The sequence below is a fragment of the Phoenix dactylifera genome, chromosome 10 (assembly GCF_051530095.1).
Source record: "Phoenix dactylifera cultivar Ajwa chromosome 10, Ajwa_hap1_PhDact_Kaust_v1.1, whole genome shotgun sequence".
Classification (NCBI taxonomy): Eukaryota; Viridiplantae; Streptophyta; class Magnoliopsida; order Arecales; family Arecaceae; genus Phoenix; species Phoenix dactylifera.
The window spans coordinates 21,693,064-21,765,152 of NC_143199.1; the positions used below are offsets into that span (position 1 = coordinate 21,693,064).

Below are 72,089 nucleotides of genomic sequence, written 5' to 3' on the forward strand. Positions count from 1 at the left end.
CCGACTTCAGCCCAGTATCTCACAGCAACAAGGTGGGGCAAATGATGTGAAATTGTCCTAACAAGAAGGATTACTCGAAGTCCGCCAAACCAGCTAATCGGAGATAAGAAGATAATGCACGGGTATTCGCTTTAACTCAGTAGGATGCTAGTGCAAGCAACAAAGTGGTGACAAGTACAATTCCAATAAACTCAATCTCTGCTTGTGTTATTTGATTCTGGCTCTTCTAATTCCTTTGTGTCTTCCAAGTTTGTTGCATCTTTGAACTGTATATCTGAAAAAATGAGCCACTATGTTGCCACTTCTCTTAAGAAGTTTGTTCTTATTGATGTTGTATTTAAGAATTGCATTATTCAGATAAGGAAACTGGGGTTAATTTAAATTGATCTAGAATTTTGAGTCCTAAAATGGTGAATTTAGATCATTGTTGGGCAATTAAAGTATGGTAGAGTATTAGATGAAGACTTCATATCCCAAATGTTTGAAAGCCTAGATATGTAAATTTTGAGGATGAATTTTTTTAAAAGAAGGGAGAATGTGACACCCTATTTTTGACTCGGCTCCGACTTGATTGACATGGTCGAGTCAACCCCCCCCCCCCTTCTATCGTTGGTCCTCCAGTCAAAGTCTCTGCCAGACCCCCTAAGGCCTCCTCTTCCTCTGATAAGGGGGCACAAGCTCATGCTTCCTCCTTATTTTGCAAAAAGAAAGAAAAAGAAAAAAAATGTAATAAAATAAAAAAAATAATAGTTCTCATTCTCTGTTTTCTTCTTTATGTAACCCCTAGGTGGACCCCTAAAGAGGGTCTAAGATCGACATCGTTGTTACACCTGGCCAGTCCTTCCTTTTTCCACCTTCGGTCTAGGTGTGAAGCCCAATCTAGTCCGTTTCCTTCTCCTAGTATTTCTTATTGCATGTTTAGATTATAAAATAGTTAAATATGAATTAATTATTCTTAAATGGCTTTGAATAAATGTAGCTGATTAGCCCAACTGAACTTTGTGGTTTAGAGTGAATAGAGGTAAGTGACCTTGATGCTCCTTACGAAGTTTTGAATTACTGATCAAATTCAAATCATATGAATTATAAAATTGTAAATTATGTTTGATGATTGACCCTTTATTTTTTTGAATTTTTAGGGTCAAGCATATGAATTATGAATAATTCATGTTTTATGTCAAATAGCATGGTTTCATGAATATTTTATTTTTAATGATTTATTTATAAATTATGACCTCTAAATTATAAAATTTATATTTTACTATAAAAATGATATATATGGCCTATGTATGAGTCATGATCTTTTATGATATCATTTAGCACTTTTCAATATATATATATATATATATATATATATATATATATATAATGAAATTGTGAAATGTTTTAAAGGCTCTCAGATAGCCACATACGGCCTGTTAGCAGGTATAATTGCTGGCATACGACCTCTCTAGTTGGCATAATCGTTGGCATACAACCTTGCTGGCGGGTATAATCATTAGCATACGGCTCCAACATGTATGATAGTTGGCAGACTGTGATATATAGTTAATTATGGTTATGTCACAAGTATAAGGTGACCTTAGCATTTAGACAGAGTGTTGTTTTATATTAATAAATGGCTAAATGAATTTTGACTTAGTTTATGTTATATACGTGGAACAATATTTATGAATTTGCATGATTGATGCATACATAATTGGATTTTTATGTCATGGTTTGTTATATTATCATTTATATAAAATACTTTAGTTTGCAATAAAAGATATTCTTTGCATTAAAATTATATAAAATTTATGCTTAATCCGGTAAGATAATGCAAAGTTACATATTGAGCTGCGATGCTCACCCTTTCTTTTTTTTTTTTTCTTTTCAGACAAATAGGACTGCTCGGAGCTGGGAAGGATAATAAGCTTGGAAGTATGGTCAAGAACAGCTCTGGTTAATGGTTTAGGTGAATTATGGGTTATGTCGTTTTTGAATTTTTAAACTTTGAATCTAGAAACAGTGTGTTGCACTTTCTTAATAAATGGAGAAATTTTTGGATCTCTATTATTATGTACCTTATGATTATAAAGTTTGTACAGATCTTCTATTGTAGGCTTTGTGTTATTATGGGCGATACCCTATGATAGCACGGCCATGTCATGTTCCAGATTTGGGGTGTAGCTCATTTGATTAATTCTAATGTGTGATTCTTGTATTTAGCACAAGAATAGACTGAAATTACTAAGAAGAAACTGAACATATACTATTGTTAGTTAAACTATTAGAAGCATTTCGACCTCATGATTACCCTTTGCACCACGAGAGAAAGGGAGGCGACTTATTAGATAGATCATGGGTTTTTTGTGTCATGCGCTTGGAATTTCTGCAAACACCTGTGCAACACTTAGAAGCTTTGCTTGCTCATAACTACCTCTAGGTCAGCCAATTACTCTAGCCTCTAAAACTAGAACTCTCAAGAGATGGAGCAGAGAAGTATACATGAAAGAATGAGAGAGTTTGGAAGAATGGAGAGTAATATTCTACTAAAGAACTCTTACAACTCTCTGTTTGGGTATTGGCATAGTCCTACATTGACCAGCCTAGGTCGATTCTACTCCCAATAGCTTAAGTTTTTAAATTGTCAGTCTGCCCATTGTGCACCAACCTTTATGAGTCATGTGGGCTCCTCACTAGAAGGTACTAGGATCGAGGGGAACACAAGCCATGGGTGGGCCCCCTTCTCTCTGGTAGGAGCCAACCATGACGAGGTCATCTCAAGATTGGGTGGAAGAGATTATCATAGTCACATATTGACTAATAAAAGAGATGCCACATGGGTTTATTAGCCTAAGCTAGTCCTCCTCTCAATACTTTAAGCTTTTGAGTTGTGAATTCGTGACAAATGATATCGAAATAGATCTATTGTACATCATAACCTTTATTAATTGTGTGTGGGCCCTCACTAAAGGATACTAGAGTCTAGTAGGACTCAAGCCATGGGTGGGCCACTCTCTCTCAAGTAGGAGCCAAGAGGTTGGGTGGGAGAGCTTATCATAGTCCCACATTGATTAATAAAAAAAGGTGCCATATAGGTTTATCAGCCTAAGGTCAATCCTCCTTCCAACAGCTTAAGTTTTTGGGTTGTGAGTCCATGACACCTAGCATAGGAATCTAAGGTATGGTAGCTTGTTGCTTAGGTTTATGTCAGTAAAGTTGACACCACTTGCATCAAAATCAAAATCATTGGTGGACTTATTACTGGGCACATACCACCAATACATGCCTGGACCTAAAATGGATATATAGGATAGCAAAGGAATCCTATGGAAGTTGTCTAAAGTAACAAACATTTCAAGACTAGCTTTTCAGAGTAAAAAGATTGTAAAAATTGGCTAACCACAGCTGCAACCTGAGATTGTTCATGGCAAGTGTATATAAAGTTGAGGTTTTGAGAATGCTTACAGCAAAAATAAGGATTACGAGATTATGAGGAATTCCATCTATCATAGAAAGATTAAACAAAAGAACTTGAGTACGAAGTCCCATTGTACATGAAAGGGCATCTTTTCCTTTTCAGTTCGAGCATTTGCATGATTTTATAGCATTTTGTCTCAAACGAAACATTGCAGGAGTGCAGAGGCCTTGGCCTGTCTTCGCATACAAATCATGGTCTAAATCTTGCATGAAGAATGAGAGTTCTTTCAGGTCCATCCAGCCAACAAAGAAGCTGTCAAATAGCGGATGATGTTTTCTATTACTTCTTCGTATAATTTCTGTTGCTGGAAATTGGACCCGAGGGCGATCTTCGGTCGAAGAGAAGAAGCGGCAAGTCCTCACAGGAGAGCGGCGATCCGTCGGCGGGCGGCATCCTCCGTCCGGGTGCCTGCAGAAAAGCCGGTGGCCGGGTCTTCCGGCGCCGGCCCTCCGACGCTCAAGTCAGAAGGGGGGCAAATTGTGTGGGAAGAAGAAGAACAGTGTTTGTAGAGTGCGGAGTCTCCAACCCCCCCTCTGAGGAGCAAGGGCCCCTTTTTATAGGGGGGTTGGTTTACCTGAGATGTGATGGGGCGAGGTCACTGTACGGCTCGGCATGTTGCTCAGATTAGCGCACGATCAGGTGAATCATTGCATTGATGTCGGAGGTGAGGTCGTCGTACGACCCGAGGTAGCACGCGATCGGGCGAATCATTGCATTGATGTCGGAGGTATAGCCGAGATCAGAGACTTATCATCGTTGATTGGACTCTGCTGGGCTGACTTGCCGTGGAGAGTTGCGGGTCCGTAGATAACAGGAGCCACGCGCATTAATGGTGGAGTAAGCCGGAGATCCGCATTAATTGTTGAGTGAACTGGGGATTTGCAGGGGTCATGCGCAATAAATGCCGGGGCAGTGGCAGGACATGGCCCTCGGCCGGACCTCGGAGGGGTACGGCCGTAGTAGGTGGTTGACAAGAATAGACCTCGGGTGTCGGGAGTTTTCCGGGTCGGAGGTTCTGAGGTCGGATGTTCCGAGGTCGGACGCCGACTTCGGCTGTCCAAGGTCGGCGGTTGTGCGACTCCTTAGGGGTAATTGTGTCACTGGGGGAAAAAACCATATTCCCCCAACACTACCCCCCGGCTTCCGAGTTCGAGCGGCTTGCAGGCTCGAACGCGGGAAGTAGAGATTATTATCAAAGTTGGAGGGAATCACGTCCGCACCCTTACGCTTCTCGGAGCCTTTATGACGGAACCCGCGCCCTTTGGCGCTTCGAGGTCGCTTTATTCGGCGAGCTTATGATGGGGCTTGTATCCTTACGTTTTCCGAAGCAGCTGTAACGGGGGTGGCGCCTTTTGGATCTCCGAGATCGCTTCGTGCGGCGAACCCATGATGAGGGTCCCCGGGCCCGACGAGGCGGCGCCTCGATCTCGTGGCCCCCCTCATCAATGAGTATGCTTCAAAATGAACACGCGGCGTGATCTGAGGTCGGACGTTTCCGATCTCGTATTAGCGGATCATTGATCGGGGAGGTGGAGGCTACATCGGTGCTCCACGTGTCCTGGAGCCTTATTAAATGAGGGGAGCGGGGGTGACGTCCGCTCGTCTTTCAAGGTGATCCGATTCTGCGGACCCATGATGAGGCCGCGAGATCCGATGGGACAGCGTTTCGATTTTGTACCCGATTTATCGATCCGGAGTGAATGTGGTGTCTCGACTTCTGAGGTCGACACGCAGCGCAATCCGGTCGGGGGATGGGAACCGATTCTGTCGATCTGGGCCGTCAGGGGGGTCTATATAAACCCCACGAGTCTGCCCTAAGAGTTCTATTTGGTTGCCTTGTATTTTTGCCGTCTTCTTCCTCGCTCCACCTTTCGACCAAATTTTGCCGACGGTGCCCGGAGCGATTTCCGGCGATGTTCCGTAGGTTCCCACCCTGTACTTGCTAGGGTTCCTTTTCCTCTTCCCTCCTCTATTTTCAGTCTCATTTCATTCTTCTGTAAAATGGGTCTTGGTCCTGAGGAAATAGGGTCGAGTCTGTCGAGAGAGGAGTTGGAGTTGATCCGCTCCCGGTTATTCTTCCAGCCCGGGTTTCGTCTCGAAACTGCGGGGCCGGAAGATAGGGTGACGCGGCCGCCCCTAGGTCGGATCGCGGTTCATCGCGAGACGCTCTGGGCCGGCCTGCGGTTCCCTGTTCACGAGTTCGTGAACAACTTGCTGGTCGAGTACCAACTTGTCCCAGCACAGCTTGCTCCGAACTCGTGGAGGACAATAATCGGGTTCCTGTCCTTGTGTCTCGGGCATGGGATCCCGATCTCCGTGAGCGTCTTCCGTCGGTGTTTTCTATTAAAGAAAAACCCGACGGACGCAGAGTGGCTGTACTTCGCCTTTCGGGGCGGTATTGTTAGATGTATGCCCTAGAAGCCAATCTGGCGGACACATTATTAATTCTAGGACATAAATTTGTACTTGACTTTATTATTATCGAATAATAAATGGGCATCTTTTCATTCATATTGTTTATGTGTCTATGAATCGTCCAAGAAATTAATAAGATGATGGTACATATTCTCAAGAGTTGAGAATTTGAGCCATGTATCATTGGTGATTAATTTCTAAATGCTCATGATCAATGGATCATCACGAGGACGGTGATCGATCCGATCAGTGCACAAATCGCTTTCCTTATGGATGGACGAGACTCGAGTCCACAGTGTAGGGACACTGAAGTGATAGTGCAGGTGCTTGTTAGAGAACAAGGGTACTGAGCGTGACCAAGACAAGAAATCACTTGGATGTCTATCCACTCGTCAGTGACTTGCTTGATGTTACAGTAGTATGACTGGTCCTTTAACCTGCGGTGCTTCGGCTACTCACAGTGAGATTATTGTAGTTTGACTACACGTATACATGGTCTCTAGCCATATGGGTCCTTGTAGTGTAGATTGGCTGCAGTAAGTTCACTGTAGGAGTAGGGTATGCACTTACATGGAATCTATCGACCTTGATAGAAGAGGAGTGATCCTATGTGATTTATTAGACTGAGTTCTAAGACCTTGGCTAGGGCAGTAATATAAAGTGGAGAAAGAGTTTTCCACTATCGAACTCAAGTCAAATAAATCTAGACATATGACAGACGACGGGGTTTGACGAGTTATCCATGACCTCCGGTCTGTAGGGATCCACGATAGAAGGACTGTATCATATGATAACTGCACCTAGAGGTTCATCATTCTATTCTGCTGGGTGGCCACTACATACTGCTAGGTGTCACTGGTGGATGGTGAGACTCACAGGGATCATCTTGATGGTCGATAAACCCTGATGAGTTGAGTTGGAATTGTTTCAACCCATTGAAAGGAGTTTTCAATGATATTGTGATAGAGATCATAATATATCTCACTACCAGTCAGAATGGAACCTATGGGGTCACACACATTAGAGGTATTGACCGATCCAATGGTTGAATGTGATTAGGAATCACAAATAATCAATTAGATTGATAAATGAAAACCCGCTAAGAGTTAGTGGCTAGAAGAAGGAACAATTGCAATCGAATTGCAATTTAATTTAATTAATTGGATTTAATTAACTTGATCATGAGTCCTACTTGGAGTGGAAATCATGGAGTCCTAATTGGATTAGGATTTCAAATTAAATTAGAATCCTATTTGGAATAGGATTTCTAAAGTCCAAATTGTCTTAGGGCTGAAAATTGAACAAGTCCTGATTAGATTAGGATTTTCTTAAGTCCTAATTAATTTTGATTTTAATCTAATTAATTTCATGACTTCTAATTGGATTAGGATTGAAGAGTTCAATAGAGTCATGGCTCAATTAAATTCTAATTGGATTAGGAATTGGAGGAAATTGAAATGGGTTCACAAAAATCCTATTTTGACTAGGATTGGACTCAAACAATGGACCCAAATTAAAACCCCCTTTAATTTATTTAAATAGCAGATTTAAATGAACTTGAGGGAGGGGCCCACGCCCCTCCCCTTGGGGTGTGCGTGGGAGAAAGAGGAGGGGCGCACGCCCCTCCTTGTTAGCTAAAAAGAAGAGATAAAGATGAGTTCCTAAAAAATAGGAACTCATCCTTATCTCTTAACTAATTAAAAGGGAGCATGGAATTTCGAAAAAGATGGATGTTTTTCTCCTCATTCCAGCCGTGAGCACCCTCCTCCATCTTCCTCCTTTGAGCCACAATCAAGAGAAGAAAAAGAAAAGCCTAAGACGCCCTCTTCCTTCTTCATCTTGGTTCCAAAAGGAAGAAAAAGAAAAAGGCTGCAGGGCTTTGTTCTTGTTCCTTTGGTTCTTCCTTCTTCTTCCTCCTCTCAAGCCAATCAAAGGTTGATTCAAAGGAGAGGACTTCAGCCATCCATAGCCATCTCTGCAAGGGAGCTAGCACCCCGGTGAGATCCAAAGGCTTCGATCGAGTCAGTACTTCGTGTGGATACCTGTAGAGGCCGGACGCGTGTGCGGCTTTCACTGAGCCTTGATCAAATACCACGTAAATCAGATTTGCGGAGACCATCTACCCGCACAAGGTGAAGATCTGATCTTCTTAATGATTTTAAAATAGTTTAAAATAATTTAATTCTAATCTATCTACAAACGAAAGGTTTTAAAACACGTTCATGCGATGAACAGATCCCGCATATATTTTTCCGCTGCAATCTGAAAATTATTTCGAAATTTTCATGGCATATGAGGGATGCTAACAGTGGTATCAGAGCCAGGTTATGTAGATTAAGATTAGAATTAAATTTTTCAAGACATTTTAAATCTGAAATTTAAGGGATTATGCTTGCTGAAAATTAAGTATGCAGAATTTTCAGCTTGCTGTTTTTTCTGCATACTAATTAATGGATGCTTAGATTAATGATTCTAATGCATTAATAATGTGATTACAAATGTTTAGAATCAAATCATGCATGATCAGCAAGTCATGAGATGATATAATCAGTTAAATTACAGATCTGAAAATAATTTTTTATGCATGTGATGCGTATGGTGATGATCATGGATGGACCCTTTGAATGTGCTGAAATGTTCTGCGATGTTCTGTGATGTTCTGTGATGCATGTAATTTTAATTTTCAGATGCCTGCGTGCATCTTAAATTCATGTATTAGAGACCTGCGTGTCTCAATGAAAAGGGTTGTAATTTTATTTTTATTTTTATTTAATTTTTAAAGCAATCTGGGATGTAAACTGTGATGTGTGTTGCACGTCGATGGTTGATCGATATGTACATCAACAAGCTCAACATGCGCGGATCAAGATCAAGGGTTGATTAAAGATAGATCAAGGAGTTGATCACAATTGGACCTAGAGGATCAAGATCGAGTCAAGAGTTGAAGACGATCAAACCAATTGACGTGCATGTGCTTGTAAAATGACCCCATCTTGGATCCATGATCATCACCATTTAATTTTATTTTTGATAAATGCCTGGATGTTTAATGCTTATGATTATGCGGGTAGACTTATATTTGCATGAGATGTGAATACGCGATCGAGTGAGACCTAAATCGAAACCTCCCTAATCAGTCGAGGGTGAACCAACATGAGTTAGTCATATTAGATTAATTGATCTAATTGGTGTCTAGGCAAGCCTATAAGGTGGTTACTTAATTAGGACCTTACTCTCTGAGTAAGGGGAGCCTCCTACCTGCTTATCTGGCCAATTGTTCGATTACCTCTTATGAAGAACTCAAGTTGCAAACACTAAGACTTGATTATGCAATATTAAGTCCATAGGTCTTCCACCGTAGTAGAGTTGCTAAGGTCTTTCCGGCGTTGATTTGTCTCGGCTGGACACAGTGGGCAAGTTGCATCGGGGGACTGGACCTCTCTATTAGACATGAGATGTTGTGGGGTAAAGGTGGGGTTGGGCACCAATAACTGTTAGGTGAGGACCCAATGACGACTTTATTTCCGCAGTTATACGGTGGGTCTGACTTAACTAAGTAATGGGACCAATAACTGTTAGGTGAGGTCTTCATCACTTAGAGACCAAGTACCACTGCAATATGCTTGAGAAGCATTGTACAAGAGTTGTACACTCATCCATTTATATGTCACCAATAACTGTTAGGTGAGGCGGCATGTAAATCGGTGAGACCGCAGTACCCACTAGAAATTCTAGTCGCGTAGGGTTTTCGTTTCTCCATCAGGGGAGTATGAGGGATTCGAGAAAATAGTGGGAGCATATTTGTTTTAAAAGTTCCTAGAACAAATTAAGTTCAAGTACAAAGTCTAACTAGAATCTTTACTCTCTACAAATCACAATGTCAGCTTCAAACCCTTTGACCCGAATCCTTGAGACCAACAGACTGACCGGAACCAACTATAAAGACTGGCTTAGGAACCTGAAAATTGTTCTGAATTGTGAGAAAATAGGGTATGTGCTCGAGAATGATATCCCTAGGCTACCAGCACGTCCTACTGATGATCAGCGTGAGACGCATCAGAAGTGGACTGATGACGACATTAGGGTCAAGTGCTACATCATGGCATCCATGACTAACGAACTTCAATGCCAGCATGAGAATATAAAGACTGCTAGGGAAATACTGGCTCATCTGCAAGAGTTGTATGGTGAGCAGAGCCGCACTGCATGCTTTGAAGTGTCCAAGAGGCTCTTCAAGGCAAAGATGCGTGAGGGGCAGTCTGTCCACGATCACTGTTTGACTATGATCAAGGACCTCGAGGAACTTGAGAAGCTCGGTATGTCCATGCATAAGGAACTGCAGATAGATCTGATCCTGCAATCCCTTCCTGATTCATTTGGCCAGTTTATAGTAAACTACCATATGAATAAAATTGAATGCACAAAGACCGAATTGTTGAATATGTTGGTAACTGCTGAAGGGGCCTTGAAAGGTTCAAGGGGCTCTGTTCTGGCTGCTGAGTTGACTTTTGGTTCCAAGAGAAAGTCTACTTGGAAGAAAAAGAAGCCTGCAAAGAAGCACAAGAAAGACAAAAAGCCTAAGAAGGAAGTTCATAAGAAAAGGGCTGATGACAAAGGAAAATGTTTCCACTGCAACGTCAACGGCCACTGGAAAAGGAACTGCCCTTCATACCTCGAGAGCCTGAAGAACCAAAAAGACACACCTTCTGAAGGTATGTTAGACTTGCTCATGATTGAAACTAACCTTACGGTTTCTTCTACTTCTAGTTGGGTTATAGATTCTGGTTCTAGTGCTCATTTGTGCACTACTATGCAGGGTCTAAAGGAAAGTAGGAGGCTGGCGGAAGGTGCAGTGACCCTTCGGGTTGGCAACGGGGCAAGAGTTGCTGCTGTAGCTGTGGGCACCTACCCTCTGCGATTACCGTCTGGATTTAGTTTATTGCTTAGAGACTGTTATTATGTCCCTGCTGCTAGCAGGATTTTGATTTATGTTTCGTGTTTAGCACAGGATGGTCATGTTTTGACCTTTGACAAAGACTGCTGTTCTATTTATTTCAGAAATAAATTAGTTGCACGTGGTTTCATGATTGATAGTCTCTATCACTTGCATATTGATGTGTCTGTGAATGTGTCTGAGCAAGTAGTGAGTGCCATAGGATCTAAAAGATCCAGAGATGAGATAAACCAGAAGTATTTGTGGCACCTCAGGCTTGGCCATATTGGAGAGGACAGAATGAACAAAATGGAGAAAGATGGGCTTCGTGGCCCATTGACTTCCGAGTCATATCCAGTTTGTGAGTCCTGTCTTCAAGGAAAAATGGCTAGATTACCCTTTGTAGGACATGGGAAGAGGACCACTGAAATACTTACCCTGGTACACACTGATGTGTGTGGCCCATTCGATGTGCTAGCCAGGGGTCGTTATTCATACTTCATTACCTTTACCGATGACTATTCACGATATGGGTATGTGTATCTTATGAGATACAAATCTGAGTTTTTTGAAAAGTTCAAAGAGTTCAGAAATGAAGTAGAAAAACAGACTGAAAAAACCCTTAAGGTTCTTCGATCAGATCGAGGAGGAGAATACCTTAGTGGGGAATTCCGGGATTATCTCAAGAAAAATGGCATAGTCTCACAATGGACACCTCCGGGTACACCTCAACTCAACGGGGTGTCAGAAAGGAGGAATCGGACTCTATTGGATATAGTCCGATCCATGATGAGCTTCACTGATCTACCTATGTTTCTTTGGGGAGATGCCTTATTATCCGCAATTTATTTATTGAATAGAGTTCCCTCTAAATCCGTTCCTACCACACCGTATGAGATATGGCATGGTAAGAAGCCGAGTCTTGGTCATCTCAAGATTTGGGGATGTCCGGCCCACGTCAAGCGACTATAGGCGGACAAGTTAGAGCCTAGGACCATAAGTGCTCGTTTCATTGGATATCCTAAAGAGTCATTAGGATACAATTTTTACATCTCAGAGGATCACAATGTGTTTGTGAGCCGACATGCCGTCTTTCTGGAAAAACAGTTTATCCTTGATAGAGGCAGTGGGAGAAAAATTGAGCTTGAAGAGAGAGTCTCTGAAAAGCAACGAGTCATGGATCCTATAGAACCTATTCATACAGAGCCAGTACACGTAGTACCTCCTCCACCTCGTAGATTTAGTAGGGTCTTCCATCCTCCCGATAGATACTTAGGTATACTAGTAGAGGACACCGAGGAAATGTTCCTCATGGGAGATAGGGAACATGTACAGGATCCCAATACCTACGACGAGGCGATATCTGATATCGATTCCGAGAAATGGCTGGAAGCCATGAAGTCAGAGATAGACTCCATGTATTCCAACCAAGTCTGGACCTTAGTAGATCCACCAGAAGGTATAGTACCTATTGGATGTAAATGGATCTATAAAAGGAAGATAGGTTCGGATCGAAAGGTAGAGACCTATAAGGCAAGGCTAGTAGCGAAAGGGTATAGTCAGCGCGAAGGCATTGACTATCAGGAGACCTTTTCACCTGTAGCCATGCTGAAATCCATTCGAACATTGCTTGCTATTGCAGCATTTCATGATTATGAAATATGGCAGATGGATGTGAAAACTGCTTTCCTGAATGGATATCTTGATGAAGATATCTATATGGAACAGCCTTTGGGTTTCACTTCCAGTGATGGTGATCACAAGGTCTGCAAGCTGCAAAGATCCATCTATGGGCTAAAGCAAGCATCTCGGAGTTGGAACACTCGTTTTAATGATGCGATCAAATCGTTTGAGTTCATCAAGAACGAAGAGGAACCGTGTGTTTACAAGAAGGTTAGTGGGAGTGCTGTCGTGTTCCTCGTACTGTACGTGGATGACATCCTCCTAATAGGAAATGATATTCCTATGCTAACCTCGGTCAAGGTCTGGTTATCAAAAGAGTTCTCCATGAAAGACCTTGGGGAAGCATCCTATATTTTGGGGATAAAGGTCTATAGGGATAGATCTAAAAGGATGCTTGGCCTATCACAAAAGATGTACATAGAGGAGGTACTGAAGAGGTTCAGTATGGAAAACTCCAAGAGGGGTCTATTACCCCTTAGGCATGGGATTCATCTCTCCAAAAAGATGTGCCCCAACACATCTGAAGAGATTCAACGCATGAGCAAGATTCCTTATGCTTCTGCAATAGGAAGCCTCATGTATGCCATGCTGTGTACACGACCTGATATAGCCCTTGCTGTGAGTGTCACTAGCAGATATCAGTCGAATCCAGGTGAAGAGCACTGGACAGCTGTGAAGAACATTCTTAAGTACTTAAGAAGAACTAAAGATTTGTTCTTGGTCTTTGGAGGAGCATTGGAGTTAAAGGTAGAAGGATACACAGATTCAGACTTTATGACTGATATTGATGATAGAAAGTCTACATCTGGATATGTGTTCTTGTGCAATGGTGGTACGATAAATTGGAAGAGTTCCAAACAACCGATCATTGCTGATTCTACCATGGAAGCTGAGTATATCGCCGCCTCTGAAGCTGCAAAGGAAGCCTTCTGGTTCAACAAATTCATTGCAGAGCTAGATGTAATGCCATCGGATGCCATCACACTCTACTGCGATAATAATGGCGCCATAGCTCTTGCTAAGGAGCCAAGGTCTCATCAGAAGTCCAAGCACATAGAGCGGCGCTTTCACCTCATACGCGAATACCTCGAGAAGAAATATGTCGAGGTACAGAGAGTAGACTCCGCAGACAACATGGCAGACCCGCTCACTAAGCAGTTAAATCAGCAGAAGACAGAAGCCCACCTTGAGAAGATGGGACTTAGATATATGTCTGATTGGCTTTAGTGCAAGTGGGAGATTGTTAGATGTATGCCCTAGAAACCAATCTGGCGGACACATTATTAATTCTAGGACATAAATTTGTACTTGACTTTATTATTATCGAATAATAAATGGGCATCTTTTCATTCATATTGTTTATGTGTCTATGAATCGTCCAAGAAATTAATAAGATGATGGTACATATTCTCAAGAGTTGAGAATTTGAGCCATGTATCATTGGTGATTAATTTCTAAATGCTCATGATCAATGGATCATCATGAGGACGGTGATCGATCCGATCAGTGCACAAATCGCTTTCCTTATGGATGGACGAGACTCGAGTCCACAATGTAGGGACACTGAAGTGATAGTGCAGGTGCTTGTTAGAGAACAAGGGTACTGAGCGTGACCAAGACAAGAAGTCACTTGGATGTCTATCCACTCGTCAGTGACTTGCTTGATGTTACAGTAGTATGACTGGTCCTTTGACCTGCGGTGCTTCGGCTACTCACAGTGAGGTTATTGTAGTTTGACTACACGTATACATGGTCTCTAGCCATATGGGTCCTTGTAGTGTAGATTGGCTGCAGTAAGTTCACTGTAGGAGTAGGGTATGCACTTACATGGAATCTATCGACCTTGATAGAAGAGGAGTGATCCTATGTGATTTATTAGACTGAGTTCTAAGACCTTGGCCAGGGCAGTAATATAAAGTGGAGAAAGAGTTTTCCACTATCGAACTCAAGTCAAATAAATCTAGACATATGACAGACGACGGGGTTTGACGAGTTATCCATGACCTCCGGTCTGTAGGGATCCACGATAGAAGGACTGTATCATATGATAACTGCACCTAGAGGTTCATCATTCTATTCTGCTGGGTGGCCACTACATACTGCTAGGTGTCACTGGTGGATGGTGAGACTCACAGGGATCATCTTGATGGTCGATAAACCCTGATGAGTTGAGTTGGAATTGTTTCAACCCATTGAAAGGAGTTTTCAATGATATTGTGATAGAGATCATAATATATCTCACTACCAGTCAGAATGGAACCTATGGGGTCACACACATTAGAGGTATTGACCGATCCAATGGTTGAATGTGATTAGGAATCACAAATAATCAATTAGATTGATAAATGAAAACCCGCTAAGAGTTAGTGGCTAGAAGAAGGAACAATTGCAATCGAATTGCAATTTAATTTAATTAATTGGATTTAATTAACTTGATCATGAGTCCTACTTGGAGTGAAAATCATGGAGTCCTAATTGGATTAGGATTTCAAATTAAATTAGAATCCTATTTGGAATAGGATTTCTAAAGTCCAAATTGTCTTAGGGCTGAAAATTGAACAAGTCCTGATTAGATTAGGATTTTCTTAAGTCCTAATTAATTTTGATTTTAATCTAATTAATTTCATGACTTCTAATTGGATTAGGATTGAAGAGTTCAATAGAGTCATGGCTCAATTAAATTCTAATTGGATTAGGAATTGGAGGAAATTGAAATGGGTTCACAAAAATCCTATTTTGACTAGGATTGGACTCAAACAATGGACCCAAATTAAAACCCCCTTTAATTTATTTAAATAGCAGATTTAAATGAACTTGAGGGAGGGGCCCACGCCCCTCCCCTTGGAGTGTGCGTGGGAGAAAGAGGAGGGGCGCACGCCCCTCCTTGTTAGCTAAAAAGAAGAGATAAAGATGAGTTCCTAAAAAATAGGAACTCATCCTTATCTCTTAACTAATTAAAAGGGAGCATGGAATTTCAAAAAAGATGGATGTTTTTCTCCTCATTCCAGCCGTGAGCACCCTCCTCCATCTTCCTCCTTTGAGCCACAATCAAGAGAAGAAAAAGAAAAGCCTAAGACGCCCTCTTCCTTCTTCATCTTGGTTCCAAAAGGAAGAAAAAGAAAAAGGCTGCAGGGCTTTGTTCTTGTTCCTTTGGTTCTTCCTTCTTCTTCCTCCTCTCAAGCCAATCAAAGGTTGATTCAAAGGAGAGGACTTCAGCCATCCATAGCCATCTCTGCAAGGGAGCTAGCACCCCGGTGAGATCCAAAGGCTTCGATCGAGTCAGTACTTCGTGTGGATACCTGTAGAGGCCGGACGCGTGTGCGGCTTTCATTGAGCCTTGATCAAATACCACGTAAATCAGATTTGCGGAGACCATCTACCCGCACAAGGTGAAGATCTGATCTTCTTAATGATTTTAAAATAGTTTAAAATAATTTAATTCTAATCTATCTACAAACGAAAGGTTTTAAAACACGTTCATGCGATGAACAGATCCCGCATATATTTTTCCGCTGCAATCTGAAAATTATTTCGAAATTTTCATGGCATATGAGGGATGCTAACAGGTATGTCACTCTTTCATGGTGCCCCTTCCTCTATTCATGAGTGGAAGGGGAAATTTTTCTTCCTTGCGTCCGAGGTGGGGGCACCCTCGGTTGAAGGCTCTCAACAGGCTCTCCGAGCCCTCGGGGAGGGAGTTGAGGGTCCTGGACTCCTTACGGGCCCTCGGAAAGGGGTACGACCTGACCGAGCTCCTACGGGAGGACGCCCTGGCGAGCGTGGGCCTGAGTTCGGCGCGCCCCGAGGGTAAGAGTAGTTGCATTGCCTTTTTTTTTTGTCTGTTCTTTCTTTTTACTAACATTGGTCTGACACTTAGGAGAATTTTTGACTTCAGATATTCCTTATATGCCGACCAGCAACGTATCGCTCTTCTCCCGCATGAAGAGGCGGGAGGCCGAGGCCGGGGGGGCTGTTCCCCAGCCTCGGAAGAAGGCGAGGTCGGCCGGTGCTTCCACATCGGCCGGGACGAGAGGCCCAGAGGCGGGGGCCTCCCCAGCTGACCTGGGGCGGACGCGGGCCGCCAGTGACGCGGGCCCAGCGGCCCCTTCTTGTCCTGCCCCCATCGCCCAGCGGGAGGGGCCGGCCGTGATCCGATTGCGGCGCCCGGGGCCTAAGCCAACCCAGGGCCCCGACGCGAGCGGCCCCGAAATCTCGAGCTTGGGTGAGCCGAGCTCTTCCAGGGTTTTCCGGTAGGAGTCAGCTGAGCCGGACTCCCCAATCCTCGAGGGGAGCTCTGCCATCCACGACGCCGAAGTAGCGCGCGCCGTATTTCGGCGCGCAATGCTTCCAGCGGACCGGGCCGAGTTCCGGAACTTGCCGCTGGAAGAGATTGTCGACGGTACTTATCGCAATACCGCTCAGGTAAGCCACTTTTTCGATGTTCTATAGACTACTGGTAAATATGTTATGTTTTTCAGCTCGTAATTGCTTTACCCTTTCCTTCTTGCAGCATATCCACGAAGTAGACACCCTGGTGTTCATTGCCCAAGGGTGTCAAGAAGAGACCCGGCGAGTCAGCCAGCAATTGGAGCTGGCTAAGAAGAAAATCGCCGAGTTGGGGGCAGCGCTGGCCGAGGCCGAGGCTTGGAGGGAGGCCACTGAGGCCGGGCGCCTAGCGATGGTCGAGGTGCTTGAGGAGGAAAGGGCCGCCCATTTGCTAGCAAAGTCGGCCCTGCGCGCCTCTGAGACGCGACTGGGGGAGGCCCAGTCCAAGATCGCCGGCCTCAAGTACGAGGGCGGGGTCTTCCGCCTTAAGATCGAACAACTTGAGGCCCGAGAGAAGAAGGCGCTCGAGCGAGCCGATAATGCCGTGGAGCTCTTCAAGGAGTCGGAGGAGTTCCGCGACATGTTAGAGGAGGAAACCGTGGATGGGTTCCTCCGCGGCTTCGAGAACTTCCGGAGGCAGATGGCTCGGTTCTGCCCCCAATTCGACCTCTCCACGATTCGTCCGAGGATGAGGTTGGGCTGTGGCTCCGACGACGACGTTCCTGATGCCCTCGCGCCCGAGGAGGAGTCTACTGAGGCTGAGGCGGACTCAGTGACGCTGGCAGTGACGGAGGCTCCCCTTCGCGGAGTTACCGGGGATGCTCCTGAGGTGCCTGCCGAGGTCCTCGCCACAGGCGCCGAGCCCGCGACCGCTGAAGGCCCCCAGGTCGTCGCCATAGATGACCCGGAGGGCGACGCCGATGCTACTACCGCCCCTTAGGGCGTAGACTCTCTTTCTTCTTCTTCTCTTTTTTTTTTTATTGTAGAAGAGGTCGGCCTTCAAAACTGTTGATCAGTCGTCCTCTAATTTTGTACTTAGCCTTTCGGCGTTTTATTATTAATGAAAATATTTCCTTTCACCTCTCTGTGTTTACCTTTCTCCCTTTGTCTTTTTTGCTTGTGAACGAGGTCGGTACTTTTGCCGACTCTCGACTTTGTATCCGAGCCTTCGGGCTGCTTATTAATAAAGGCATATTTTTTGGCCGTGTTTTGCCTTTCTTTCCTCTAACTTGTTTGAGTGTTCGAACTCCGATTACGCTAACTAGGGGGGCTCCGAGCTTAGATTTTAGGAAATTTCACCAAGTCTTGTAGCTCGGATCCGAAGATCGCGGGGGTCGCCGAGTTTAGTCCTTAGATTCTTGAGGCACCGGGTTCGGGCCTCTGGCCGCCAAGTGGGGCCGTGCTAAATTTGCACAGGCCACTACCTGGGGGTCTAGCCGAGCTTTTCGAGCTCGGCTTTTGGACCATAGGTTTATAAAAGGATTAGCGCCGTCCCCCGAAGGGGAGCACGAGCCGCTAATCGAATTGTCGCTTGGGCTTTCATAGTCATCTCCCTCGGAGCCTGCCGAGGTTTCGGTGGGCGGGGTCGGAACCCATGGAGAACATTTCGGCCTTCTTGAGCTCGATTAGTATGCCCACGGTCGAGGTTATTTTCATAGCTCGACATCGGAGTCTACGTATGGGGGCCGAGTTAGGCCCTAGTTTGCGAAGACTTGCATAAGTCGTTATGAAGGTTCAACAGATGGGAGTATGCATAATGCTGATGGGAGGTCAGTCTTAAACCGACTCATAGGAGTAGTCCAACTTGGGCCAAAATAAGGTCTCGACTTGGACTGAGATTTCGCTAACAGCGCATAGATAAAATGTGACAAGGAGAGTGTCGAGTTGGATGTACCTTTTGCATTCCCAGAGTTGTACTCCACAAAGCAGAGTGGGTTGCTCCCTTTCCTCGTCGACTTTCGGAGTCATTCTTTGACTTGTTGGGGGGGTTCGAGCCTCTTACGGACCCGATGACGCCCGCCGAAGTTGAGAGGATCTGGGGAGACTTTATTGATCCACGGCTCTTCCCGAGGTCGAGGGAGTTTGGGACTCTACGGTCGAACCTCGGGGCGTCCTGACCTTGGTCGAGAAATCTTATGTCAGGTCGGTGGTTCTGGGAACACTCTGCCGACCTGCGATACATTCCGAGGTCGAGGGAGTTTGGGACTCTACGGTCGATCCTCGGGGCATCCCGACCTTAGTCAAGGGATCGTTCGTCAGGTCGATGGGTCTGGACACGCTCTATCGACCTGCGACGCTTCCCGAGGTCGAGGGAGTTTGGGACTCTACGGTCGATCCTCGGGGCATCCCGACCTTAGTCGAGGAATCGTTCGCCAGGTCGATGGGTCTGGGCACGCTCTGTCGACCTGCGACGCTTTCCGAGGTCGAGGGAGTTTGGGACTCTACGGTCGATCCTCGGGGCATCCCGACCTTAGTCGAGGAATCGTTCGTCAGGTCGATGGGTCTGGGCACGCTCTGTCGACCTGCGACGCTTCCCGAGGTCGAGGGAGTTTGGGACTCTACGGTCGACCCTCGGGGCATCCCGACCTTAGTCGAGGAATCGTTCGCCAGGTCGATGGGTCTGGGCACGCTCTGTCGACCTGCGACGCTTTCCGAGGTCGAGGGAGTTTGAGACTCTACGGTCGACCATCGGGGCATCCCGACCTTAGTCGAGGAATCTTGCGCCAAGTCGATATTTCATCGTCCTGCGATACTTTCCGAGGTCGAGGGAGTTTGAGACTCTACGGTCGAGCCTCGAGGCATCCCGATTTTAGTCGAGAAATCTGAGGATCACAGATGACCCGACATTAGAAGAGAACCATAATCATTGAAATGGGCGAATTATTTGTAGAAAAGAGATCGAATTCATATTCCTAGTTGCCTTGAACCCCTGTGGGCTTCATTGGTAGTACATCCGTAGATTCTCGGAGTTCCAGCTTCGCGGAATCAGAGTCCCCTCTAGGGACTTCAATTTGTATGCTCCGGGTCGTTGTACTCGGGCGATCTGGTACGGCCCTTCCCAATTTGGGGCGAGCTTTCCTTGCTCGGTCGGTTGAGAAGCCTCGGCTCTCCTGAGGACGAGGTCTCCTACTTTGAAGAGCTTGGGCTTGACTCTGGAGTTGTAGTATTGGGCCGTCCTCTGTTGATATCTCGCCATACGGACCCGGGCGACCTCTCGGGTCTCTTCAACAAGGTCCAAGTTGTTCCTGAGCCGGGAAGAATTGGTGTCGGGGTCGTAATGCTCCACCCTTGAAGAAGGGAGGCCAATTTCCAGCGGGATGACAGCTTCAGTGCCGTATGCTAGGTTGAAGGGGGTCTCTCCCGTGGGCAGTCGGAACATAGTCCGGTACGCCCAGAGGACGTTGTATAAATCCTCGACCCACTGCCCTTTAGACCGATCAAGCCTAGCCTTGAGTCCCTGCAAAATGGTACGGTTAGTTACCTCAGTTTCTCCGTTTGTCTGGGGATGGGCGACCGAGGTGAAGCGGTGGTCAATGCCGAGCTCAGAGCAAAATTCCCTGAAGTGGGCATTGTCGAACTGCCGGCCATTGTCGGATATAAGGATGCGGGGTAGTCCGAATCTGCAAATTATGGACTTCCACACGAAGTCCCGCATCTTTTGCTCGGTGATCCGGGCTACGGGTTCGGCTTCGACCCATTTGGTGAAGTAGTCGATTGAGACGACCAGAAATTTTCTTTGCCCGGTGGCCAGGGGAAAGGGCCCCAGAATGTCGATCCCCCATTGGGCAAACGGCCAGGGGCGATGATGGAAGTCAGCAGGGCCGAAGGTCGGCGTTGGATGTTAGCGTTCCGTTGACACCGGTCGCACTTCCGGACGAAATCCGTCGCATCTTTCTGGAGCGTGGGCCAGTAATATCCTTGCCGCAGAATCTTATGGGCTAATGCCCGACCCCCCAGGTGATTTCCGCAGATTCCTTCATGGACCTCTCGGAGGGCATAGTCCGCCTCAGAGGGGCGGAGGCATCTGAGAAGAGGAGAAGTAAATGATCGACGATAGAGTCTGTTTTCATACAAGACATACCGGGGAGCTTGGCGCTTGATTCGGCGAGCCTCTGTTTCGTCATGGGGTAGGGTTCCGTCCTGGAGGTAGCAGACGAATCCGTCGATCCAGCTTGGCTCGAAGTCGATGCACATGGTGGGCTCGGGCTCCTCCGTGCTGGGCGTCCGAAGGTACTCGAGCGTTGTCCCCTGGGGAAGCTCGCTCATGCGGGAGGTCGCCAGTTTGGACAACTGGTCTGCCCTGAGATTCTCCGCTCTGGGAACGTGCTGAATACTGAAAGAGTTCAAGGTAGACGTGAGTTCCCGCACTTTTTGGAGATATTTCTGCATGGATGGCTCTTTTGCTTCGAAGTCTCCCTGGATCTGGCTTACTATCAGCTGGGAATCACTGAAGGCCGTCAGGTCTTCCACTTTCAGTTCCTTTGCCAACTTGAGCCCGGCGATGAGAGCCTCATACTCAGCCTCGTTGTTCGAGGCCGGAAACTCGAGGCGCAAGGCTTGCTCGGCCACCACCCCGTCTGGACTGGTGAGGATGAGTCCGGCTCCGCTACCCCCCGAAGTCGAAGACCCGTCCGAGTGTAAAACCCATGGTAGCCTTGGGGCTTCCTCTATGGATACGGATGACAGCTCGGGGTCGTCCGGCAGGGTGCACTCTACGATGAAGTCGGCGAGTATTTGAGCTTTAATAGCCGGCCTGGGCCGATATTCGAGGTCAAATTCTCCGAGCTCGACCGCCCATTTGGCGATCCTCCCCGTACGATCCGACCTTTGCAGTATTTGCTTCATAGGCTGGCGGTCAGTATGGTTATTGTGTGGGCTTGGAAATAAGGACGGAGTCTTCGAGCTGAAGTAATGAGAGCAAAGATCGTCTTTTCAAGTTTGGAGTATCGGGTCTCAGCATCTCTGAGGACCCGGCTGATGTAGTAGACCGGCTTTTGGAGCTGGTGCTCTTTCCGGACGAGGACTGAGCTCACTGCAACTGGAGAGACGGCCAGATACAAGTAAAGGACTTCATCCCTCTGCGGTTTGGTGAGCAGCGGGGGAGAGGCCAAAAGGCTTCTGAGCTCTTCGAAGGCCTGCTGACATTCTTTTGACCATTGGAAATCCTTTGGCCGCTTGAGGATCTTGAAGAATGGGAGGCAGCGTTCGGCCGATCGGGAGACAAACCTCCCCAAGGCGGCAACCCGCCCGGTAAGCCGCTGCACCTCCTTGACTGTCTTCGGGGGCGTCATTTCTTGCAGCGCTCAGATTTTCTCAGGGTTGGCTTCAATTCCGCGCTGGGTCACTATGAAACCCAGGAACTTGCCCGAGGTGACTCCGAACGCGCACTTCGCTGGGTTGAGCTTCATTCGGTATCTCCTGAGCTTGGAGAATGTTTCATTGAGGTCAGCTACATGGTGCTCCGCCGCTCGGCTCTTCACCAGCATGTCGTCCACGTAAACTTCCATATTTCGGCCGATCTGGTCTTTAAAAATTTGGCTGACCAGCTTCTGATAGGTGGCTCCAGCGTTCTTTAGGCCGAAGGGCATCACCTTGTAACAATAGGTGCCCTTGTCGGTGATGAAGGCCGTCTTCTCCTCGTCTTCTGGCGCCATTCGGATTTGATTGTACCCTGAAAAGGCATCCATAAAAGTCAGCAGTTGGTGTCCCGAGGTGGAATCGACGAGTTGGTCGATGCTTGGGAGGGAAAAGCTATCTTTTGGGCAGGCCTTGTTCAGGTCGGTGTAGTCCACGCACATGCGCCATTTTTCGTTAGCCTTCTTTACGAGGACTACGTTGGCGAGCCAGTCTGGGTAGGAGACCTTTCGGATAAAGCCGGCTCCGAGGAGTTTATCCACCTCCTCGGCCGCAGCTCGTTGTCGTTTCGGGGCGGAGCCTCTTTTCTTCTGCTTTACAGGTCTGCTGGTTGGCTTCACCTGGAGTCGGTGGACCATGACCTCAGGGTCAATTCTCGGTACGTCCGCAGGCGACCAGGCGAAGACATCAGTATTGTCCCGCAGGAAGCTAACGAGGTGATCCCTCTCGCAGGCACCAAGGCCGGAGCCGATCTGCACAGCTCGGGAAAATTTTCTTGCAGTGGAACTTGAACAAGAAGCTCACCAGGCTCTACTTGCTTCTTCCAAAGGGTGTCCCTCGCATCCAGGGTTTCTATGGGTAGTGAGGGGCCTGTTGGCTGAATCGGCGCCTCGGTCGGTTGCCTTACTCTGTGGGCCGCCATGTAGCACTGCTTGGCAACCAACTGGTCCCCGCGAACCTCGCCTACTCCTCGACCGGTGGGGAACCGCATGAGCAGATGACGGGTTGAAACCACGGCCCGAAGGGCGTTTAGCCCTGGCCGCCCAAGGATGGCGTTGTAGACTGAGGGCAGATGGACCACAAAGAAGTCCGTTCTCACAGTGCTCTCCCAGGGAGCGAGGCCAACTGTGACAAGGAAGCTGACCTCACCTTCGACTGGGACCGAGTCTCCGGTGAACCCAACCAGTGGGGCATTAATTTTCCGGAGATGTCCTTCTGGCAACCCCATTTTTTGGTAGGCATGATAGTACAAAACGTTAGCTGAACTTCCATTGTCAACTAGGACACGTTTTACATCAAACTTATTTACAATCATGGAGATGACCACAGCGTCATCATGGGGGGTCTCAACCCCTTCCAAGTCCTCGTCCGAGAATGAGATGACTTCATCAGCACGCAGGCGCTTCGGGGGGGCTCCCTGGGCTGCTGCTCCTGCCGAGACTCCTCCGATCATATTGATGGTGCCGGCGATGGGCCTGTTGTCGTCCGGGTTTTCGGGCAGCGTGGCGTTTTCCGCCGGCCTCCTTTCCTCGCGTCGGTTCCTCACGAACCGGTTGAGTACTCCCCGGCGGATGAGCGCCTCTATCTCGTCCCGGAGCTGGAAGCAATCCTCCGTGTCGTGCCCACGGTCTCGGTGGAAGCGGCAGTACTTCCTGGGATTGCGGGGAACTCCCGTATCCCGTATAGGAGGCGGGGGTCAGAAGAAATCCCGACCCTCGATTTTCATCAAGATCTCGGCCCGGGGGGCATTGACAGGTGTGTAATTCTCGTACCTCCCTGGGTACGTCCGAGGCCGTGGTGGAGATCTTGGTCGAGGTGGGGTCCTCCGCTGAGCTCGCCCCTACTGCCGAGGGGGGCTCCTCAGCCGAGGGAGGTTCTTCTCTCGACGGGGGGATCGGCTTCTCTGTCGGCCGCGCTCCTCGCGGCGTTTCTTCTGTTTCCTTAAGGCGGGCTCAATCGCACCCCGCCTGGAGGCAACTGCCTCCTCGGCCTTGGCATACTTCTGGGCTCGGGCCAGCATTTCGGTGAAGTCGGCCGGAAAGCTCTTCTCAATGGAGAAGAGGAATCGGTAGGAGCGAACCCCAGTCTTCAGAGCCGACATGGCTATCGACTGGTCTAGCTCGCGAACTTCCCACGTGGCGGCAGTAAAGCGGTCCAGATACTCCTTGAGGGATTCTCCCTCCTTTTGCTTGATGTCCAGAAGGGAGTCTGACGTCCGTCGTTGGCGCCGGTTGGCGGCAAAATTGGTGGCGAACTGCCTGCCGAGTTGCTCAAAGGAGGATACCGTGTTCGGCTTTAGTCCAGAAAACCAAAGCCGAGCGGTCCCTCGAAGAGTCGCTGGGAAGGCCTTGCAAAGTACGGCTTCCGAAGATCCTTGCAAAGCCATGAGGGCTCGGTAACTCTCCAAATGGTCGAGGGGGTCGGTAATTCCGCTATAGGGCTCCACCTGAGGCATTTTGAACCTCGCGGGGACCGGCTCGTCCTCGATCTGGCAGGAAAAGGGGGATTTGGTAGTGAACTCGAATTCTCCCTCCTGCCTTGCCTTCCTACTGTGAAGCGCTGTGATCTGGCGCTCCAAGTGCTCAACTTTCCTGTCGAGCTCCCCAACCCGTGGGATTGTCGCCGTGGTCTGCTCCGGCTCGCGGCGGTCTGGAGCTGACTCAGCCTCAGAGGGTTGGGGTCTTCTGTTGAGATCTTCCCCCGGTAGCTCTCTCTGGGGGGAAGTCCGCTCTTCGTTGTTGGCTCTGGAGGAGCCATGCAAATTTTGGCCTGGGAAGACCGGGCCGTTGGGAGGACATTCCGGCAGGACCTGGGCCTGCGGGGGGAGCGTTGGTAAGGCCTCCTCGCGTCGCAGGCCTTGAACGGCGGCGACCAGGGCCTGGACTTGCTGTACCAGGGCATCAAACTGTTCTGGCTGGACCCGAGGAACCGGGTCAGCCGGAGTAGGCGAATTCTGGACGGAATGTCCAGAATTCTATGGGGGACGCCGGGAGATGTTGGAGGCTCCCTTGCTTCTCAACTTCATGATCGCTACTCGGTCCCTTCCTCTAGCGCCAACTGTTGCTGGAAATTGGACCCGGGGGCGATCTTCGGTCGAAGAGACGGAGCGGCAAGTCCTCACAGGGGAGCGGCGATCCGTCGGCGGGCGGCGTCCTCCGTCCGGGTGCCTGCAGAAAAGCCGGTGGCCGGGTCTTCCGGCGCCGGCCCTCCGACGCTCAAGTCAGAAGGGGGGCAAATTGTGTGGGAAGAAGAAGAACAGTGTTTGTAGAGTGCGGAGTCTCCAACCCCCCCTCTGAGGAGCAAGGGCCCCCTTTTATAGGGGGGTTGGTTTACCTGAGATGTGATGGGACGAGGTCACTGTACGGCTCGGCATGTTGCTCAGATTGGCGCACGATCAGGTGAATCATTGCATTGATGTCAGAGGTGAGGTCGTCGTACGACCCGAGGTAGCACGCGATCGAGCGAATCATTGCATTGATGTCGGAGGTATGGCCGAGATCAGAGACTTAGCATCGTTGATTGGACTCTGCTGGGCTGACTTGCCGTGGAGAGTTGCGGGTCCATAGATAACAGGAGCCACGCGCATTAATGGTGGAGTAAGCCGGAGATCCGCATTAATTGTTGAGTGAACTGGGGGTTTGCAGGGGTCATGCGCAATAAATGCCAGGGCAGTGGCAGGACATGGCCCTCGGCCGGACCTCGGAGGGGTACGGCCGTAGTAGGTGGTTGACAAGAATAGACCTCGGGTGTCGGGAGTTTTCCGGGTCGGAGGTTCTGAGGTCGGATGTTTCGAGGTCGGACGCCGACTTCGGCTGTCCAAGGTCGGCAGTTGTGCGACTCCTTAGGGGTAATTGTGTCACTGGGGGAAAAAACCATATTCCCCCAACAATTTCCATGAAGGAAAACACATCTGGAAGAAAATTGCCAATACCTGGAGATGCTTTTTTACTAGGAAACATTTTGTTTTTCCTGCAGAGAAGATAAGGAAAGGAGAAATCGACACGAAATTCAATGAAGGCCCAAAGCCTAGACTTACCCTCTGAGGGGAACGAGGGTAAAGAGTTGCCACCCAATACACGGTTAAACTTAAAAGCATGAAAACACATTTGCTGCATACAGAACCTAGTCCGGTGACGTGCACTTTGGGACCTTAGGACGCGGGTTTCTTTCTCCAAAGGCTGTAAGGATAGACCTTAATTTTCTTTGTACCACCATCTATTATCTGTCTCAACAGTCGATTCTTCACGTCTCGTATTGGTGTCGAGAGACAGAGACAGAGACGCTTTAGAAGGAATAGGACGATGGAGAGCTAAAAGATATTATTTTTCGATGCATGCTAAAAGTGTCTTCTTCAAAAAAGCTCTATTTCGAAGCTCTTTTCAAAAAACTGTTTTAGTTTTCTAACAAAAATAACTTTTCAATTTTTTTACCTAATATCTCTATTCCATCCAAAAGTACTTTTGGAGGGTCAGAAAGTACCTCCTAACCCATCAAAAGTTCTACCAAGCAAAACCTCAGTCCTTCCATCATTATATCGTTAGTAAAATAATTGATGATGTATTTTGCAAGCCATCTATCTGTTAACTGCTTTAAACTCATCAACTATACTCCATCAAATAGGTATGGAACTAGCAATTGCAGAGCTCTGCATGTCACTCAAAGTCGCAAGCATCTGATTCTTGTTTGTCACTTGATCCAGTTGTACGTTGGATAGATCTGATCGCCCCTTATTGTACCTTCATCGATTGTATAGACGTGAAACTGCACCGTGACTGATTAGCTTTCGATGATCTAGAGATCATCGCATCACGGGAGAGCTTTGGAGTAAAGAGCGTTGAGAAATATAAAATGAATGTGGAGAACGCGGAGAATTTACAGGGAGAAGCTGATGATGTTCCCAAAAAATAAAACAGGTCCAGGACAGAACTAAGAGTTCCCTAAATCCTGAAATTTCCCCAAACCACTGGCAAAAATTTCCTCTGATCTCTTCGGCAACATCTGATCATGGTCATGGGGCCCAATTCTCTCACCAAAAGCATAAGATCTAAGCCAATAACCTGGGTGATAAGGATTCGACACCCAGAAATTTATTAAACGCCGACAAAACTTGAACCAGCTGACACCATGACAAAAATTCATGATAGCTTTGAAGCAATATCCGAATATTCAAAAAATTCATTATAAATGAAGACAAGAAAGTAACGTTACAAACACCCGACACCCCACGATACTTAACGAAAAACCATAATCTTAATTTAAGATGCCAATCTCCATTCTCCACCCCCAGTGACCCCTCAGACATCAATTTAAAAGTTGACCAAGATGTAAACTTTTCCAATAATACACCAGCACCTGATTGTCAATAGTCATGGCAGATGCAACAAGTGTAGCCGAGCTCCAGGCCCAAAATCTTCCACGCGTTACATTTATACGGGAAACAGGTATAAACATAAACACATCAATAGAGCCAAACAATGAAACAAAACACTAATAAAAGAATGCCGGGGTTTGATTTTGATGCACAAACCACAAGATTTAGATCTTGGCCTTAATTCATGACACAGATGTATATGTACAAATCTCAGATCCATATATGAATGCTGCTTGTAATTAGCTATATAATATCGTTTTTTCCCTTTGGATGGGATAAACAGGTTTAATTATCATATAATGTTATTGGAGGTTAAAACAATACATCCGGTACAAAACTAAGGCCAGAGAAGGCCTGTATTTCTCCAATGAAAAAATTCTAATTCGAGCTGTCTACTTCATACTTACTAACCAAATAGTGGCATGATTATCCTGATGCTCCTGCGGCTGCATCACCCTTCTCATATTCTCCTTGCTCCTCTTTTGCAAACTCCTCAATTAGCATACGCTGTCTCTGTGTCAAATTCCTGCTCAACAAAGAAACAATCCAGTAAAAGACAATCTAAGAAACCAAGAACGCTGCCAAGAAAGTGATTAACCATGCCTGAAAGAAAGGAACTTACACAGGGATGCTAACATTAAAATGAACATATTGGTCCCCATAATACGAAGAGTTCCTTGTCTTTATCCCTACATTTCACCAATGGTATTTATTAGGTTTCAGTTAAAAGGCTAAAGAACATGGAGGATGCATCTATTGCATAAAATGGTGATGAATCGGCAAACATTACAAATTCCATGGAATATGATGTTTTCCTTACACAAATCAGTAGCAGAGCTTAAAATGCAAGTAAATGCAGTAAGATATTCATATTTGATATTTTAAAATATAGTTCCACAAGGGAAAAAAGATTTTTAATCCATTCATGGCACGGTTACCTTTCCCCCTCAAAACGACCTTCTGACCAGGTTGCGTACCAGGCCGAACCTGCAAACATTAACACACTTTTAACATGCTTCATGGATTTTTAACAAATTTTCACTCGATGCAAATGATTAAACTCTCAAATCTATAAGACAGATGATTCAGACATACCTTGAGAACAACATCCCCAGTGAGAGTTGGCACTTGAATGGTTCCGCCCAATATTGCCTGCAAATTTGAATCATTGGTGGAGTGAGGATGCAACGATCAAGAACAACTTGGTTATATACCAGATCATGTTCGTGATCAAGTTGATTAATATTAGGTCGCACACAAACTGCTAGATAATAGCACATCAGCCATTCAATTAATAGAACTACACATGGCTTGAAGATACTCCATTGTTTCTTTAAAAGCTCTGTTAGATCACATTCTAAAATTTCTTAGCAATGTCAACGTTTTCAGCTAACAATTGAGATCATCTAGAAACAAATGAGATATAAAACATAAGAAACTAGGAACTGCTAATGAGGATATAAATATCTACTAATATATGATTGAAAAGGTTTGGAGGCCAACCTTTGTGCTTGAAGATGTACGCCATCAATTGACAAACAAAAGAAAAAAAAATTATGTAAATAGACAGACACACAGATATGTACCATCCAAATCCCTTCCCTCTAGCCCAGAACCACCATATAGCATGCCAAAAAAGAAAACCAATGCAACACGTTATATATGATATGTAGCATGGACATCAGCTTCATGCATCCGCCCCCAAGACCTGAAGCTGAGCTTCAGCATTCCCCAAAAATAAAATAAAATAAAATAAATCTCACCTATACATTTCTTTTACCTGCATGCCTCAAGCCTCGGAACTGACCCCCCCCCCCCAAAAAAAAAAAGGAAAAAAACACACACCACAAAAAAGAAAAAAAAAACATACGAATCTTTTAAGTGCACGCCTCTAGGCCCCCACCAAATTACACAAAAAAAGAAAACAAAAATAAAAAGGAAAAAATCTAACTTTTTTTTTGAAAAGACTCCCCATTGCAGTTCTTTTTTATTCAAAAAAAAACTTCTAAATGTTTCAAAGCTTCCCAAAAAATAAGACAATTTGAAACCACGTTTCCCAAAAATAACATGGTTTTAGTTCTTCCCAAAATAGCAAAAAAAAAAAACAAAAAGAAGAAAGAAAACAGATACATGTGCACACACAAGATATGTGTTTCCTTCCTTCTTTACCCCATGGGCACATCTCACCCAAAAAAAGGCAAAAAAGAAAGTACCGGGTTTCTGGCACATGCATCACATGTGCTAGAATCTATTATTATATAAAGCCTAATCAAGCTAAATAGAATCCCAGTCTCATTAGCAGTAGCAGTAGTAGTATGAATATGATTATTAACATTTTTATCCTAATTTGATATTCTTGTTATAAAGTGAATTTTTTTCTGGGAAAAAACAAGGCTGCAAAGTTGCAAAATTTTCTTATCAACCAATAGAGAAAAAAGCATAAGAAAGTCAAAAACCATCCCATTCCAAGTCCAGGAATTTGGTGGACTTAGTTTCTCCAAGGAGAATATCAAGCAACTCAGTATGAACAGGAATAAGAAAAGATGATGCTCCATTTTTTATATATTGTAATTGAAGGCATTTCCATTTGAACATCCAAAGCAAGCTCTCCATTCGTTGGCTAGCACAAAGGATGTTTTAATTACCTGAGTGACATTTAGGACCGCATCCACATGGATATCAGCTTTCTCTCTTCGGAAAACAGGATCCTCTCGAACCTTAAAAAAATGAATTGCAGGTATTAGCACATCTATTGTCAGTTTATCATTCATATATATAACCCAATAATTTGAAGACGTTTACCTTGATAGTAACATAAAGATCACCAGGCTGACCACCCTCAGGATCTGCTCCACCATTTCTATAAATTTTTATAGTTTCATTATCATCCACTCCTGCATGTAATATAATACAAAATTGTAGAGCATCCCATAAGTTGTTACTAGAAAAATAATAATAATACAGTATAGTATAAGCAACAAGGCAGCAACACATTTTGAAGGGATAGGAATATTAAGGCCATAAAGATTATCAAGTGTAAAAACTAACAGTCGTTTAGTCCATAAAAAGAATATGATATGGTGGCAGGTCAATAATGATATTTTCATGTAACAAGCCATGTTCATTGTTAGAAACATTAAAATTCTCTACAACAGTTCTGCAAAGATACAATACCAGCAATCTCAGTAACAATAAGCAGAAAATCATTATAGAAAAACCCAACCTCTCACCCCCAACAATTTTTTTTAAAAAAATAAGTAACAAAACCATGTAAATATTGCACATTCCTATAAAAAAAACTTCTAATAGCTTGAGATAAATCAGGACTTTGACTGTTCGGATGTAACGCACATCATCTTAACTCCTTTACTGCTAGTTCATTGATGCAAGATTTCCTTGGAGCATTCATAGACGTATAGATGAAGCCAGAGTCTGATAAATGTCTATGAGTCAACACAGTAAAGCCTAGACGTTTCTCTATTCATCAACATGGTCAAAGAGGGCCCTGTAGAAATATTTAGTATAATTTTTTCTCAATGATATCGATTTTGAAGTACTTGAGAACTCAGATTGGTTAAAAATAGAACACATGGAATTGTATGTCATAGGAAGATGAGAGCACCTCAGTTAATATATTTTTAAATTTGATAAGAGCTGAGGTCAAGCTCCTTACACAAGACAACTTGATCTGTACATCACTCAAGCCCATCTTGGGAATTATAATTCAAAAATGTTGAACCAACTTTCTAACGAAAACACCCAAACAACTATTACCAGTTCATGAGATAAATCAGGTATAATCAAAAGGAACAAATTTACAACATAAGATGATAAAGTTACAAGCTACATGTCCATTATCTTTACAACATTCAAACATACCAGGCATCACATCCAGCTTGACTGATTTTGTTCCTCTCACAACTCTCTGTCCCTTGCACGACTTGCAGAGATTCTAGTCACAAAATATAGAAGTTAGGGATTCAATCAGCAAAACAAAATTAAGCATGAAGATAAAGAAGACAAATTTAATGCAAAGAAAGATGACAAGAAGTTCATTGATCCAATACTTGCTCAAATAGCAAATAATTGTTGGGTAATTTCCTTTTGCCTATAGATTCCTCCTTGACTTAATTTTCATTAGATTCTTAGCTCTTCTCTCGCCATTTCAACTTTGCAGAGGATCAGCTTTTACTCAACTTCATACCGGTATCTAATTCCTCTAATCATCACTTATTTGACCTCTACATATTTTTCATATCCACTTTTAGTTTTCCCACAAACCATATCAAAATTTCTCCATTCCCAACTCTTGGCATTCAGAAGCCTTTCTTGAAGATATCACAATAATGAGAATTCCAACATCATAGGTTTTCACTATTCCTTAAGCAGAGATTCTTTAACATAGAAAGTAAGAAGGCTAGATACATACAAGATATTAAAAAACAATCCAAAGTTTTTTATGATCACGACTACAGCTTTATTCTTGATAATGCAAAAGATGCATGATAAAAGATCGTACCTTCACAGTTTTCCCGGACCCTCCACAGTGAGAACAAGTTGTCTGCAACCTGAAGGGGCCATTTTGCATGAAAATCTGCAATATATGATATGATATCAATCCTTGACTGCATAAGATTCTGGCTCAAATAAGATATAAACCAAAAATGAGAAACATAAAATGTTCCTATTGGAGTCTCACCATTCCTGAGCCTCTGCAAGGCCTACATGTTTCAGGTCTTGTTCCAGGAGGGACGCCAGTCCCATCTGCAAACAGATAATCAATTAATGTTTCCGATATTATCTCACAGAAATCACCCATTAATTTCTATGTTAACTTTCTCAACAGGAGCATTCGTCATACCACAAGCTCCACAGGGTACTGCAGTTTGGAATGCCACTGTTTTGGTGCACCCTTGGACTGCATCCATGAATGAAATTTCAAGAGAAACCTACAAGAAAAAAGTGATAGAAAGATGATGGTGAGACAATTGGGACAAGCAAAACATATTAGCATACCTGGTATGGAAATAAAACAGTAAAGGGAAAAAGAATAAACCTTGACATCTTGTCCACCAAAGTCTCTATCTCTGAAGATGTTCTTGAAGAACTGACTCCCACAGAATTATGAAAATATCAGAATCAGATCCTTAAATTATTGCAAAAAAAAATGTAGGCACTTCCATGTCAAAGATGTTCAACTAGGAAAATTTAAAATGTTGGGGCGAAATCAATAATATGTGACACCTATGCTAGTAGAATGAAAACAGCATCCCTCACAAGCCATGTGCCCAAATAGTTTCTTGATGAACCTGCCACAATATTACTGCAGGATAATTTTTGGATGGAGCTGTAAGCTTGACGGTGATACAGAGTCAAGATCCAGCTTCATATTTCAGACCCAAGAGTCCTTCATTAGCCATAACAACAAGCATACGCACAGTCATTAGACCAGCTCATGAGCCAAGCAGCCCGCCCTACCCACTCAAGTAAGCCTGCAGCCTTTTGGACGGGCTTGGACCAAGGTTTTGGCTGAGCTAAGAGTGGAATCTTGGCCTGTTTAATAAACAGGCCAGGCTCGGAATAAAGACCAGCCCAAGCCCGGTCTGACTCAAAAATTTCTGTGTCGTTTGTTTACATTTGATGATTTTTGTTGACATGTAAACTTAATGGGATGATAGATATGTTGTAAGTTGTTGGCAATACTTAACTATTCACATTTAACATCCTTAAAGTACTTCTATATATTCTTAAAGGGGGGAAAATGGTTAGGAAGCCCAAGGCCTGGCTATGCCTGATGCCCGGCCCGATGCTCAAAGCCTGTGTAAGGGCCAAGCTTGGGCATGGAAGGTAGGCCCGAAGGCTGAGCCAGGCTGTGCCTGTAACAAGTCTAAGTAAATTGAGTTGACCTTTGGGCAAAGCCTGGCCAAGCCCGGCCCATGTACAGATCTAATGATCATAGATCCAATTAAGTTTATAACAACACAACTACATGCATGATGATGTTTTAAGTCAAAAAAATGCTACTTAAGTACATATATAAGCATTTGCTTCCTATATATTACTGTGTATTAACCACTTAGAAACTTCAACATTATGTTGCGTCTGCATCTTTCATGTACCAGACCCTCACGAGTACCTCCCCAGATTTCTAAACACCACAATAGTACCCCAAAAACCCAAAAACCAACTGATCAAAAAACTCTTTTTGACAAAATTTTCAAATATTGTTTCCCAAGGACAACCAAAAAGATCATGGACTGATGGATTGAGCCTCATGCAAATAAAAAGCCAAGCTACTGATTTGGATGGGATATTAAAAAATAGAAAATATACCTGATCCAAACAACCTCAAAACAACCATTGCCCATCAGATCTGACCTAAGATTTTTAACAAGAATCATGTCAAATGCCCTAGCTTAGACTAAACCAACCCTCAAAACATTTGCATAAAATCAAAACTGCCACATGTGCAAACCTGGCATGCATCTCGTCAAGGTTATTGCATATATCCATCCTAGATTTCAGTGAGCTAAAAAGTATATATATGACATGATACCCTAAAAGCAAATCCAGAAGTGAAAGTAAAGTTTCTTGGGAAATAATAAATTCATCATAACCCCTACTACATAAAATTCTCTTTCCCTCTCCACTGTATGGATGGAAAATGCTTACTCCACCACTTAGGCTTCAACATAATCAGTTTAAGGGCTTCAACATAATCAGTTTAAGGGAACGGAACAAAAGAGATATTCATTAAAAGACTGAATCATGAAGAGACAGGGAGGTGATGATGACAACATGGACGCATGCTTGAAGAGTAGAAAACATGATTACTCAAGACATCGAACCAAAAAAATCAAATTATTAAATCTTCTGGATGCATACAACCAAAATGAGGGGAAAGAAGAAAAAAGTTTCACTTACTTCATATTTGTGTCATTAACCACTAACAAGCATCTTCCTTTCTTGGAACTACACAAACAGAAATTTTAAACCTATAGCTAAATTATTTTGCAGTAAGCTAACCTAACCTCAAGGTTGCAGATAATCATGTCTACCAACTAATATATAGGTTCAACTAATGTGCAACATAATAAGTCAACCAGTTGCAAAGTTGTTAATCAATTGTACAACCTCAAAACATATAAGCAGCAAAGTGAACAAAAGAAGGTGTTTAATAACAAAATTAAAGGCAACAAATCAACTTCTGTTGTCTAAGGGAGTACAATATGAAGTTGGCCTGTGAAAACTTGCCCCCATATGGTTATCCTCAAGGCCATAGCATGTCAATAACTAATAAGAAAAATGCATGCACATGCACACCTCAAGGTCATTTGCCAGATGAAAGTATATAGATTCACTATTCATAGAAAGAAAAAAGTATGATATTGCTCTGCAAAGTATACATACATCATTCATTCCCCCACCACCACTAAATATGTCTTCAAATGGGTTGCCAAATCCAGCACCTCCAAATGGTCCACCAGGACCACCTCCTGAAGCAGCTTGTTCAAATGCATCAGGACCAACCTGTCAGGATGCCCATAAATACATATTGTAAGTTACACTTAATGCAGAGTGAAACTTAAACAGGGAACCATGCAGGAGAGACAAAGTGAACATATGTATAAGCTAATATTCATAGCCAACTGCTTATCCTTGATCTTTAGTTATATATCCCAAGAGGAGAAAAACACTGACCAAAGTGCATCCCAAACCAAGCACCAACATGGACATAACTACTCAAAAAAAGTACTAGGAAATACAGGAATTTGCTTAGAAGTCATACAGAATATGAGAATCTAATAACTTCTCCTTTAATATCATAAAAGAATAAGTGCTTGCATTGGTGGTTGCTCTGCATTTCAAAGACCACAATGTTGGAAAATTCAGGAAGGGAATAAGAATATGGAAAATCAAGCATAGCAGATATTCCTTTCTGTAAAAGAGAGGCAAGCTCAAGAAATCAAAAGAAGAATTTAAGGGAAAGGGAAAGGGACACTCTTCAGGTGAAGGCCATTTGCTAGGATAGATTTGGTTGGACCATTGTAAGCGACTTCACAGGTCATGCTGCTAGAAGCATGAAAAGAACTAACATAAACACCCCTGCACACATGCACATCTGCAGATGTTTTAAGAGTTAAATGGCTTTTAAAAAGATATTCATTATTGAACTATTAAGGAACTCTCAAAGAGAGAAGGTTGGAGAAAGAAGCTATTGTAACAAGTATGTAGTTTTGTTGGTATAAAGAAAAATTCTGAAAATCTTCTCAACATATCACGTAACATATCACTAGCTGATATCCAATAAAATATCACTAACCTCGATATTGTTGTTATTCGCAGAGAAATATCTGCCACAGGGTTTTCTTGCAGGACAACCTCCCTGATTGCCTATGCTTTGCTCTTTGTGTCATACATCAGTCTTAAATTATCCCTATTCTTCCTATTAAGATTACATTCACTATGCTGCATCAAGTTTACTAAAAAGGGCTTTGTTACTAGCATCATAAAGCCAAACCTGCATTGTTTTGTTGGTATACTATCCATGCATGTGCATGCAGTATTAGCCATAATCGACTACCTCAAAGCAAATTTATATTGTAATCATGTTTAACATAACTCTAAAGAAAAAAATTCAGCTTAAATCTACACCAATATATTAGTTAACACTACGAATTTCATCCATCTAGACCATTCTCTGTCTACTCTTAACTCCTTAGGAATTTGATTATGTTTGAACCAAGCAAAAATTACCCAAAAATACATAACTCTTTTACATGATCAGAATTTTATGCACCAAGTACTAAGCCATACTAAAATAAGGTTGCCCAATAATCAATGCAAACAGAACAAATACAACTAAGCACCTGGTCATAAAGCGAACGCTTTTCCTCATCTTTTAAGACCTGAAAAACAGAAAATTAATGCCCACTTAGTCTTACAAACAGAAATGGACAACTAAATGACTAACCTATATAACGTGACCAAAACCTCATCCTAAATCAAATTACCTCATAAGCACGCTGAACTTCTTGGAATTTCCTTTCAGCATCAGCATCTTCTTTATTTGTATCAGGATGTAGCTTCTTTGCAAGCTGCAGAAAATGAAAGAGTGAAGATAGGCAGGATATACAGAAATAAATCCACCATTTACGCCAAAAAAATCTTTCCTCCAAGCAGATTATAGAATAAAATTTCAACAAATAAAGACAGGAAAGAAAGAGTTTTGTCAATCTGCTACCAAATAGACTAATGAAATGGATCAAAAGAATCATGAAAAGTATTGTTGACAGAAAGCCTATCAAATCTATGTCCGCAAGAAAAACTAGTTGTAACGGCAACAACAATATCTATAAATTTAGATTCTTGCAAAGCAGCAGCACACATATCAATCTCTCGCTGCAAAATTTTATTTTCAAAATAATTATATTGTTCCTGATCAGAAAATTCCTTTGCTGATTTCAGTGGCATATAGAATGTAAATAGATACATCAAGACACAATTCTAGTAACATAACATATGATATAAGGCAAAGCATTTTACATTTCACTAGACCCAAGTCAGAGCTTAAAGATTTGTTCCATGAACCAGACACTGACCAATCAGAAAGCAGCATAAAGAGCTAATATTTAGTATTAATTTGTTGGTTCACAATAAGAAAAATTCTAACAATCGATAAGCAGAAACTGTTGAGCTTTTTGACTCAAGCAAGATACAAGAATGCCCATCAGCTTCACTTATCAATTACCTGTTATATTACAAGCCTAGCATATAGATCTTCAGCTTTGTGTTTCAAAATTTTAGCCGGAAGGGTAACTAGCAAAGCAAAGTATGTGATAGATAAAAGACTACCCATATCTTGTCACACAGTTTAGTCATAGCCAAATCAATCCTTGTTATCGTTTTATCATACATATTATACAATTGAGGTCCTTCTTCAACTAGATAACTAATTGTAAAAGAGGATAGTGCCCACTAGTAGTTGCAGGCGAGCAGTCATTGAGATCAATTAGAACCTATAACCCACCGCATAATATGCTTTCTTGATTTCTGAAGCACTTGCATTCTTGCTCACTCCAAGTATCTCATAGTAGTCCCTTGCGGACATCAATCTTGTTCCTAAAAGCCACAACACAATGGTATAAATAGAAGTAAGAATAAAATAACAATATATCCACCGATTACCTCCCCGGAAAGAAAAAGTCTTTTTTTCCTTTTTGGTATTACACCTGACGTCTAAACAGGTACAGCAAGCACTACAGCTTACCATGAAATGACCTGATTGGAAAATAGTGTTCCTGAAACGTTCCTCTCGAAATTCCAAACCTCCGTTTGACTGCAAAATTCATAATTATCCATGCTCAATCGAAGCATCCAGAGTTACTAATTTATTATATGGATGAACAAAGGGAAGGGGGAAAAACAATTTTTTCTATCACTACTTATTTCAAAGCAAAGCAAGGAACCCAAGGCACCTGTTTCGGAATTCCCATCCGCGAAAACACGAGAAGAACTGCAAATCCCCGCAGCAAACCGGCGAGAAGAACCCTCAAGCTACAGGGAAAAACAAAACAGAGGTAAGAAACTCTCGAATCGGAGAAGAAACAACACCAGAAGGTAGAACAGAGGGCGAGAGCTCTCACGGAAGGGACTGGCGATTCCTGGAGGAGTGGGAACTTGGATCTCAGAATCCGTCGAGCGCACCAGAAGGCGAGCCTGGCGCCGGCGGGCCGCATCGTCGACGCAGACCTCTCGATCACAGCTCGATTTCGAGGGATTTCTCCATTAGTACGGTTCGAGAAGAGAGGGATTGGAACCCGAGTTTTTGGGAGGAGCGGGAGCGACTACGGACGCGAGGGGAAGGAGGAGACCCTTTTGTGATCGTGGGGCGGGGCGGACCGAGGAAGGGGAAACGCGCTCAGAGGGGGCAAATTAGGGCAACTAGGAGAGCTTTTGGGGAGCAGTCGGGTATTTCTCTTTCTTCTGGGGGTTCATATAGAAGAGCGGAGAATTCTGGATACTTCTCCTACTGACATGGGCTTCGGCAGGCCAATGAACCGGGCCAGCGCGGCCCATAAACTAGCCAATTGACATAGATCTCTTAAGAGCATAAAGAAAATGGGAATAAGAAAAGAGCATAAGGAAAGCTATACTAGATGGCAAATTTATACTGAATACTTATACAAAATTTTGTTGGTTTTCAAAATTTTTGAAATAATCTGAAAATTGGAATAATAAGTTCTCTGAAATGACAAAAGTACCTTTAGGATGTTATAATCTAATTTATATAATAAATTACATCATAGCAATACAATATACCGAATTAACTAAAGAATATAATACAAAATATATCATATAATGATGTGTTATAATATATTATTAATATTTTATACTAATATTAAACAATAATATTTATGATATAATATTATGATAACCTACTATCTTATTTTATTAATATGGAATAAATATATTATATTAGTACTATATTAAATACTAAATTATAGGGTTAATATTGAAGAATTATTATAATTAATACAAAATACTAAAACTAATATTGTTATACAAATAATAGTACATGTCATAACAAAATATATTATAATATAATTTATTATGAAATGTTCAGTATATGTATAGAATTAGAATATCTAAGGCAAAGAGGGCTATGGAAAAAATTAAAATAGGAAAAGTGATTAAATCTAATGAAATCTACATTGAGGTTTCAATATATTTAACTGATGTGAGAGTAACTTGGTTGAGTAATTTATTTAATAAAATTCTAAAAAGCAAGAAGATATTAATGAATAGAGGAAGAGCACTATAGTATGAATTTATATCAAGAAGGTATTAGATGTATGCCCTAAAAGCCAATCTGGCGGACACATTATTAATTCTGGAACATAAATTTGTACTTGACTTTATTATTATTGAATAATAAATAGGCATTCTTTTCATTCATATTGTTTATGTGTCTATGAATCGTCCAAGGAATTAATAAGATAATGATACATATTCTCAAGAGTTGAGAATTTAAGCCATGTATCATTGGTGATTAATTTCTAAATGCTCCTGATCAATGGATCATCACGAGGACGGTGATCGATCCGATCAGTGCACAGATTGCTTTCCTTATGGATGGACGAGACTCGAGTCCACAGTGTAGGGACACTGAAGTGAGAGTGCAGGTGCTTGTTAGAGAACAAGGGTACTGAGCGTGACCAAGACAAGAAGTCACTTGGATGTCTATCCACTCGTCAGTGACTTGCTTGATGTTGCAGTAGTGTGACTGGTCCTTTGACCTATGGTGCTTCGGCTATTCACAGCGAGGTTATTGTAGTTTGACTGCACATATACATGGTCTCTAGTCATATGGGTCCTTGTTGTGTAGATTGGCTGCAGTAGGTTCACTGTAGGAGTAGGGTATGCACTTACATGAAATCTATCGACCTTGATAGATGAGGAGTGATCCTATGTGATTTATTAGACTGAGTTCTAAGACCTTGGCCAGGGTAGAATATATAGTGAAAAAGAGTTTTCTACTCTCGAACTCAAGTCGAATAAATCTAGACATATGACAGACGACGGGATTTGACGAGTTATCCATGACCTCCGGTCTGTAGGGATCCATGATAGAAATGACTGTATCATACGATAACTGCACCTAGAGGTTCATCATTCTATTCTGCTGGGTGGCCACTACATACTGCTAGGTGTCACTGGTGGATGGTGAGACTCACAAGGATCATCTTGATGGTCGATAATCCCTAGTGAGTTGAGTTGAAATTGTTTCAACCCATTGAAAGGAGTTTTCAATGATATTGTGATAGAAACCGCAATATATCTCACTACCAGTCAGAATAGAACCTATAGGGTCACACACATTAGAGGTATTGACCGATCCGATGGTTGAATGTGATTAGAAATCACAAATGATCAATTAGATTGATAAATTGAAAACCTGCTAAGAGTTAGTGGTTAGAAGAAGGAATAATTGCAATCGGATTGCAATTTAATTTAATTAATTGAATTTAATTAATTGGACTTGATCATGAGTCCTACTTGGAGTGGGATTCATGAAGTCCTAATTGGATTAGAATTTCAAATTAAATTGGAATCCTATTTGGAATAGAATTTCTAAAGTCCTAATTATCTTAGGGCTGAAATTTAATAAGTCCTAATTAGATTAGGATTATTTTAAGTCCTAATTAATCTTAAATTTAATCTAATTAATTTCATGACTCCTAATTGGATTAGGATTGAAGAGTTTAATAGAGTCATGGTTCAATTAAATCCTAATTAGATTAGAATTTGGAGAAAATTGAAATAGGTGCATAAAAATCATATTTTGACTAAAATTGGACTCATGCATTGGACCCAAATTAAAATACCCTTTTAATTTATTTAAATGGCAGATTTAAATGGACTTGAGGGAGGGGCCCACGCCCCTCCCCTTGGGAATTGCGTGGAAGGAAAAGGAGGGGCGCAAGCCCCTCCTTGCCGCCGAATTCAAAGGATAAGGGTGAGCTCCTAAAAAATAAGAGCTCATCCTCATCCTATGGGAAGTTAAAAGGAGGAGGGGTTCGGCCCCTCCTCTAAGGCCAATTTCTTTGTGATCACGGCAGCAAGGTCCCCAAATTCTTCCTCTTTTAATCTACAAGCAAAAGGAGAGGAAGAAAATTCTTGGTGGCTCTCCTCCTTCTTCCACTTGATTCCAAAACAAAGAGAAAGGGAAAGGCTGCAAGGGTTTCTTTTCTCTTGTTTCTTTGATCCATCCTTCTTCCTCCTCCTCCCTAGGCATTCAAGAGTTGATTGAAAGGGAGGACTTCAGCCATCAAAAGCCATCTCTGCAAGGGAGCTAGCACCCCGGGGAGATACGAAGGCTTCGATCGGTTTAATACTTCGTGTGGATACCCGTAGAGGCCGGACGCGTGTGCGGCTTCCATTGAACTTTCACCAAATACCTCGTGAATCAGATTTGCGGAGACCATCTACCCGCATAAGGTAAAGATCTGATCTTCTTAATGATTTTAAAATGGTTTAAAATAATTTAATTCTAATCTATCTACAAACGAAAGTTTTAAAATATGTTCATGCGATGAACGGATCCCGCATGTGTTTTTTCGCTGCAATCTGAAAATTATTTCAAAATTTTCATGGCATATGAGGGATGCTAACAGTGGTATCAGAGCCATGGTTATGTAGATTAAGATTAGAATTAAATTTTTCAAGGCATTTTAGATCTAAAATTTAAGGGATTATGCTTGCTGAAATTTATGTATGCAGAATTTTCAGCTTGTTGATTTTTCTGCATACTAATTATTGGATGCTTGGATTAATGATTCTAATGCTTTGATAATGTGATTACAAATGTTTAGAACATATCTTGCATAATCAGCAAGTCATGAGATGAAATAATCAATTAAATTACAGATCTAAAAATAATTTTTATGCATGTGATGCGTATGGTGATGATCATGGATGGACCCTTTGAATGTGCTGAAATATTCTGCGATGTTCTGTGATACATGTAATTTTAATTTTTCAGATGCCTGCGTGCATCTTAAATTCATGTATTAGAGACCTGCGTGTCTCATGAAAAAGGGTTGTAATTTTATTTTTATTTTTATTTAATTTTTAAAGCAATCTGGGATGTATTCTGTGATGTGTGTTGCACGTCGATGGTTGATCGATATGTACACCAACAAGCTCAAGATGCGCGGATCGAGATCAAGGATTGATTGAAGATGGATCAAGGAGTTGATCACAATTGGACCTAAGGGATCAAGATCAAGTCAAGAGTTGAAGACGATCAAACCAATTAACGTGCATGTGCTTGTAAAATGACCCCATCCTGGATCCATGATCATCACCATTTATATTTATTTTTGATAAATGCCTGGATGTTTAATGCTTATGTTTATGCGGATAGATTTATATTTGCATGAGATGTGAATACGCGATCGAGTGAGACCTAAATCGAAACCTCCCTAATCAGTCAAGGTGAACCAACATGAGTTAGTCATATTAGATTAATTGATCTAATTGGTGTCTAGGCAAGCCTAAAAGGTGGTTACTTAATTAGGAAGCCTCCCACCTGCTTACCTGGCCAATTGTTCGATTACCTCTTATGAAGAACTCAAGTTGCAAACACTAAGACTTGATTATGCAATATTAAGTCCATAGGTCTTCCACCGTAGTAGAGCTGCTAAGATCTTTTTGGTGTTGATTTGTATCGGCTGGACACAGTGGGCAAGTTGCATCGGGGGACTGGACCTCTCTATTAGACATGAGATGTTGTGGGGTAAAGGTGGGGTTGGGCACCAATAACTGTTAGGTGAGGACCCAATGACGACTTTATTTCTGCGATTATACGGTGGGTCTGACTTAACTAAGTAATGAGGCCAATAACTGTTAGGTGAGGTCTTCATCACTTAGAGACCAAGTACCACTGTAATATGCTTGAGAAGCATTGTACAAGAGTTGTGCACTCATCCATTTATATGTCACTAATAACTGTTAGGTGAGGCGGCATGTAAATCGGTGAGACCGCAGTACCCACTAAAAATTCTAATCGCGTAGGATTTTCGTTTCTCCATCAGGAAAGTATGAGGGATTCGAGAAAATAGTGGGAGCAAATTTATTTTAAAAGACTCTAAAACAAATAGAGTTCAAGTACAAAGTCTAACTAGAATTTTTACTCTCTACAGATCACAATGTCAGCTTTGAACCCTTTGACCCATATTCTTGAGACCAACCGACTGACCGGAACCAACTACAAAGACTGGCTTAGGAACCTGAAAATTTTATCTAAATTGTGAGAAATTAGGGTATGTGCTCGAGAGTGACATCCCCAGGTTACCAGCACGTCCTACTGATGATCAGCGTGAGACGTATCAAAAGTGGACAGATGACGACATTAGGGTCAAGTGCTACATCATGGCATCCATTACTAATGAACTTCAATGCCAGCATGAGAATATGAAGACTGCTAGGAAAATACTGGCACACCTGCAAGAGTTGTATGGTGAGCAGAGCCGCACTGCACGCTTTGAAGTGTTCAATAGACTCTTCAAGGCAAAGATGCGCGAAGGGCAGTCTGTCCACGATCACTGTTTGACTATGATCAAGGACCTAAAGGAGCTTGAAAAGCTCGGTATGACCATGCATAAGGAACTGCAGATAGATCTGATCCTGCAATTCCTTCCTGATTCATTTGGTCAGTTTATAGTAAACTACCATATGAATAAAATTGCATGCACGAAGACTGAATTACTGAATATGTTGGTAACTGCTAAGGGAGCCTTGAAAGGTTCAAGGGGCTCTATTCTGGCTGCTGAGCTAACTTCTGGTTCCAAGAGAAAGTCTACTTGGAAGAAAAACAAGCCTGCAAAGAAGCAGAAGAAAGACAAGAAGCCTAAGAAGGAAGTTCATAAGAAAAAGGCTGATGACAAAAGAAAATATTTCTACTGCAACGTCAATGGCCATTGGAAAAAAACCTGCCCTTCATACCTCGAGAGCCTGAAGAACAAAAAGGACACACCTTCTGAAGGTATGTTAGACTTGCTCGTAATTGAAACTAACCTTACAGTTTCTTCTACTTCTAGTTGGATTATAGATTCTGGTTTTAGTGCTCATTTGTGCACTACTATGCAGGGTCTAAAGAAAAATAGGAGGCTAGCGGAAGGTGCAGTGACCCTTCGAGTAGGCAACAAGGCAAGAGTTGCTGCTGTAGCTGTGGGCACCTATTCTCTACGATTACCGTCTAGATTTAATTTATTGCTTAGAGACTGTTATTATGTCCCTGCTGCTAGCAGGAATTTGATTTCTGTTTAATGTTTAGCACAGGATGGTCATGTTTTGACCTTTGACAAAGACTGTTGTTCTATTTATTTCAGAAATAAATTAGTTGCACGTGGTTTCATGATTGACAGTCTCTATCACTTGCATGTTGATGTGTCTATGAATGTGTCTGAGCAAGTAGTGAATGCCATAGGATCTAAAATATCCAGAGATGAGATAAACCAGAAGTATTTATGGCACCTCAGGCTTGGCCATATTGGAGAGGACAGAATGAACAAAATAGAGAAAGATGGGCTTCTCGGCCCATTGACTTCCAAGTCATATCTTGTTTGTGAGTCCTATCTTCAAGGAAAAATGGCTAGATTACCTTTTGTAGGACATGGAAAGAGGACCACTGAAATACTTACCCTGGTACACACTGATGTGTGTGGCCCATTTGATGTGTCAGCCAGGGGTCGTTATTCGTACTTCATTACCTTTACCAATGACTATTTACGATATGGGTATGTGTATCTTATGAGATACAAATCTGAGTCTTTTGAAAAGTTCAAAGAGTTCGAAAATGAAGTAGAAAAACAGACCGAAAAAACCCTTAAGGTTCTTCGATCAGATCGAGGAGGAGAATACCTTAGTGGAGAATTTCGGAACTATCTCAAGGAGAATGGCATAGTCTCACAATGGACGCCTCCAGGAACACCTCAACTCAACGGGGTGTCAGAAAGAAGGAATCAGACTCTATTGGATATGGTCCGATCCATGATGAGCTTCACTGATCTACCTATGTTTCTTTGGGGAGATGCCTTATTATCCGTAATTTACTTATTGAATAGAGTTCCCTCTAAATCCGTTCCTACCACACCGTATGAGATATGGCATGGTAAGAAGCCGAGTCTTGGTCATCTCAAGATTTGGGGATGTCCGGCCCACGTCAAGCGACTACAGACGGACAAGTTAGAGCCTAGGACCATAAGTGCTCGTTTCATAGGATATCCTAAAGAGTCATTAGGATACAATTTTTACGTCTCAGAGGATCACAATGTGTTTGTGAGCCGACATGTCGTCTTCCTCGAAAAAACGGTTTATCCTTGATAGAGGCAGTAGGAGAAAATTGAGCTTGAAGAGAAAGTCTCTGAAAAGCAACGAGTAATGGATCCTATAGAACCTATTCACATAGAGCCAGTACACATAGTACCTCCTCTACCTCGTAGATCTAGTAGGATCTCCCATCCTCCCGATAGATACTTAGGTATACTAGTAGAGGACACCGAGAAAATGTTCCTCATGGGAGATAGGGAACATATACAGAATCCCAATACCTATAACGAGGCGATATCTGATATCGATTCCGAGAAATGGCTGGAAGCCATGAAGTCAAAGATAGACTCCATGTATTCCAACCAAGTCTGGACCTTAGTAGATCCACCAGAAGATATAGTACCTATTGGATGTAAATGGATCTACAAAAGAAAGATAGGTTCGGATGGGAAGGTAGAGACCTATAAGGCAAGGCTAGTGGCGAAAGGGTATAGTCAGCGCGAAGGCATTGACTATTAGGAGACCTTTTCACCTGTAGCCATGCTGAAATCCATTCGAACATTGCTTGCCATTGCAGCATTTCATGATTATGAAATTTGGCAGATGGATGTGAAAATTGCTTTCCTGAATGGATATCTTGTTGAAGATATTTATATGGAGCAGCCTTTGGATTTCACTTCCAGTGATGGAGATCATAAGGTCTGCAAGCTGCAAAGGTCCATCTATGGACTAAAGCAAGCATCTCGGAGTTGGAACACTCGTTTCAATGATGCAATCAAATCGTTTGATTTTATCAAAAATGAAGAGCAACCGTGTGTTTACAAGAAGATTAGTGGGAGTGCTGTCGTGTTCCTCGTACTGTACGTGGATGACATCCTCTTGATTGGGAATGATGTTTCCATGCTAACCTCGGTCAAGGTTTGGTTGTCAAAAGAGTTCTCCATGAAAGGCCTTAGGGAAGCATCCTACATTTTGGGGATTAAGGTCTATAGAGATAGATCTAAGAGGTTGCTTGGCCTTAGAGATGGGCACTGGGCCGGGCCGCCCACGGCCCGGCACGGCACGGCACGAAGCGGGCCGTGCCTGGCACGGCCCGCCAGCTACAGTGCCGGGCCGTGCCTGGCACGACCCCTTTGAGTGGGCCGTGTTGGGCTAGAGGGTCCTGGCCAACGGGCCGTGCCTGGCACGGCCCGCTTCGGGCCTAGGCCGGCACGGCCCGGTCTAGGCCCGCGGGCCAAGCACGGCACGGCCCGCGGGCCAGCACGGCACGGCCCATAAGGGCCTGGGCCGGGCTGGCACGCGGGCCTGGCACGGTCCGGGCCTGGGCCCGGCTCGGCCCGATAAAAATTAATGCTTCATAAATTTTTTTAATAAATTAATAAATATTGAACACTAAGAATTTATGATTTATGAATATAAAGTCACCTTAATGGTGGGGGGTTTGGCATAGACCCCTACCAGTTTATTAATTTAAATCAAAATGGTACATGAAGGGAGGTTTGGACCTTGGTCTGACCTCTAGAATACAATAAGAAACTAAGAAAGGGCCGAGGTTTGGACCTTGGTCTGACCTCCAGAATACAATAAAAATGTACAATTATAAAAAATTAAGAAATCTTACTAATCATCAGTGATTCAGTGAATCAGTATTCACTCTTCAGTCTTCAGTCTTCAGTCTTCAGTAGTGTTTGTATCATCATCATCAGAGGATGTTGTATTATGTCCACCTTTATCTTGAAGTCTTGCCTCAGCATCCAGCCAATCCTTGAAGCAGAGAAGCATCTCCACCGTTTCGCCCGTCATCCTACTTCTCTTTTCGTCAAGAACACGCCGACCTGCACTAAAAGCGGATTCCGATGCTACCGTGGACATCGGCACAGCTAAAATATCGCGTGCAATTGCAGACATAACAGGATATTGATTTCTAACACTCTTCCACCAAGATAATACATCTAGATTCTCTATTTGATTTTCATCATATGCAGAATGAAGATCATTTCGTAAATAAAATTCTAGTTCACTACTTAAAGATGAAGAAGATGAAGAGGAACTTGAAGCATGTGTGTGTCTTCTCTGTGCAATGAATGAAAAAATAGATGACGAACGAGAACTACTAGAAGGAGAAATAGAGGTTTGTATTTGTGTTCTAGATCCACGAATTTTTTCATCATATATAGCATAAATATCATAAAGAAGTTTTTTTACCTCATCTTTAGCAGATTCAGCATCTTGATTCATATTTTCAGGGTATGCATCAAGTAAAATTAGCACGCCATTTAATTTAACTCTAGGATCAAATACAGCAGCTAAGTTATGCATAGGACATATCCTGTCCCAATACTCATTCCATTTAGATTCCATTAGGTCAATAATAGGCATTAAAACATCATCATATTTATGTTCTGCAAATTTTTGACTAATTATATATGCTTGTTGTAAAAATGAACATGAAGTAGGGTAATAAATACCAGAAAGAACATTGGTAGCATTATAAAAACTAAGCAAAAAATCTTCCAAAATTTTTCCTTTATTCTAATCAGTTTCAGTCAATGTAAATCCTAATCCACGATCATTAATATATGCACTTAATAAATTTTTATATGGGTATGCATCATGTATCATGCTATATGTGGAGTTCCAACGAGTAATTACATCAAGTTTAAATTTTTTAAAACGTTTACCATGATTTATGCATAATTCCTTAAATTCTTGAAGTCTTGATCTAGAAGCATGAATAAAAGAAACTGCATTTCTAATTTTTGAAATCACATCTTGAATCATGCCCATGCCAGCTTGAACAGAAAGATTTAAGATATGACATGCACATCTAATATGCAGTAAATTTCCATCTAATATGGGATGCAATGAGTCTTTTAATAATACAACAGCAGAATTATTATTAGATGCATTATCAAAAGTAATAGACATAATTTTATCATTAATATTATATGAACATGCAGTTTGATAAATTATATTTGAAATTTGTTGCCCAGAATGTGGAAAATCAAAAGCACGAAAAGCAAGAATACGTTTATTTAATTGCCAATCATTATCAATATAATGAGCAGTAATGGCAATAAAACAATTACTACCTACAGATGCTGACCAAATATCAGAAGTTAATGAAATTTTTACATTTAAAGTAGAAAGTGTTTCAATTAAATTTTGTTTCATTGCTAAAAAATTGGTCATAGCTACTCTTCTAAATGTACGCCTACTAGTTCTTTTGTAAGCAGGTTGTAGGTTTAATTGAACATATTCTTCAAAATTAAAAGATTCACATAAACTAAAAGGTAATTCATCCTTAACTATCCATTTTACAAGTGCTTTTCTTTGATTTTCATGATTATATGCAAAATTACCTACAAGTAATCCCCCTTGTATATTAAGGGTACTTTGAGTTTGAGCATGAGAATCATGCATCCTATGACTCTCTTGATGTCTTTTTAAATGCCCTGTTCCCCCACTACTACTACAACTATAAAGTTTGGCACATTTTTTACATTTAGCTTTCCAGACTCCCTCAACCATAACTCTATCAAATTCATTCCATACAGTACTAGTCCTCTTACGAGAAGAGGTTTGACCTTCACTCGGTTCACCAGTTCTAGAGGAACTAGGAACAGGGGGTTGGGGATTAGTTTCTTCTCCCTCAGAAACAGGAATGCCAAACTGACTTTCCTCAAAAGATGACATATCTATGATTAATTCAAAAAATAAAAACTAACCGCAAGGAGAAATTGAGTAGAGGTCGGAGGGCAGAGGCAGAGCCGAGATTCCGAGCTTCCTCTTGTGCTCTCAACAGAAGCGACCTTCTCTTCTCAACAGGAACCTCCTCTTGTGTAGCACTTGAACAAACTAAAAATTAAATTGCTAGAAGAACACTTTAGAAGAGAGAAATAATAGCAGTAGAGAAGGAGAGAATGAGAGGTTTGGTGTGGTGAGAATGAGGGAGGAATGAGCTATTTATAGAAGCCCAAAAATTTTTTTTTCCCAAAATACCCCTCAATTCAGCACTTATTGGACTGTTGGGAGGGGTAAAAGGGTCTTTTCACGAAAATAGCCGTTGGAAACGGCTATTTTCCTCCCCCCTCTCCAGACGGGCCGTGCCTGGCACGGCCCGTCTGGAGCCGTTACGGGCCGTGCCAGGCACGGCCCGTTTGGAGACGTTGCGGGCCGTGCCTGGCACGGCCCGTTTGCGCCCGTTACGGGCCGTGCCTGGCACGGCCCGTGGCGTGCCGTGCCCGGCCCGGCCCACCAATAGAGGGGCCTGGGGCCGGGCCGGGCTGGCCTTCCGTGCTGGACGGGCCGTGCCAGGCACGGCCCGCTTCATAAGCGGGCCGTGCCAGGCACGGCCCGTTTAGTTTTTAGGCCCGGGGGGCCTGGGCCAGGCCAGCCCGGCACGGCCCGTTGCCCACCTCTACTTGGCCTATTACAAAAGATGTACATAGAGGAGGTGCTGAAAAGGTTCAGCATGGAAAACTCCAAAAGGGGTCTATTACCTCTTAGGCATGGGATTCATCTCTCCAAGAAAATGTGCCCCAACACATCTGAAGAGATACAACGCATGAGCAAGATCCCTTATGCTTCGGCAATAGGGAGCCTCATGTATGCCATGCTATGTACACGACCTGATATAGCCCTTGCTGTGAGTGTCACTAGCAGATATTAGTCGAATCCAGGTGAAGAGCACTAGACTGCTGTGAAGAACATTCTTAAGTACTTAAGAAGAACTAAAGATTTGTTCTTGGTTTTTGGAGGATCATCAGAGTTAAAGGTAGAAGGATACACAGATTCAGACTTTATGACTGATATTGATGATAGAAAGTCTACATCTGGATATGTGTTCTTGTGTAATGGTGGTACGGTAAATTGGAAGAGTTCCAAACAACCGATCATTGCTGATTCTACCATGGAAGCTGAGTATATCGCCGCCTCTGAAGCCGCAAAGGAAGCCTTCTGGTTCAAGATTTTCATTGCAGAGCTAGATGTAATGCCATCAGATGCCATCACACTCTACTGCGATAATAATGGCGCCATAACTCTTGCTAAGGAGCCTAGGTCTCATCAAAAGTTCAAGCATATAGAGCGGCGCTTTCACCTCATACGCGATTACCTCGAGAAGAAATATGTCGAGGTGCAGAGAGTAGACTCCACGGACAACGTGGCGGACCCGCTCACTAAGCAGTTAAATCAGCAGAAGACTGAAGCCCACCATGAGAAGATGGGACTTAGATATATGTCAGATTGGCTTTAGTGCAAGTGGGAGATTGTTAGATGCATGCCCTAAAAGCCAATCTGGCAGACACATTATTAATTCTGGGACATAAATTTATACTTGACTTTATTATTATTGAATAATAAATAGGCATTTTTTTCATTCATATTGTTTATGTGTCTATGAATCGTCCAAGTAATTAATAAGATGATGATATATATTCTCAAGAGTTGAGAATTTGAGCCATGTATCTTTGGTGATTAATTTCTAAATGCTCCTGATCAATGGATCATCATGAGGACGGTGATCGATCCGATCAGTGCACAGATTGTTTTTCTTATGGATGGACGAGACTCGAGTCCACAGTGTAGGGACACTGAAGTGAGAGTGCAGGTGCTTGTTAGAGAATAAGAGTACTGAGCGTGACCAAGACAAGAAGTCACTTGGATGTCTATCCACTCGTCAGTGACTTGCTTGATGTTGCAGTAGTGTGACTGGTCCTTTGACCTATGGTGCTTCGGCTATTCACAGCGAGGTTATTGTAGTTTGACTACACATATACATGGTCTCTAGTCATATGGGTCCTTGTTGTGTAGATTGGCTGCAGTAGGTTCACTGTAGGAGTAGGGTATGCACTTACATGGAATCTATCGACCTTGATAGATGAGGAGTGATCCTATGTGATTTATTAGACTGAGTTCTAAGACCTTGGCCAGGGCAGAATATATAGTGGAAAAGATTTTTCTACTCTCGAACTCAAGTCGAATAAATCTAGACATATGACAGACGACGGGGTTTGACGAGTTATCCATGACCTCCGATCTGTAGGGATCCACGATAGAAGGACTGTATCATACGATAACTGCACCTAGAGGTTCATCATTCTATTCTGCTGGGTGGCTACTACATACTGCTAGGTATCACTGGTGGATGGTGAGACTCACAAGGATCATCTTGATGGTCGATAATCCCTGGTGAGTTGAGTTGAAATTGTTTCAACCCATTGAAAGGAGTTTTCAATGATATTGTGATAGAGACCGCAATATATCTCACTACCAGTCAGAATAGAACCTATGGGGTCACACACATTAGAGGTATTGACCGATCCGATGGTTGAATATGATTAGGAATCACAAATGATCAATTAGATTGATAAATTGAAAACCCGCTAAGAGTTAGTGGTTAGAAGAAGGAATAATTGCAATCGGATTGCAATTTAATTTACTTAATTGGATTTAATTAATTGGACTTGATCATGAGTCATACTTGGAGTGGGATTCATGAAGTCCTAATTGGATTAGAATTTCAAATTAATTTGGAATCCTATTTGGAATAGGATTTCTAAAGTCCTAATTATCTTAGGGCTGAAATTTAATAAGTCCTAATTAGATTAGAATTATTTTAAGTCCTAATTAATTTTAAATTTAATCTAATTAATTTTATGACTCCTAATTGGATTAGGATTGAAGAGTTCAATAGAGTCATGGTTCAATTAAATCCTAATTAGATTAGGATTTGGAGGAAATTGAAATGGGTGCATAAAATCATATTTAGACTAGGATTGGACTCATGCATTGGACCCAAATTAAAACACCCTTTTAATTTATTTAAATGGCAGATTTAAATGGACTTGAGGGAGGGGCCCACGCCCCTCCCCTTGGGAATTGCGTGGAAGGAAAAGGAGGGGCGCAAGCCCCTCCTTGCTGCCGAATTCAAAGGATAAGGGTGAGCTCCTAAAAAATAGGAGCTCATCCTTATCCTATGGGAAGTTAAAAGGAGGAGGGGTTCGGCCCCTCCTCTAAGGCCAATTTCTTTGTGATCACGACAGCAAGGTCCCCAAATTCTTCCTCCTTTAATCTGCAAGCAAGAGGAGAGGAAGAAAATTCTTGGTGGCTCTCCTCCTTCTTCCGCTTGATTCCAAAACAAAGAGAAAGGGAAAGGCTGCAAGGGTTTCTTTTCTCTTGTTTCTTTGATCCATCCTTCTTCCTCCTCCTCCCTAGGCATTCAAGAGTTGATTGAAAGGGAGGACTTCAGCCATCAAAAGCCATCTCTGCAAGGGAGCTAGCACCCCGGGGAGATACGAAGGCTTCGATCGGTTCAATACTTCCGGTGGATACCCATAGAGGCCGGACGCGTGTGCGGCTTCCATTAAACTTTCACCAAATACCTTGTGAATCAGATTTGCGGAGACCATCTACCCGCACAAGGTGAAGATCTGATCTTCTTAATGATTTTAAAATTATTTAAAATAATTTAATTCTAATCTATCTACAAACGAAAGATTTTAAAATACGTTCATGCGATGAACGGATCTCGCATATGTTTTTCCGCTGCAATCTGAAAATTATTTCAAAATTTTTATGGCATATGAGGGATGCTAACAGAAGGTTGACTATGAAAACTATTTTCTCCTTCAAAGATTAATATAGAAGTATTGAAAAGAGATAAGATCTTCAAATAATTTTTATTGATTTAGAGAAAAAATATAATAGAGTCTATAAAGAAGATCATGGTGGGTGTTAGAAAAGAAATGACTTTCCATTAGATATATTAATATGGTGAAGGACATGTAACATGGAACAGTACTAATGTGAGAACTATAATGAGCTTGTTAGATATATGCAAGATGATATTTCTTGGTACATATTTTGTAATGCCTTAGTAGATGAAACTAAGATCAAGGTTGGGCATAAGTTGGAATTATAGAGGAGCACATAAAAATCCAAAAGTTTTAGGTTAGGTAGGATCAAAATTGAACACATGAAATGCAGTTTTAATAAAATTAGAAGGAGAAATGAATGTGGAGTAACAATGAAGGATCATGAAGTTCCTAAGAGTCAGAATTTTGGTATTTATAATTAGTATTCATAAGGAATGGGAGATCAAAAAAATACCATCCATAAGATTAAAACAGGTTGGATGAAATGGAGAAAAGCAATTGAGATATTATATGATCATAAGATACCTACCAAGTTGAAAGAAAGATCTTACAGGCCATCATATAAACATCTATGTTTTATGGTATATAATATGAGGCAGTTAGAATACAAAATGTGCACAAGATGACCATGGCCAAAATAAGAATATTGAGATGGATGTACAATAATACAAGAGAAGATAGAATAAGAAATGAATTCATTCGTAAAATAGTAAAGATAGCATTAATTACATCCAAAGGTAGGTCAAAAAGTTAATAGAAGGCAGAAAATACTACCATTATAGCAAAGAGGGGTATCTAAATGAAATTATAAGTTTTAAAGTAGAGAAAAACGAAGAGAAGAATCAGAAAAAAGACAGATGATAAGAATACTACCGCAAATGTGTCAAAAAAGGAAATGGTGGTTCTCACATTCAAAGATTAAGAGTGCAATCATGTTTCCGACCATGATGTTAAGTGGTTTATTGATTCTGCAGCTTCCCATTATACCACTCCCACGAAGGAGTTCTTTAGATCGTACAAAGCAAGAGATTTTGGCTATATGAGGATGGGTAACAACAGTCGAGCACCGATTGTGGGAATTGGTGATATGTGTATAAAAACTAATATTGGTTGCACCTTGACTTTGAAAGATGTGAGACATGTTTCTTGCACCTTAGTCCGATTTATACTCATGCTACGGATCGAGCAGGGTTTGAGAATTATTTCAGTATTGGAAGATGGAAACTCACTAAGGATTGCTAGTAGTTACAAAAAGGAGTGCTTGTTGTATACACTATACAAGAATCATATTAAGGTTTGCACAAATGGAACGTTTAAAATTAAGGATGAGACTTCACCAAATTTGTGGCACAAGAGGCTGGCTTACATGAGTAAGAAAGGGTTGCATATTGTGGCAAAGTGTTTCCTCGTATCCTCCACCAAAGGTACACCACTAAATCTTTGTGATTATTATTTATTTGGCAAGCATCATGGAGTTTGTTTTCACAAATCTTCCAAAAAAAAGAAGAATTTGTTATACATGATTTATTTTGATGAATGTGGTTCCACTGAGGTAGAGTCGATAAGTGGCAACAAATATTTTGTTAATTTTATTGATGATGCTTCATAGAAAGTATAAATGTATTTTCTAAAATTAAAAGATAAGGTGTTCAAGCTTTTTCAGAAATTTCATACCATAGTTGAAACATATTTTTGAAATGTCTTTACATAGTGGAGGTGAATACACTTTAAAAGAGTTTAAGGAGTGCCCTCATAGAGAGATATAAAATATGAAAAGACAATCCTTGGCATCCCGCAATATAATAATGTGGCAAAGAGGATGAAACACACTATTATGGAGAAGATTAGATGTATGCTAAGGATAGTTAAGCTGCTAAAGCTATTCTAGGGTGAAGCTGCACATAGTACTTGCTACCTAATTAATATATCTCCATCAGTCCCTCTAAGCTTTGACATCCTTAAGAGATTGTGGACAGGACAGAAGGTTTCCTTCTCACATCAGTTCCTTTAAGCTTTGACATCCCTAGATGACCAAGCTATTCCATTTATATTTCTAGATTTTGGAGATGCTGAGTTTTGTTATAGATTATGGATCCTAAAAAAGAAAAAGATTATTAAAGGTAGAGATGTAGCTTTCATGAGAATGAGAATTTAGTTAATGTCGAAAAGACTGTGTAGTCCAATGTTGTGGTTAATGATATTTCTGACTTTACACCATTCCCTTCTCTGTCAAATAAGGTCATAGATGGGAGAGAAGTACAAGAGAAGAGCACAGTGAAGAAAATGAGCCAACGGCAGTTGATGATGAAGATGTGCCAGATGTTAAGGGTGTTGAGCAGGAGGAGCAATCCCCTCCACTAGAAGTTGTAGAACCTCGGATTAAGAGATTTACTAGAGAGCACGAGCCTTCTATAAGGCACCCTAGCTCACAATATGCTTCGTTTACTAATGAGAGGGAACCAAAAAGCTTTCAACAAGTCCAATATCATGAAGATAAAGATAGTTACGAGGCCATGCAGGATGAGATAAATTTCTTGTAAAAGAATTACAAAACAAGTCGGTGTTCGAGCTCAAGAAGGATGGTGATAAATTAGTAAAGTACAAAGCTGGCTTGGTAGTGAAAGGCTTCAAATAGAAGAAAATGATCTATTTTGATGAGATCTTCTCTTCAATTGTAAAGATGAGGTCTATTCGAGCCATTCTGAGTTTAGCAGCATGCTTGGATTTTGAGCTTGAGCTTTGCACAGAACTTGTTGGCATGGACTCCAAATAAGGGGTTGTGGTTTACCTCCCCCGTGCATGTGCCATGCACGGCACATTGGGTCCAACCCATGTGGAATCTGTGCAGTCAAAATAAAAAGGAGGAAAACAAGGGAAGGAAGCTTGGTTAGAAAGAAAGCCATTTTTTGTCGTGAAAGTGCCACCCTATTCTTTTGGAATTTTGATTGCTCTTCCGTTGGTGTGGGAGTTGTATTATTTCAGAATTCTTCTTCTTCTTTCCTTCATGGTTCTAGGGTTTGACTATATACCTTAAGTGTGGTATTTTTGTCTAGATTTCTTTGAGTCTGGCTTGTCGTTGGCCATTGTCTTCTCAGCGATCACACTAGAAAAAGTTTAACCTTCATCCTTGTCTGATTTCAACATCGTTGATTTTCTTGGGGAGCAGACATGTGATTTTGAAAAACATCTATTGAGACATTTAGTGAGGTAACCTATGTAATTACTACTTTATTCATAATGAATTTTATTTGGAGTTGCCTTGTGGTTTTTAGAGAAAATTTAAAAAACGATGAAGTTGAGAAATCTCACCACACAGATTGCATGAGAGGCTTTTCTATTTATAAAAGACTTAGTAACCAATTTACAAGTGAATGCCGTGTGTTATATGAAAACACAGCTGCAAAAGGCAATAGCCAAAATAAAATAGAAACAGAATAATAAGAATACAATCTAGGGATATTGTCCAGTTTTGTAGTTGAGAGAATTGTGGGATCCTTATCCGTGATGATTGAGATGGACGAGCTGGAGGTTTGAATTGGTAAGCTTGAATTTGAATTTTGAATTGGCCCATGAAGTCCGTAAGTTGATCCTCTAACATCCTCCCTCAAACTATGCGTGGTGGTCATGCAAAGTTTGCCACATAATGATTCCAAAGCAGCTCGTGTTTGGGCTTTAGTGAATACATCAGCAATTTGGGAGTGAGTGGGGACACGGTGAGTTACCAGCAAACCAAGAGACACTCTTTCACGAACATAGTAATTATCTAGCTTAATGTGCTTACTTCTGGCATGGAAAATCGGATTCACCGTCATGAACAAGGAGCTCAAATTGTCACAAAATAAGGTCGACGCATGAGACAAGGGAATGTGCAGATCATGAAGTAAAAAGGTTAACCATGTCAACTCGGCAGTAGTTTGGGCCATCGCGCGGTACTCGGCTTCGGAGCTGGAGTGAGACACAGTTGGTTGCTTCTTTGCACACCATGAAATAATGTTGCTCCCTAAGAAGGTGCGGTACCCCATGGTGGATCGACGAGTAAGTGGACATCCCGCCCAATCAGTATCTGAGAAAGAATATAAGGCCAGAGTACTTGAAAATTGAATGTGAAGGCCTAGATGTATAGTCCCCTTCACATACCGTAAGATGCGCCGGACCATGGTAAAATGAGTTTCAGTTGGTGCCTGCATGAACTGAAAAATATGATTAACACTGTAAGATAAATCAGGGCATATCAATGTGAGGTACTGAAGTGCCCCAACAAAAGACCGATAATGTCGAGGGTCCTTATAAGGTGAAGAGGTTGGGTCTGGCTTGAATTTCTGGCACATGGGAGTGTGAATCGGTTTCGACTCATGCATGGCAGCATGTTCTAACAAGTCAATGGCATATTTTGTTTGATGAAGAGTAAGCCCACCGATCACAATTGCCACCTGAATACCCCAAAAATAATGAAGGGGTCCAAGGTCTTTCATTGCGAATTCACTATGCAAAGAAGCCATGAACATCTGTATGAGTGAGTCACAAGAACCGGTAAGTATGATGTCATCTACGTAAAGCAAGAGGACTAAGATATCATTCTTCGATTGATTGATAAATAGACTGGGGTTGGTGGAGCTGCAAAAAAAACCAGTTTGAAGGAGAAATGAACTAAACCTATTAAACCAAGCCCGTGGGGCTTGTTTGAGGCCATAAATCGTCTTGCTTAATAAGCAAACATGATCTGAAAAATTGGGATCGGCGAATCCAAGAGGATGCTCCATATATACTCGCTCAATGAGAAAGCCAGGAAGAAATGCATTCTTCACATCTAACTGACGAATGCTCCACCCTTTGACAATGGCAATAGAGAGAACTAACCGTATAGTCCCAGGCTTCACAACTGGAGAGTGGGTCTCAGAGAAATCAATACCATCAATCTGTTGATAACCATTCCCAACAAACCAATCCTTGAGGCGATCAAGCGTGCTGTCGGCTTTTAATTTCGGTTTAAACACCCATCGAGAACCAACAACATTCATGGAGGGTTGTCGAGGCACAAGAGTCCATGTTTCATTTTGAGAGAGGGCAGCAAGTTCATCCTCCATTGCTTTCCTCCAACCGGGATGAGAAAGTGTAGAACAAATAGTTCGAGGCTCTTTGGGAATAGCATCATAAGTGTGGAGTAAAAGCATACTTGGGATTAGGCTTGCGGATTCCAACTTGTGCACTAGTCACCATGGAATGGGAAGGTGTTGTTGCTGGTTGTACAGAATCGAGTTGAGCATCAGATTCTTGTGTGGTGGTCGGAATTTCTTTTATATTATAAGAATAATGATTGGGTGAGCCTAGACATGACAGAGGCGTTGCATCTAGTGAACGTGATGAGGGTATTGTATGCTGTGAAGAATCTAGATGTAAGTCAAAAATGAGTAATGGAGCCAACAAAGGAGCATCAGTCACTGGTGGTTCCGCTTGTGGCTTTGAGGGTGTGAGGGAACAGATGGGATCAATCCGTGGAGGTGATGAATCAATCCACTCCTTGAAATGTGACTAAAGGCTCTGGTGAGCCTTGCTTGCAGCTGTCCGAATCTTTAAAGGGGAGGATAGACTCATCGAACACAACATGCCTGGAGATGAACACACGTCTCGAAGGAGGATAGTAGCATCTGTACCCTTTATGCCTATCACTGTAGCCCATGAAAATACAAGATAATGACTTATTATCAAATTTATTGTCCTTATTATCCCATAAATAAGGGAAGCAACGTGAGCTAAATATACGTAAGGAACCATAATCTGGGGAGTGACCATATAGCCGAAAGAAAGGATTGTCCCGTTGAAGAACTGAGGAGAGAAGCCAGTTGATTAAAAATACAGTTGTGGTAAATGCTTCAACTCAAAAATATTTCGAAACATTGGCATGAATCATCATGGTTATTCCCAATTCGCATATGACTCTATGACGCCTCTCAATCATCCCATTCTGCTCAGGCGTGTATGGACAGAAAAGTTGGTGAATAATCCTAGTGTCTTGCGAGTGGGATTGAAAAAGATGATTAACAAATTCACCCCCACTATCAGTTTGAATTATTTTAATAGACCCACCAAATTGTCGAGTTACATACTTCTCAAATGTTAAGAACTGATGAAAGAAGTCTGATTTCTTTTTCAAGAGAATCAACCAAATAAACTTTGTAAAATCATCAACAATAGCAGCATAGTACTTAAAAGAATTCACAGAAATAACAGGAGCAAGTCCCCATAAATCGATGTGAATTATTGCAAAAGCAGTGGTAGTCTTGGAAGAAGAAGACAAAAAAGGAAGCTTAGAAATTTTTTTGAGTTGGCAACTCTCATATAGAGATGTAGCTTTATTTGTGGTGACTTTGATTAAACCAGACTGGCGTAGATGTGCGACTACAACAGCTTGAGGATGTCCAAGACGTCGGTGCCATGTGTCCTCAGATATAGCTCGAAATCTAGTGGAGAAGAGCGTCATGGGAGAAGCACGAACAGTGTAGAAATTACCTGATTTTATTCCTTCATCAGCACCTATTGTGTAACCGGGTCCTTTATCACAAAATTACAATAAAAAAACTCACAATTCACTCGATAGTCAGAGGTAAGTTGTCCAATGGATAACAAATTTCTTTCTAACTCAGGAACTAAAAGATCATCATGTAAAACAAGCCGAGAAGAACCATTGTCAATAGTAGCGTCGTCAACATGAGTTATTCTTAAAAAATCACCATTACCAATAATAACATGGTCAGAACCATTATAAGGACTGATATTTTGTAAACTACCTTCATGAGAGGTCATGTGACTGGATGCCCCCGTATCCGAAGTCCACTTTTCATTGCTAGCATTAGCATCAAAATTAAGTGTCGAGAATGCTTAAGGAAGATTATCCGGTTGAATGGAGTAGTTGAAGCGGTACCAGCAGCGAATAGCTGCATGGCCACGCTTATCACAAATCTGGCAACTGATATCTCGAGTATTCTTACGTGAGGATGGAGGGCCGAAATTGTTTTGGCCACTAGGGTTGGGCGCTGACTGATTGGCAGGTGCAAAGCCTCGCCCTTGTGAGGAGAATGGCCCAGAATTTTTGTGACTTTTGTTCTGCGGCTTGGGAGCATTCATGTGGCCAACAAAGGCGGTGTAGGGTGTTGGTTCAGGTGAATAAGAATTGATCCGAGTCTCGTAGCTTTGAAGAAGTGGAACAACTTCAGCATAGGTTGGCATGGGTGGCTTGAGCATTGAAGTAGTGAAAGGCTCATAACGCACACCAAGACCTGTGAGCAAAGAAAAAATCTTAGTTTTATCACTCACGCTGTGGCCAATCGCAGCCAGACTATCGCAAATGCTTTTGAACTTGCGGATATAGTCATTGAGTGACATCTTCGAGTCCTTCTTTAGATAAATGAGTTGTTGGGTGAGTTGAAATTGTCTCTCCTAAGATGCTTGTGCACAGGCCTTTTTGAGAGCCGACCAAACTTGAACAGATGTGTCCAAGCCAATCACAAGACCAAGCACCTCCTCTGTTAGTGTCCCGATGAACCATCCACGAAGAAGGCGATCGACGGTCCTCCATTGTTGAAAATCGGGATTTGGAACAGGTTCAGTTGAGCCTTCGGGTGCTGGAAGTACAGCAGGGGGTGGAGTAGTGTCTCCAAGAAGATAGCCAACAAGATCTTGACTCTCAGCTAAGGCTAGGACTTGCTCACGCCAAAAGGGGTAGTTTTAAGACTTGAGACGTAGGGTGACAAAATTGCCTACAGTAAGAGATGCGGAAGATATTTTGCTGCTCTGATACCGAGAGAAAATTTTAAAAACGAGGGAGTTGAGAAATCTCACCACACAGATTGCATGGGTGGCTTTTCTATTTATAAAAAACTTAGTAACCAATTTACAAGTGAATGCCGTGTGTTATATAGAAACACAACTGCAAAAGACAACGGCCAAAATAAAATAGAAACAGAATAATAAGAATACAATCAAGGGATATTGTCCAGTTTTATAGTTGAGAGAATTGTGGGATCCTTATCCGTGATGATTGAGGTGGATGAGCTGGAGGTTTGAATTGGTAAGCTTGAATTTGAATTTTGAATTTGCTCGTGAAGTCCGTAAGTTGATCCTCTAACTGTTTTTTCCTCCACAAAAAGATGGTTTTCCATGCAAATTTTGGTGTTTGTCCAACTTTATTTTGTTTATATTTATGAATTCGGGCCCTTCACACCACAGAAATATAACCAAGTGAATATTGGTGGGGTGTCCAATGAGAATTAAAAACTAACTTCGTCAAATATGAAAACCTTGATCTAATAACAAAGGTAGCTGCTGATTCATGGGGTACTATTTGTCCATCTTTTCTGATTTCTAAATGGGAAATGGCTGACTTTGTCTTGTCAAACAAGGATATCATAGATTAATAAAAATCAGAGACCACAGTTGAAGCTAATTGTCCAGTTTTTTATCAAGATATAATTAATCAATGAACAGCAATAGGCAGGCTAATAGATTCTGGAGATGAAAACAAAATTCAGCTCTGGATAAATGAAAGTGGTATTGTGCGACCCATTAACACTACCAGCACTCAATAGAGGCTTCCAAAGAAGAGGATTATTTTCGGCCCTCCTCTTTCCAAAGAACCTGGCATAACTAATAATCAAAGAGCAAGAAATTGATCCAGAGCACCCGCAAATAAGGCTAAAGTGTTAGATGATTTTTGAAATATAGAAAGTCTACAGCAAGGCTAGAAATGACATCAGCAAGAAGAAATCCCACCAAAACCTAAGAAAGAATGAAAATTTCTTCTCTCTTGAATGACAGAACTCGAAGAGAAGGCAAGCGGAGATGGCAAACCATGCAACTGCTCTGGAAGACAAGTTCAACTGGACAACAAGCTGGTCGTGTGACCGGAATCCTTGTTGATTCCTGAAGTAATTAAGAAGACACAGGAAGAGATTAAGCAAGGCCAAACATAGGAAGGTAGGAAGGACTGATTTCAAATACAAAGACCATTTGTTTTCTACTCTCCTTGTAAGAAATCTCTCCACTCTTACACCCCCTACAGAGCCAGATCAAAGACAGGACTAATCGGAACTTTGTTTCTTTACTGGGAATCAATGTAGTTCAGTTTAGTTTATGAAATCGGCCTTTCGCAGATGCAATGCCATGCAGGCATTGAGAAAGTGGTTGCAAGCCTATGTCCTTTGATGTCTTCTTCTTCCAACAGTAAAATAAACATTTCCTCATTATCATTGAACAATGTTGCTCCCCACTCCAATCACATCATTCTCATTTTCAGCATCATTCACATTTGTGGAAGACAATCTAATGGGGAGAAAATATTAAAGTTTAATGTACATCACAGAATATAAAGTGATCTAACAGCATAGATTTTAAAGCAAGCAATGGTTATTGGAAGCCATGCATCTTAGGCATGTTATGCAAGTATCTCAAAGAACAGTAGTCAAACTACAAATAATCCAAAGTTCATGTATATAAACAACCACACAGCATAGTTACAGGTCCTCTATTTCTTAGCATAAGCTAACATGAGAAGAAAAACTTGGGTAAATGAAACTAGATGCAACAATAATCTGCATATGAAACCTGCCTTGTGACAGAATGTCCACTACAATAACACAATATATCAGCAACCTATGTTATTGTTTTATTAACTCTAACATGAAATTAAGTTGTTCCTTAGAATTCTGAGGGTAACCAGGAAGGTTACATTGGCAGCAAGTTAGTCCACTATTATGAGCTAGATGTTAACATAAATGTGATACAGAGATTTCAACAAGAGGCCTGCACCCGGCTACTAGAGATCCACACTAAGAGTCCTTCTTGTCATTCCATTTTAGAGGCTATAACCAATTTCACGTAATACTCTAGCATGATCTACACAGTCATTCGCACAAAGTTGAGAGCTTCCAGCTATAAGATAATATTACAAGTACAAACTGATATAGAAGTTGACGTTTTGTTGCATCAGAAAGAACAATTTGACCCAAGGTGTGCTCTATCAAAGTTTCAACCAGCAGTCCCCTTTCTTACTGCATCCTGAAACAAATTAGCTTCAGAATTAGCAGTATTTTCAAACAATGAGTATGCTTAAACATGCTTTTGCCAAAAATTTGCTAACAAAGACGTATGGTTTACAATGAGAGGAGAGAGAAATATAGATGTTTGTAAAGATAAGAAGACATGATTATGAGACCTTGGCTCAAATATCTTTGAATATACTGAGTTATTATACTATGAGGTGCACAAATATGTACTCCACAGAAAGGCCTATGGAATAATATAAGAGTGAGAGGTTACATAACAGAGATTATTGGCACTATAAAGTGTAAAAGGCTGTGGTATGGCATCAAGTAAATTTATGCTGTAGATCTGTGGTTCCAAAATTGAGCTACAAGAAAGCTGCGGTGAGGTACCAGAGTTACAAAATCAATGTGCAGGAAAGGGCTTGAGAATAATATTCTAGTTTCTGTAGTTCTGCTAAAATTACAAAAATTTAAGATTTTAAATTAAAGAAAACCTAAAGTAGGACTGACTTCTCAGATGGGACAAACTGAAAATGAGGACTTAAAAAATATCTGATAACAAATCAGTGTTGATTAAGGATGAAAAGTATCACTCCTTTGGTTGTAGTTGGTCAAACCTATAAGTCACCTTGCGTATTAATTTCCCTTAAGGACAGACTAACATGCATGTCTATGAGAGTATTACTAGAAAATTATTGAATCTCTCAACCTTCTGCTTAATCATCATCTAGTTCTTCAAATCCAAAGTCTTTAGGCAAAGATTTGCAACATCACACTACAAGAAAAAGAAGATTTCCCGGCGTTTTTTATGACCTTTACCGACGCTTATAAGCGTCGGCTAAAGTTCGACCGACGCTAAACAAAGCGTCGCAGAAGCGTCGGCGATACCTGAGTGGAAAAAGTTTTTTCCGACGCTTTTGGAAAGCATCGTAAAAGATCAGTTTTTAGCGACGCTTAAAAGCGTCGCTAAAAGACTCAAAGCCGACGCTTATAAGCGTCGGCTAATGTATTTAATTTTCTTTTTAAAAAATTATTTTCTTCAGTATCCCTATTCCTTCTTACATCAATCCTGGACATGGCCAGCCTAAGAGTCCTCCTAGAAATGAATGAGCTTCCCACTTCCCAGCTTAAATCTCAAGCAGTTCTAAAATGGACAAGATTTTTACTGATAGCCTTCCAAATCCACGGAACATTGTCAAATTTTCATTTCACAGGAGGACTCAATTTTCATATCAAACAATATGCTGAAAGGACGGCTCTTCTCCAGCCTTCGCCTTGAAAACAAAATTCCAGATCACCAAGCAATGGAATCTAGCAATCTAGTGATCTTTTCCTTACCTTAATTATAGACCGACAACGATACCCATCGGTTCATTATAAACCTTTGCACAAGTGCTTTTAGAACTGCCTGCCACTTTCCTTCTCTTCCACATCCAGCCATGCAACATAGAGAATTATCGTCCAAGATTAGACAAGTGCAAAATAGAAATCTTAATATCCCTGTTCATTTAAGATACCAGTTAATAGAATAGAATTGAAACAATTGATCAACGGATTGGGCCCTCCATAAGGCAGCCAATCGTACATTAGTAAACAAAAGTAAGAAGGAGATCAAGAACTCCAAGAAAGGATAGAACCAAAATTTTGTAGATCAAGTCAACGAAATCACCTTGCATTACTCCCAGGCACCGATTTTCTTCAAGAAAACATGTGATAATTAAGGCAAAGGGACAATAACCATGCACATAAAACTTTATTAAAGAAAGATAAGAAAAAAAATACCAAGAGGCGGCCATCAAGACCTTTCTTGAACCCTTTCTGCAAACAAAATGGAGAAGCCAGAGCTACTACTCTTATAAGACGGTCAATTAAAAAAGAAGAAAAGAGGGGCACAGAAAAATGATATACCTCAATGATTCAAAATTTGATTCACGGGACTCGGCCTTTGTCCTTTCTTTTTAGAGTATATCTTGAAATATTTCGCCATTACCTGAGGAAAAAAAGAAGAAAAAGTGAAAGCAAAAGAGGAAAAATAAGAAAAGGAGAAGGAGAAGCAGGATTTTGAATCAGGAGAGGTATATCTCCCGGTGAAGGAGAAGGAGAAGGCTTTTACCTGGTGAGAGTGGCGATGGTTTAAGGGTTTCAGGAGAGTGAAGACAATAAGAGGACTCCCGGTGGATTGATGTCGGCGCTAGAGGGAGGAGGGGAGGAGAGGAAAAAAAACTAGGGCATCAATCGAGAGGGGGCTGATATTTAAATGGATTTGGCCTCCGACGACGCTTATAAGCGTCGTTGTAGGTCCAAACTTTAGCGTCGTTGATTCCAAAGCTTTTCCGACGTTTTTTAGAAGCGTCGGTAAAGTTTGTCGCTGAACCAAAATTTTCCGACGCTTCTCCCTAGCGTCGGAAAATCTCCTTTTTCTTGTAGTGTCATAAAGAAGCTACTAGTCAACTGCAAAAACATATACCTTGATTTATTATTTAGATGTATATTTAAGCCAAGTTTTAGTTAGTATTCACTTGTTATGATAACGAATTGCCAAGTAACTATTGAAGAAATGATACTTTATCATGTTGGTTGTCAAGCAGCTTGAGCTTATCAAACTAGAAGGCAACCCTCAGGATCCTAATTTGAAAGGGGTCTAGAAAAAGATGAGCACAAGATTGCTAAGGGAAGTGCATCCAATTTCACATCAGAAATAATAAGTAAATGAACCAATTTGAAACAAAATTCTGCAAACATTATGCTTAATATTGAAGAAAACTATATAAACATAAATACTATGAAGAAGACATTGCAGATGGTTTGGAGAATAATAAACATGTGGAGAATACTAAACACATGGATGCCAGAAATCTATCATTAGTCTAAATTAGAGTTGACATATATCTAATAATTGAGTATAATAATTTTTGAATAATGAGACTGCTTCTGACTTGCAAGTTTCCAATTGTAGAAGTCACCTGCATTTTTAAATAAAAAGGCAAAAATCAAAGAGGGAAAAAGAATAGGGACTCCAAAAACCAACAAGATCATGCTAGAGTTTGTTCTAACATAAGCTCTATGAAGAATATTATGCATGTGAATGTCAAATATTTAGTATCAATTGATAAAGCATTGATATCAAGTTGACAATTGAGTAGAATGCTTTTAAAATCACAAAACACTTTCTAATTGGTAAGAATCCAATTACAGAAGATAATCTCTTTAAAAAAAAAACATATACATACAAACTCTCACACACACAGAGAGAGGGAGCATAAATCTTGGAAAACCAAGACAATCATTTTCATGTAACATATGCTCCATGGAGAATATTGTGCATGCGGCTGTCAAAAATATGGCATCAATCAACGGAGGGTTCCCACCAAGTTAAGAATTCAATAGAATCATCTTTGAATCATAAGGCTACTTTGTAATGGAAGGATTCACATCACAAAAGAGACTCCCTTTAAAAAAAAAAAGAACCTTAAGAAAAGAGAGAGTAGCATTAGAGCTAAGGCCAAGAGGATCTTACCATAGCCTATTCCAACAGGCGCAAGTTGCTCCTTTATGTCTCTTTCCTACATTTTATTCCTTTAACAAAGCAAGATGTGCCCGATTCTCTGGTGGACCAGACTACCCCTCTACTTTTACGCCATCTCTTTTTTTTTTGATTTTTTCTTTTTTCTTTTTTTTGTTGTATTCATATTAAAACAGTATAATTCATCTGATCTATTAAATAATTATATATATATATATATGTATGTATGTATGTATGTATATAAAGAGCATTAGTTGTTGTTGGATGTCCTCGTACTAAATTTGGTAGAGAACCAACTTGTATCATTTTTTATATGAAATGAAGACAAAATTTGGATGTCAGTGAAATCCCTTAAAATATGAAAAAGGAAAAAGTAAATAAAATAAAATAAAATACAAAGACTAATATCTTAGATTTGGCTCTAACATGATAGGACAAGTGGTGAGAATGGTTACGTCCAAGCTCTAACCTTACTCCATCTCTTGTTCTTAATTTATATGTTTTTCAAGCTATGCCTATTAACAGTACGTACAAGCTATGCCTAAGACCATATTATTAAAATCAAGTTACATGGCTTTTATGGACAACCCTAAGACCAACTCATTAAAATCAAGACTAACTAGCTCAAAATTTCTGCTTTTAAAGAATATCACCTCTGATGATAGGCCATTCATCCTAAACAAATAATTAAATCTATGATAATTTTCTTTCCAATTATATTATTATCATCCATTTAAAATAAGTAGTAAGAGTTATATGAAATGCCGTTTTTACCAAAAAAAAAAAAAAAAAAATAGTAAGAGTAGTGACAATACGAGGAGAAGGCAAAATAGTATGTACATCCTTGCACTCAAATCGTAGACTACAGTTTTTATTATTCCGTGATGATGTTGAGAATTGCGTTGGAAGGACCAATGCACATCTATTTGCTTATATGACCGTAACTCAAAATCATGATACTTGTTGCTGTAGCCAATCTTTGGATCACTAATGTGGGCCACTTCTATCGATAAGCAAGACTATGAAAATGTTAGAAACCTCGTCGGAGCTTTACTTCAGCCAGACCTTCTAATGCTTAAGTCAGAGAGATTGTTCCGATATAGAAAAAAGGGCTCATTTGGTTCGCAGAAAAAAAAAAGGAGAAAAGGTGTGGTCAACGGAAAAGTAATGCGTTACCTCTTATTTGATTGGAGTTTTTAAAGGAGAGAGACGAAAAAGTTGTATTTCCATGAGAATATGACTTACACGTTTCATAAAAAAGTCTTTCCAATGGAAAACATAAAAAAGTTACTTTTCCGAAAATCACTCCATTTTTATTTTTTTTTCAAAAAAGCCCTTCAGTATTAAAAATGCATTAAAGACCTTATTTTTATTAAGGGTATAATTGAAATTATACATAATTTTTTCAGAAAAATGGATGGTCAACCAAACATAAACACTGTGGAAATTTGTCACATTTTCATTGTCAACCAAACATTTCAAAAATACTTTTTCAGGCATATTCTTTTCAGAAATCTGTTTCCCAAGAATCATAGTCCTAGGTGGAAAAATGCTTTCCGTGAATCAAACGAGCTTGAAGAAAGAAGAAGAGAGACAAGGGTTTTTGGATCTTTTTTATAGTTGAGGAACACAGAATCCCTAGAGATTCTGCTGTAAGCATATGAGATTTGGTTATAACTGCAGCCTAAGACCACACAGGCAGTAACCTTAGCGGAATATTCTATAACCGTCCGAACGAGCGGACGTTGTTCGAGGCAAGAAGATTCAGCTTGGCATGGAGCTAAGCGGTTATTTGGTCGAGCCGGAGAATCCAATTGAAGCTAACTGGTTCTGATCGTGTCAAAGAGATATCGATGCTGCCATACCAAATGTGAGATCGAGAAGGTCACAGGTGGGATCGCATGTAATTGTTTTCTAGCCAAGCATCTACTCGAGCGATGTTTCAGAGGGATTGGAAAATTGGATGGGGGTGGGCCCCGGTGGCATTGATTGGAAAAATTTGAATGCGACTCCATCACTTCGTCTTGCCATCCACCTTCTTGTCCTCCTTGAATTTTCTCTGATTTAATTGTACAAAGTCTGCACGCGTCGACTGGAGACCCAACTGATGTAATTTCTTTCCCGAGATAAGCTGGGACCAACTCGGTCAAGTTCCTCCGGAGCCAAAGATTTTTTTTTTATTCTTCTTCTTTTTTGTTAACATGGTCATGCCCTTATTTTAGCATCACATAGTTAGATTCCATGTGCTCAGTATTTATTAGGGACTAGGAGGTCTCAGTCATCCCAATTACCAGGAGTGCAAATGGATGTGTTCAAGGTTGGACCACAAAGCGTTGGCTTCAAGCTTGGTAAAAGTACTGACACCTAATTATTAGACTACTTTTGTGGATAGGTAGATGCAATTCAAAGAATCCATCCCTAATTAGCTCGGGCACTTAATCTCTATCTTTCTGGTCTACTTTTTTTCCCAGCTCATATACCCCAATCAGAAGTGGGGGCATTCATGGAAGCTCAAAGGGGAGATAAGCTTACCTCATACAATGAACATCCATAGAAGCACCGACTGGATTTGTCAACATCCATGATGTCCTATGAGCCCTTCTTCTGAAATAGCAAAACCGAACCAAAAAGAAAGAGGTACCTGATACATGGCTTGAAGAGGAATCATGATGAATTTTCTTGTTTTGAACTAAAAAACGAAACAAGTCCGCGGTAGTACAAAACTGGAATTGGCACAATATCGCGAAGTGGCCGCCTTCGCTCAATTTGCTGATTCCATAAACTACAAAAAAAATTAAAGAAAAAATGGCTTGAACTATAGGATTATTCATGGACATTGTACGGAAGATTAGAACACAAAAAAAATAAAAAAAATCAGAAAAGATCGAAACGTACCTTGAGAGCTCTATGCAGCTATTGATGATCACTATGGTGGGATTTTTCAGAAGAAGAAAGTTCAAAATTGGAGTAGATCTTTCTCTCCTTGTCTTTCTTGATGCATGTCGCCTCAATGGAATTGATGCATCCTAAAAACATAGAGACATTGATGCTCTTGAGTTTCTCTACAGACAAATATATATATAGGAGTGGAGTGGGATATAGCCTAGTTAGTAATGCTAATAACACCTATTATAGAGCTTATTAACTAAATCAAACTTGCACCAACACTCACTACACTACATGACTAAGATAATAGAATCCAAAATAATCATATGATCACAAATTAATTATATACTTCTTAAATATTTATTCAGATGATAACTTAGCTCGTATTCCATAATAAACCAAAATAAAATCAGTCAATAATCAATATAAGCCTAGCTTATGAGAAATTCTAATTTGAACAAAATGCAACTCAAAGTTACAAAATTCAGAAACTATACGTAGATAGTTGTATGCATTTTAAGATAAACCATGCCTAGGTCGAAAACTTGAAGGTACAAATGGCCTAATGAACCTTTTTTTTAAAGTCCAAAATGGTTCCATGTAGGGCCAAGGCTGGTCCCATTTGTCTACTTGCTTTCCCTATGTTGGTATCTGTTGCTGGAAATTGGACCCGGGGGCCGCCACGAAGCCAGGGGAAGGAGGGGCTCCGCCGCAGGGACAGTGGATGACCGTGCGCCGGCTGGTGGCGTCCTCCTGGAGGGGTGCAAGTCCGCCGTAGGAGCGGTGGTCGATGGCATGCCGGCGGGTGGCGTCCTCCTGGGGGGCGTAAGTCCTGCAAGAAAACCGGTGGCCGGGCTCTCCGGCGCCGGCCCTCCGATGCTTAAGTCAGAGGGGGCAAATATGTGGAGAGAGCAGGAAAGAGAGTATGTGGAAAAGACAGAGAGAATATTTGGATAAGATCAAGAGGATCAGTTTCCTCAATTGTCTGTGTTGTTTACTTCTCTCCACCCGGTCTAGGAGGGTTCTCTCCAGCTTCGGATTTTTCCTCCTGTTTTTGGTCCTCCCTCCCTTTTCCCCTCCAGGTTTCCTTTTATAGGAGGATTTTTGTTACCTGGGAGGTAACAGGAGGTTTGTCCTGTTTTGTAATAATTGGGCACGATTTGGCCCATTAATGGCGTGGTGGAAAATAAGGTTGAATCAGACCGGAACCAGAAAGTTGTCACGGTCGATCGGACCTGTTGGGGTGGTTGAACCGCCGGCCGTGGTAGGCCTGGGGTCCGTGGATGGTAAGTGCATTTATTACCGAGTGAACCGGCGGTCAGGGAGAGCCATACGCTTTGATGGTTCAGTGATCCGGAGATCGCCTTGAGCCGTGTTCATTAAATGACTGAGTGCATCGGAGACTCGAGGGGGTCTCATGCATTAATGGCAGGTCGTGCCGAATACCTGCGGAGATCTTATGCCTTGATGGCTTGGAGATAGCGGCAGGTTGTAGTGGAGTTGTCAGGTCCCTCAGGCTTAGAGGGTTAGGCGGAAGTTGAACATTTGGTCCAAGGTAATCGGCTCGGCAGGGGTGCCGAGCCGAGCTGGTCGCCCAATGGGGCGCCCTGTGGCGGGGTTGCTTCATAGTACTTCTGCTCGGCGCCCTTTGGGCGAGCGTCTTTACTTGCGCTCTTTGGTTGGTTTCCTGGTCGGCGCTCTTTAGGCAAGCGCTTTCTCTGGTCGGCGTTCTCTAGCCGGGCACCCTGCTGATCGGCACTCTTCGGTCGAGCGCCTTTCTGGCCGAGCATCCCTACTTGGTCATTTTGGTTGGGCGCCTCTTCTTGGCGCTCTCTCTGGTCGGTGCTCTCTAGCCGAGCACCCTGCTGGTCGGCACTCTTCGGCCGAGCGCCTTTCCGGTTGGCACTCTTTGGCCGAGCGCCTTTCTGGCCGGCGCCCGTTGGCCGAGCGCCTCCGTGACGGTATGACTTGGGGTTTTTCCCCCAACACTACCCCCCGACTTCCGAGTTCCAGTTGGCTACCAGCTGGAACGTGGGAAGTAGCTCCAGTTGGGTCATTACGGATTCCGAAAATCCTAATTTATTGCGCATTTTGAATTATCAAGCGCTTCGAGGTGTCTTTAATAGGCGGCGTCTCTTCCTTCCCGAAAAGTCTCATTATTGGGACGCTTTTTGCGAAGCGTCCTCGCGTCGTGGGCTCATGATGGGGCCGCACGATCCGATGGGGCGCTTCGGCGTCCGAAGCGCTAGCCCTAATTAAATGCGCCGTTCTGTCTTTTGGACCGACACGCGTCGTCATCTAAACAGGATACAGCGTTTTTCTCGCTGATCCGGGCCGTTGAGGAGGTCTATTTAAACTCTCCCCTAGCCCTCTGTCCTCTTCCTATTGTTTTCTGCTTCCAGCTTTCTATTCTTCCAGTCTTCCTCAGACCGAAGTCCCTTTTCTCCGGCATCTTCCCCAGGTTGTCCTTTTTGCTTTTTTAATCCTTTTCTTCCCCTACAATGGGTTCTCTCCCCAGTGAAGTCGTATCCACCATGAGCGTCCTGGAGGTCGAAATGACCGAAGAGTGGTTTTTCCCTCTTCAGGGGTTCCGTTTGGAACCCG

General features: G+C 42.0%; 4 protein-coding genes across 4 annotated transcripts in view; 2 read left to right on the forward strand and 2 right to left on the reverse strand.

Moving 5' to 3' along the window:
- Positions 1 to 2,052, forward strand: part of LOC120103997 (3-dehydrosphinganine reductase TSC10A-like) — a 10,537-nt gene extending 8,485 nt beyond the window's left edge. The window contains exon 4 of the mRNA XM_039121249.3: positions 1,877 to 2,052. Within this exon, the coding sequence (XP_038977177.1) occupies positions 1,877 to 1,884 (8 nt within the window). The 3' untranslated portion in view covers positions 1,885 to 2,052. The remainder of the gene's footprint in view (positions 1 to 1,876) is intronic.
- Positions 2,053 to 16,697: 14,645 nt separating this feature from the next.
- Positions 16,698 to 17,899, forward strand: LOC149752734 (uncharacterized). Its single transcript, XM_089925810.1, has 2 exons — positions 16,698 to 16,916; positions 17,005 to 17,899. Exons 1-2 carry the CDS (start codon positions 16,836 to 16,838, stop codon positions 17,758 to 17,760), a joined length of 837 nt encoding a protein of 278 aa, XP_089781936.1. The 5' UTR covers positions 16,698 to 16,835; the 3' UTR covers positions 17,761 to 17,899.
- Positions 17,900 to 27,746: 9,847 nt separating this feature from the next.
- Positions 27,747 to 38,515, reverse strand: LOC120106860 (chaperone protein dnaJ GFA2, mitochondrial-like). Its single transcript, XM_088705518.2, has 18 exons — positions 38,193 to 38,515; positions 38,025 to 38,103; positions 37,817 to 37,885; positions 37,577 to 37,668; positions 36,561 to 36,644; positions 36,417 to 36,455; positions 34,957 to 35,076; positions 32,603 to 32,653; positions 32,408 to 32,495; positions 32,246 to 32,310; positions 32,066 to 32,140; positions 31,426 to 31,498; positions 30,349 to 30,440; positions 30,192 to 30,263; positions 28,642 to 28,698; positions 28,485 to 28,533; positions 28,169 to 28,235; positions 27,747 to 28,072 (listed from the first exon to the last, which is right to left on the reverse strand). The coding sequence occupies exons 1-18, from the start codon at positions 38,283 to 38,285 to the stop codon at positions 27,973 to 27,975; spliced, it is 1,365 nt and encodes a 454-aa protein (XP_088561644.2). The 5' UTR covers positions 38,286 to 38,515; the 3' UTR covers positions 27,747 to 27,972.
- A 21,400-nt stretch (positions 38,516 to 59,915) lies between these two features.
- On the reverse strand, positions 59,916 to 60,419 carry LOC149752735 (uncharacterized). Its single transcript, XM_089925712.1, has one exon. The coding sequence runs from the start codon at positions 60,417 to 60,419 to the stop codon at positions 59,916 to 59,918; it is 504 nt and encodes a 167-aa protein (XP_089781838.1).
- Between the last annotated feature and the right edge of the window lie 11,670 nt (positions 60,420 to 72,089).

Bases quoted from the DNA above. Each gene is read 5' to 3' on its own strand.
- LOC149752734 (XM_089925810.1), top strand. From the start codon at position 16,836: ATGCTTCCAGCGGACCGGGCCGAGTTCCGGAACTTGCCGCTGGAAGAG. The intron at 16,917-17,004 runs GTAAGCCACTTT...TCCTTCTTGCAG, and splicing joins CTTATCGCAATACCGCTCAG to CATATCCACGAAGTAGACAC.
- LOC149752735 (XM_089925712.1), bottom strand. From the start codon at position 60,419: ATGTCACTCAATGACTATATCCGCAAGTTCAAAAGCATTTGCGATAGT.
- LOC120106860 (XM_088705518.2), bottom strand. From the start codon at position 38,285: ATGCGGCCCGCCGGCGCCAGGCTCGCCTTCTGGTGCGCTCGACGGATT. The intron at 37,669-37,816 runs GTAAGCTGTAGT...TGTGGCTTTTAG, and splicing joins TCCAATCAGGTCATTTCATG to GAACAAGATTGATGTCCGCA. The intron at 28,534-28,641 runs GTATGTCTGAAT...TAATGTTTGCAG, and splicing joins CTGGGGATGTTGTTCTCAAG to GTTCGGCCTGGTACGCAACC.